The sequence below is a fragment of the Melospiza georgiana genome, chromosome 23 (genome assembly GCF_028018845.1).
Source record: "Melospiza georgiana isolate bMelGeo1 chromosome 23, bMelGeo1.pri, whole genome shotgun sequence".
In the NCBI taxonomy this organism is placed as follows: domain Eukaryota; kingdom Metazoa; phylum Chordata; class Aves; order Passeriformes; family Passerellidae; genus Melospiza; species Melospiza georgiana.
This window is the reverse complement of record NC_080452.1, coordinates 5262868-5332584: the sequence shown is the minus strand read 5'-3', so window position 1 is coordinate 5332584 and position 69717 is coordinate 5262868. Positions and strand designations below refer to the sequence as shown.

General features: G+C 53.4%; 1 protein-coding gene across 1 annotated transcript; it reads left to right on the top strand.

Annotated features, from left to right (window-relative positions):
• Positions 1–17279: 17279 nt before the first annotated feature.
• LOC131093014 (receptor-type tyrosine-protein phosphatase V-like) lies at positions 17280–67078 on the top strand (the record flags this gene model as incomplete). The annotated part of the gene is made up of 39 exons (XM_058040014.1): positions 17280–17495; positions 18424–18487; positions 20707–20973; positions 22961–23227; positions 23716–23982; positions 25623–25895; positions 26540–26800; positions 27731–28003; positions 28420–28689; positions 29590–29859; positions 29988–30260; positions 30605–30877; positions 31255–31524; positions 32118–32390; positions 34864–35136; positions 38476–38748; positions 39716–39985; positions 40399–40677; positions 41402–41536; positions 41638–41842; positions 45584–45651; positions 46012–46138; positions 47074–47121; positions 47529–47622; positions 49996–50086; positions 50651–50727; positions 51512–51646; positions 52098–52220; positions 54223–54383; positions 55421–55556; positions 56003–56082; positions 56897–56984; positions 57406–57496; positions 58141–58217; positions 60286–60420; positions 60865–60987; positions 61823–61980; positions 62902–63037; positions 66910–67078. Coding segments are annotated over 39 exons (6960 nt in total), but the record flags the coding sequence as incomplete, so codon positions are not given.
• Positions 67079–69717: the final 2639 nt, after the last annotated feature.

The following is a 69717-nucleotide window of genomic DNA, read 5'->3' as shown; positions in this document are numbered from 1 at the left end:
TGAGATATTAGCGAGTTCTAAGCTTAATAATGGAGCTCTTTGCATTGTATCTTAAGGCTTACAAGCAGGTATTACATTTGAAATAAGCAAGCATTGTTTTAACCCAAGGTACCTGTGCTTATAGTGATTGGATAGAACTACTGTCAATATAGAATATATACTATATAGATATAAATACTGTCAATGTGCTTTTGCTTTGTGTGATTGGTCAAAAAACTTTTAAAGTAAGTTGTAACATTGAGTTCTTCATCTGCTGCCTGGGATGTGAGCTGGTGGCATCTTCCCATTGTCATAACCATGTAATGAGACTGATGCTGGAAAATAAAACAGCTCAAGACACGTTCCTAGCAGTCCCATTCCATTTGTGATTTGTACATAACCCCTGACCAGCAGTAGGTCTCAGTGAAAAAGGCACAAAAAGGCCTGAAAATCCTCAAGATTCATCATGTTATTCCTGTCCTGAGTGCCTTGGCATACTGCAGCAGAGTGTTATAGATGGATAATGAGATGATTGGCTCTCACTATTAAGGGATGACTATTGTAGGAATATTAAGAAAAGCTTTAGTGATGTATAGTTATGTTATTGTAGTTTAGACATCCTCTGTTCTCCCCACAGTTCCTTTCCCCCCTGTATTGCTGCCATCAGACAGCCTAGATTATCTAGGACAGGTACAAAGAAGCTGCACAGGTGTCCCTTGCATGGGGCAGTTGGGAATGGAAAAGCTTGGGAGTGCTTAGGGGGCGAGGCATGGCAACACCTGACCCCCAATCCAGTTACAAGAAAGCAGTCTGCACTGATAAATGGCAAAGAAGAGCTGACTGACAGACTTTGAGAGCTGACTGACAGACTTTGAGAGGGGCCAGGGCTGGCTGATGCAACCCCCAGGGGTGTAAAACTCTGAGCATCCATCTTGAAGAGGAACCGGCCATGTGGTGTCCAAGAGAGCAGTTCCCAGCGCGGAGAGTTTTTCCTTATTTAGTCCTTTGTTGTACTTTTGTCAAGGTTTAATAAACCTTTTTAAACTTTCAAAGTGAGCAGTTGTTTCTCACAAGTGGGACCTTGGCAGCCCTGCTGGCTTTGCCCAGCACAGCCCTGCTGGATTTGCCCAGCACAACCCTGCTGAGTTTGCCCAGCACAGCCCTGCTGGATTTGCCCAGCACAGCCTTGCTGAGTTTGCCCAGCACAGCCCTGCTGGCTTTGCCCAGCACAGCCTGCACGGTTTGCCCATCAGCCCTGCTGAGTTTGCCCAGCACAGCCTGCACGGTTTGCCCATCAGCCCTGCTGGCTTTGCCCAGCCCAGCACAGCCCTGCTGGCTTTGCCCAGCACAGCCCTGCTGGCTTTGCCCAGAACAGCCCTGCTGGGTTTGCCCATCAGCCCTGCTGGCTTTGCCCAGCACAGCCCTGCTGCCCCAGTCCCTGGGCTGCTCCCTCAGGGGGACACAGAGCCTGGTGACCTCTCAGCAGTGCCATTATCAGTGACAGGAAACGAGCTGGGCAGGAGGGGCAAGAGACAGAGCCCCAGAGAGAAAGGAAGCGGTTACAAAGCTGTCACTGCTGCACGAGGAGCTGCGCCCACGCACCCACGGGCACGGGGAACGGCGCTGCCCTGGGTGATATATGTGATCCAATAATTCCTGCTAAAGGAAATTGTGAAAAATGCCAATAGCTTGTTTTTAAAATGTTTTTAAAATGTTAAAAGTTTAATAGTAATAAAATGGTTTTAAAAATAGTAATACAATTAGAGTAATAATTATTTGGATAATTTGAATTAGGACAATATGAGACAATAGAAACAAAGAGTTACAGACGTCCAGGTATCTTTTTCTGGGCAAAATAAGCCTGAAAAAGGACCCATGTTAACAGAGGATTAACCCTTAAAAACAATAACCTGTTGCATATTCATACACTTCATACATGATGCATAAATTCCATTCAAACACAGGATTCTGTCTGGTCAGTGTCAACTTCTCCCTCCTAATCCTGATGTCATCTTCAGCACTGAGCAAGGTGGGAAGAAGTTCATTTCTTCTGATAATGGGGCAATAAATTCTCTTTCTCTGAGATATTCAGGTGTCCTGTGGCTGCTATCTCAGTGTGAGTCCTTTCTTTAGGGAAAAAAGTATCCTACATAGCATAGTTTCTATTTTAACATTATGTTATAACCTAAAACTATACTTAACACACTAGTTAAGAGAATTAATACAGCATAACTTTCTACCACAACACATATAATATTCATTTCAATAATTGCGAAAAGCCAATCATAAAATATGCATTTTTCACAGAAATTAAAACCACAGCATTTTGTGTACAAAGGCAGTGTTGGGCAACAAGCAGTAATAGGCTACATGATAAGAATGGAGATTGCAACACCAGGAGGACACTGTCTCCAGGGATGGGTATTTCAAGGGATTTTCTTCTGTCTGACAAGATCCCAGCAGGAGGCATTTGATAGGCATCATCAGAAGTTTGTCCCAGAAGGTTTTCATCTGACAGGATTCCAGCAATTATCCACCAGTTCTGGGAAACGTGTCAGGAAGAAAGAAAAAACTACGATAATATGCTAAAATATGCTAAAATATGCTAAAGAGGAGCCCCTTGCAGAGCCCAAAATCCTATATAAAACAGACTCCAGAAATGGCATTTGGAGACCCACAGGGACTTTGGTGTGGTAGAGGCCAAATCCTGAGTCTCCCCGACCCTGGATCACCTGGCTCAGAGTCAAATTGCTTGTGGCTTCTTCCAAATTTATACTTTGATAATTTAATAAATTTCCTTCATTATTGAATTGGAGTATTCATTTATAACAGCCTGTTACAGTCAAATTTTCTGGAAAACTCTTTTCGCCCAGGATTTTCTCCTGGGAAGCTGAGACGCCTCAGAGAAAAAGGAAAACAATAATTATCTGATTTGTTTCTCCTGTGTTTTGCTTTTTTAGAATAGGTTTAGAGATTGTTTACTAACAGGTGGTCGTTTCATTAATTTCATGTGATTTGTTTTGGCTTATTGGCCAATTATGGTCAAGCTGTGTTGAGGCTCTGTTTTGGAATATAGTAATATAGGTAAAGCAAGATATAATAATATAGATAACGCTTCATCTTCTTCTTCATAAGTTTAAGTGGTATTGTAGTGTAATGTAATGTAATGTAATGTATGTAATTAGATAAAAAAGTCCACATTGCAGCCCACACATAGTTAGTTATTAGTAAATTAGTTATTACTAATTAAATATTAATTATTAATTAATTATCAATTACCATTAATTAGTTATTAGTTAGTTTTTTTAAATAAAAATAATTTAGGTGTAATTTCTTAATTAGACAGCTTATCCTTAAAAGGCCTTGTAGAGAGAGAGAGACAGGGCTCCATTTTTAGTGTGTTAGAGCGAAGTGCTGTAGAACTCAGGATTTGTGAGACTGTGACAAAGGTAAGAACTAATAAACATCTGGGTCCCAACAAAAAATCACACATTTAATCCCGACCCCAGCAAAAAGAATTTAAAACTCAACAGGCACAGATCCTCTCCTAGCCTTTGATAACAGCTAGAAAGGTGCTTCAAATAGCCCACACCCAGCCAGTGTCTGCTGCAGAAATAGGTGTGGTGAGTCCAGCCAATGGCAAGTTGTGGGAGTTGGATAAACAGAAACTTCTACAGATACTGAAGGATTTGATTTGTTATAAAAAATATTAAACTTAAAAGTTAATAAACTATAAAAAATTATTAAAAATTATAATAAAAGCATATGTGTATACATGAGTTGGAAGCCCTTTGAATAAAATAGCAGTAATACAGTATAAATAATTAAAAGTGATGAGTTTAATAATAAATAATTAAAAGTGATAACAAAATAAACCCTGTAGCAACTATCTATTAGTTTAAAAAGCTATATATTACCTTACAACAAAGAAACTTGTGACTACTTTAAACTATAACCAAATACTCCTTTAAAATCTCACAACCTCTGAGACTAATATTTATCTAAACAATAAATCATTCTTAACCCAAAAATAAGCCCATCCCTTCATTACTAACAACAACAATAACAAGTGAGTCACTGCTCAGGGGTTAAGATTCTTAACCTTGCTAAGGACAGACTGTACATGCAGCTGCCTGAGGCCAAAGGGCCATGGAGGATGTGCCAGCAGCTTAAATTTTAGGGAAAAAAATCTTCTCTGAAAGGTGATCAGACACTGGCACAGGTTGCCCAGGGTGGAGACAAGGCAGGTAAATGTGGCTGTTGTAGATGAGTGATGAGATGGTGGCTCTCAATGGAGGGTGAACATTCTGTGTGTGTTAAGAGAAGTTTTGTAGATGCTGAGTTGTGTTACTGTGATGTGTCCTCCTCCTCATTGTTATCATGGGATGGCCTTGGTACTCAGGCATTGGGAGGGTTGGCTTGTTACTATGGCAACACCTGAGCTCCACCCAAGGTGTGAGAAAGTGACAGCAAGGAAGGGGTTAACTGACAGGACTTTAGGAGGGGATAGAGGTATAAAAAGCAGAGCATGCAGTTTGAAGATGAGCATGTGGCTGGTAGTCAGGGGGCTCACAGCACTGTAAATTTTCCTTATTTAGTCCTTTTGTTTGTTTGTTTGTTTTTTTGTTAAAGTTTAATACACCTTCAAAAATTTCAAAAGGTGCCCAGTCATTTCTCACATCGCACTTGGGGACATGGCTCAGTGGTGGGGCAGTGGTTGAAGTTGGTGACCTTAGAAGGCTTTTCCAAGCTGAATAACTGTGTGATGACTTTTCCAACCTGAACAACTCTCTCTTCTTGCATGTGTGAAACATGCATATTTTATGATTGGCTTTTTGCAAATATTAAAAGGAATATTATATGTGTTATGTTAAAAAGTGATGCTGTATTAATTCTCTTAAGTAGTGTGTTATAGTTTTAGGTTACAACATAATGTTAAAATAGAAACTATGCTTTGTAAGATACTTTTTTAAAAGAGAGGAATTAAGTACTCCCAAAGGGCTAGCAGCCACAGGACACCTATATCTTTCAGAGAAAGAGAATTTATTGCTCTCTTATCAGAAGAAACAAACTTCTTCCTGCCTCACTCAGCCCTGAAGACGCCATCAGGATTAAGAGGAAGAAGTTGACACTGACCAGACAGAATCCTGTGTTTGAATGGAATTTATGCATCATGTATGAGGTACATGAATATGCAACAGGCTGTTGTTTTTAAGGGTTAATCCTCTGTTAATGTGGGTCCTTTTTCAGGCTTATTTTGCCCAGAAAAAGGTACCCAGACTGACCATAACTCTTTGTTTTTACTGTCTCATATTGTCCTAATCCAAATTGTCCAAATTTTTATTAGTCTAATTATATTACTATTTTTATAACCATTTTATTATCATTAAACTTTTAAAATTTTAAAAACAAGTGATTGGCGTTTTTCACAACCTTCAAAAAATTTAAAAAGTGAGCAGTCATTTCTCACATGGTGCTTGGGGATGTGGCTTAGTGGTGAGCAGGGCAGTGCTGGGGCAGTGGTTGAACCTGGTGATCTTAGAAGGCTTTTCCAACCTGAACAACTTAGTGATGACTTTTCCAAGCTGAACAACTCTGTGGTGATTCTTGCCTGGCAAGAGGCAGAGCCCTGGCAGACCCAGGTCCCATCCCTGCAGCTGGAGGAGCCTGGCCTGGACAGGCAGAGGCAGCCAGAGGGCAGCAATGCAGAGCTGATGGTTCTGCCCAATGCTTCTCCTCCAGCTCTCAGCCATAACAGAATGTGGGCTTGTCTGCTTTGAAAGCCGCTCTGGATTGCAGAAATTCAGGGAGCTGCCATGTTGGGCCATGCCTGCTCCTCCTGTGATTCCTCTGAGTGCTCTTGGTCTTGTGGCCGGAGGTGGGAGCCACAGGATCTTGCAGCACATGGAGTCTGCTTTGTCCTGGTTCCAGGCGTCAGAAATATTCCTGTCTGTTCACAGTGGGGAAGTCAGGGTGCTTGGAGCCACAGATGCCCCAGATCTGGAGGAAAAGCAAAGAAAGGGTGAGATTTTTAGTGCTTGGAGCCACAGATGCCCCAGATCTGGAGGAAAAGCAAAGAAACTGTGAGCTTTTAGTTTCTATTTTTCTGCTGTTGGGGCTGAGAGGGGTCCCTAGCTGCTCTGGGGCTGAGAACACCTTTCCTGCCAGCAAGTCCAAGGATGAAGCCATGGAGCTTTCAGCACTGGAGGAGAAATGCAGGCAGCAACTGGTGTCACCAGGGTCCCAGATGCAACAGAAGTGTTTGGCTTCTTGCCCATGAGAGCTGTGCCCTGCCAGACAGCAGCTGTACCACCCCCAGGGCTGCTGAGCACCCTGCCCTGCTCCTGCCAGCGGAGCACGGGGTCAGGGCTGGCACCAGGGTGGTGTTTGTGGTGACCCTGAGCAAAGCACTGGGCCTCCCACCCCTGGGGCCAGCAGCACATCACAGGTGTGGTGCCTGGTGGGCAGTGCCATGGTCACTGTGCAGTGCTGCAGCTGCTGGTTCAGCATCCCTCTACCCCCACACCTCACCTCTGGCTTTTGAGGGGTGTTTTGGGTCAGAGTGGGTTCCTCTGTGATGCTGAGCCTGCCTTGGTGCTGGGGCCCAGGGCTGTGGTAGCAGGACAGGGCAGCAGAGGTCAGTGGGGCAGAGGATGGAGAAGCAGCAGCTGAGCACCCACAGGGCTGCAGAGAAAGGGCAAGGGCAGCCAGCTGTGCTCCCAGGTGGGGCAGGCACCCTGCCCTGCCATGACACCCCTGCCAGCTTGGCATCATGGCACTGTGGCAGATCATGTCCCACCTGGGCACTGCTCCTGCCAGGGGCATCTCCAGCTCCTGTCACAGCCCCTGGGCAGCTGCCGGGCCCGGTGCCCCTCAGGGTGGCAAGGAACATGGAGAAGGGGCAGCCAGGCCTGGTGCCCCTCAGGGTGGCACGGGACATTGAGAAGGGGCTCCCTCACACACCCACAGGGCAGCTGGGCCCGGTGCCCCTCAGGGTGGCAGCAGAGATGGAGAAGGGGCTCCCTCACAAACAAACCCACGGGGCAGGGCCTGGTGCCCCTTGGGATGGCAGAGGAGAGGGAGAAGGGGCTCCCTCACACACCCATAGGGCAGAGCCCGGTGCCCCCCTCCGGATGGTGAGGACATGAAGAAGGGGCTCCCTCACACACCCATGGCACAGCCGGGCCCGGTGCCCCTCAGAGGGGCTGTATCAGGAGCCTCGGAGCAGCGGCTGGAGCAGCAGAGGCGCACCCGGAGTGGCAAACGAAATGAGGCAGAAACTCTGAGCCATAGCTGAGCCGCAGGTGTCCCGGCAGGCATGAGATGCTGGGTTAAAGTGTAGGGAAAAAACCCAGAGGAACGGCGGAAAACAGCGGGGCTGGGCAGCAGAGGCCGAGGAGTCGCGTCCTGGGTTTCTCCCCTGAGGAGCCCCAGTAGATGGTGAGGGCCCTTTTCCAGTGAGGGCCCTTTTCCAGTGAGGTCAGGTGTTAATAAGGTCCCAGTTCCACGCCATTCTTACACCAAAGGCTCACCCACAGTAAGGAAGAAGCTGAGAGGAAAGCTAATGTCTTTACAAAGAATTTGATGGGTGAAGGTATGGGTGTTAACGTCTTTGAAATGGGTCATAATGTCTCTACTAACTTCGGGCAGCAGGTTTGTTGTAGAGCCCAGACAGCTTGGCTCCTGAAACACAAGTGTCTGCACAAGCCTGAACTTTTGAACTTTGGGGTAAAATAGTAGGTTTAAGGAGGAATATGTGGTAGGCGGTTCGGGAAGGCTGTACCTTCCCATCACCTCGGCCAATGGGGAAAGGAAGAGGCAACATGGGGCCGGGAGTTTGGGATAAAAGGAGGCTGTGCCCTCCAAAGTTCGGGAGAGGAAGAGAGGAAATGCGTCCATTGGATTCTCTCCCTTTATTCGAGTTAAGGTGTAGGACTTGTCTCTCTCCTCTTTGGACATAAACCTCTGGCATTTGTGGATTTTCCTGACAAAGCAGCACAGGGCTTGACTCTGTGGTGACAGTGAATTGTCCCCGCACCAGTGGCCGCAACTCGACCATTCCCCTCGGATCTGAGAGTAAGAGAGGGCCTGGAGCTGAGCCCAGCCCCTCACCCCCTGTCAAAATCTCGGGATATCTCTGCCCTTCCCAAGAGAAACCCCTCCAGCTAAGAGAATAGCCAGCTGCACCCTTTCCCCCACCTTGGCCATGTCTTTTGTCTCTTCAGTACCAGTTCTTATCATCTCTTAGGAAGCAGATGGGACAAAATTCCCTGAGAGAAAGAAAAAAAAAAAGGAAAAATTCTAACCCCCAGCACTCCTGCTGCAGGTCTCTGGCAAAGGTCGCAGCCGATCTTTTGCAACCTTCTCCTCTGCCAGATGTCAAGCAACAGAACTTGCCTCCCAGACAGGGGGCTGCTCTGGGACCAGGCTCTGTGCAGGCAAGTCCTCTGCCCCAGAGGTGCTGGAAGAGCTCCTTAGAAAACAGGAAACCACTCAACCAGAAAAAGCAGTGAAACATTCCCTCATTCTGCGATGTTTGTTGTTTTAGGCTCTCCCAGCCGAGTGGCTCAAGCTGAGCGGCAGCCCGGCTGATCCCTCTGAGCCTTGGGGCTGTTCCTCTAGGCCCTGCAGAGAGCCCAGCCCGACCCAAGCCAGCCACCACCCACAAGTGATGCAGGACAGCGTGGCTTTGCAGCCCAGATGCCGAACACACTGCTAATGAGAGCCCGGGAGGGCATGAGGAGGCTCAGAAAAGCTTGCTGCATCACTGTTTCCAGCCTTCTGTCCCTCCCCTCCAGCAGCAGAGCATCTCTGCTTCCTGGTGTGTGGATGGTAAACTGAGGCAAGGCAGATGTGTTCCAGTTCAGATGTGAAAATAGCTTCTGCCAGTGCTTTGGGTAGGGACCAGCTCTCCAAGTTTGGCATCTGGGCAGGTCTCCAAGCCTTACAGATGCTCCATGCCCCCAAACCCCCAAATCAGGATGTCCAATTTAATGGACACTTCGCTGAGGACTCCTGGAGAGGCAAGGCTGAGCTCTGTGTCACTCTGGAAGACCTAGTGAATGACCCTAATCAAGCAGCAGAGGTTGTGGCTGAAAGGACAGACAAAACTGTCAGCAGGCAACAGTGGAGGGTGCTGATCCTGCATCCCTCTGAGGCTGCCTCACCCCTGCTCCAGAACTGCAGCAGCCTCCAGGCAAGGCTGAGCATGTGCCAGCAGAGCCTTTGGCAACCAGTGGCTGTGGGAGCTGTGCCTGTGGCCAAGATGTGTCCCAGGCAGCAGCTACTGCTGGGATGTGTGGCTGCCCACAGCAGCGCCCTGGGGAGCAGCCAGCCTGTGCCAGCCCCAAACATGCCAGGAGGGTGGTGCTGGGGCTCCCTGCAGCTGGGCTGGGGGAGTAGAACCCACAAGGGGTCCCCCAGTCCTCCTGTGAAGAAGCAGAGCTGCTTGTGCTGAGGGCTGGATGCAGAAAGCATCAGGCACTGCTGGCAGTCTTCGTGTTGTGTTTGGCTTCAGGAGATGCCAGGAGAAGCTGAGGAGCTGCATAAGCAGGCACTGCCAGGGCTGCAGCCACACTGCAGGGACAGGAGCACCCCTGGGTGCCACACTGCAGCTTCCCAGGACTGCTGCAGTGCAAAGGCCTGTCCCCATCCTCTGGGACACTCAAAGGTGTCACAGCCACAGGAACAGGTGTAAAAAGCCTCAGTCCAGGGCTTGCCGTTGGACACAGTGGTGGTGGCATTGGTGGGGGCATTGGTGTTGGCACTGGCACATGCCAGGGCACATGGGAGAGAAAAGCACCTGGGCACTAAGAGGGGACAATGCCCTGCCTGTGACCTGAGCTGCTAGGCAGGTCTCCTTCCTATCCTGTGACATGAAAGATGGGCAGGCTTTGTGTTTACTCCTCTGAAAAAGAAACCTTCCTCCTGAAAACAAAACCTTTTGTGTGCAAATGCAGCTGTCTGAAGGTTTGTTTTTATACAGGAAACTTTGAACTGGAGGCTGGGTTGGTTTCATTTTGACTTGGGATTTCCAGCTCATGGCGATATTTGGAAACTGAGCTGCTTTCCAAATCTGGAGGCTGGGTTTTCACTGTGGATTGTGGCAGCAGTGTCTGGGGCTTCCTGTTGCTGTCCCTCTCCCTGTCTGCAGAAATCTTAACCCAGCCGAGGTGGGGATGGGTGCCCTTTGGGTGAAGGCTGGATACCTTGAGTGGCAGCTGAAATGTGGGACCCTCCCTTGTGGGACTGGCAAGGGTTGGGCGCAGAACTCCTCCACCATGGGCTGCACAGCATGCAGGAACCCACTGCCCTCATGTGGGGCTAAGCTGGGCTCATTCTGCCAGCCTCTGCCAAGGAGATGGGACCTGTGAAATACCACCCTTGCCCACAGCTGGGACTGGAGGAGACAGGAGTGCTCACACTCAGTGCCATGGCTATTGCACCTCCTCCTGCCCATCCACCAAGATGGGAGTAGGAGTGCCTTGGGACCTGCTCCCAGCTCTGCTCCAAACCCCCTGGCAGACCCTTCTCCTTGTCCCCAGAGACCAGCTGCCCCCATTCACCAGGGTGAGGATAAGTGCCATTCTGGACAAGCACTTGGAATGCTCTGCACGTCCAAGCCAATGCAGCAGCTCCCCTGATGAAGGACTGAAGGGTCGGGATGCCTTCGCTCTGGGATGGTGCCTGGTCTGATGGGGCTCTGGGCAGCAAAGCCTTTGGCAATCACAACCCACAGACACCCCCAGGGCTGGTGCATGGGCTGGATGCCTGTGCTGCCTTCATCACTGTCCCGAGGCTCTCCCAGATCCTCTTTGCAGCAGCAGCACGAGGGGATGCTCAGCATGACCAAGATCCCCAGCACCTGGCTGCAACCACAGAATGTGGAACAAACTCTGGCAAAGTACAGGGAGGAGTGAGCCATGCCCAGCCTGCAGTGCTGGCACACAGCTCCTGCCCCCACAGTGCAGACCCCTGGCCTCAAGGGGCCACGGGAGACATCCCTGTCCAGCTGATCCCTCCTCCCCAGCATCCTGCAGCTGAGAGCTGGGCGAGCCCAGGCGGGCCTTCCCGCCGGTCCAGCCCAGACTTGAACGTCAGGGCCGTGCACCAGCAGAGCAAACGGGTGAGTGTGAGCGTGCCAAGTTGACACCGCACGCGCCAGCGCGCAGGAACGGGCTGTGGACCACGCCAGGGACACCCTCCAGGTGAGCTACGGGTCCCATTCCTTGTCCCTCTCCCTCTTCCCGGACACCTGGTCATAGCCAGATGTGTGCAGCAAGGAAAGGAGTGTGGAACCTCCTGTGCCCTGGCACGGTGCAGACAAACCCGGTGCCACAGCCCTGAGGGGGCGGCAGGGGATGGGCAGCCTCTGAGCACGGCTGTGCCAGGAGCAGAGCATGGCACTCGGTGACTGTCCCTGCACAGGGGGAATCTCCTGCCTGGGCCCCTTGCCCTGTGTGGCACAAGTGGGCACTGGGAGCTGCTCATGGCTACTTCTCAGCTCTGTGTGCATGGCATCCTTGCAGCATTGGGCATTCTTGCTGCCAGCCTGTGCTGGGTGGGAGCAGAGCCCCCCAGGATTCCCCAGGCTGTTGGTGACAGGGTGGGTGATTTTGGAGCCCGGTGCTGCCCCAGCACTACCGTGCAGAAGGTCTGGGACCGGCGCTATGCAGGCTGCTCTCAGCCCTCCCCAGTGAGTGCCTGTTGCCTGGCCAGGGGAAGCAGAGCCTGCTGAGCCCCAGGGGCGGCACCCACGGCCCGGGGGTGCAGAGCAGGTCTGCCCGGCTCTGCCGGCTTCGGGCGCGCTCTGAGTCACCGCAGCCCTGCGCTCCCAGCTCTGCAAGGCGCTGCCTCGCACCCGCAGGCATCCCGGCTCAGCTGCCAGGGCTGAGTGCAGGGAGCCAAGAGCATCACCCAGGTGATGGTGACAGAGTCATTCCTGCCACTCGTCGCTGTCCCCAGGCTGGACAGCGTGGCTGTGCCCTGCCCTGCAGAGGGGCGGCGTCCCCCACCGCCTGCCTGCCCTCCCGCCTCTGCAAAATGGGAAGAGCTCCAAGGTATCAAAGCGGGTCAGGAGGCGGCAGCAGTGCTGGCAGGGCTCCAGGTGGGAATGATTAAACGCTTGCCAGGGGTTGGAGAAGGAGCATCCCAGTGCTCTAGGGTTTAGAGTTGGAGAACCATGGCGTGTGAACCTTGGAAAGCGAGAGGTCCCATTGGCACCTGCATCCTCTGCAGGTTCTGCCCTGGGAGCAGCCTGTTCCTCTTGCTCCTCCCTTGCAGCCCTGGGCAGCACTCAGCACCTCAGAGTAGCAGAGGGGAGAAATTGTGGCCTGGAGCAGTTCACAGTGCTGATGGGCATTGGGAGGGACTGAGGGACAGGGACCAAAGGGTTGGTGCTGGCCTGAGGCAGGACAGGAGCTCCAGAGCTGTTCCCAGCCCAGTCCTAGTGGCAGTATATTAGTATCACATATCATGGGGCCCCTGGGCATATGTTATTGTATGGTGCCAGGTTGGATGTACAGAATCCTGCCCAGGGAGGGATGGCAGAGCTCTCACAGAGACATCAGGCCATGTCCAGACAGCAGTAGAGTCTCCTCTGTGCAGTGCCAGCATTGCCCACAGCACCAGGTGAAGGCTGTGCCCTCTGAGTGACAGGTTGAGCCCCTGTGGGAGTGTCCTTGGCCACACGCTGTCCCCTGGCAGGGGCCCTGCAAAGCTGTGCCTATGCCCGGCCTTGGGAGCATCACCTGCCTCTGTCACCTCACACAGACCCTGTGACACAGCTGGGACCTTTAGGTGAGGTGGGCACTCTGCTGTCCACCCTGCAGGTGCTTCCCAGGGAGGCCTTGGCTCCTCCAGGTGTGCAGGACCATGCTCAAGTGAGGAGATGCCTTAGCTGGTACAAACCAATACTGCCAGCTCCATGCCCAGGGCACCTGGAGAGGAGGCCAGTGCATGGAGCACAATGTGGGTGGGCCCTGCTCTGCTCTGGGCTTGGCTCTGCTCGGGAGGGCAGCCCAGAGCCTTTGCCAGGCAGGGCCTTTGCACTGCACTGTGGCTATTGTCCCTCACCTCAGGCAAGCCCTGACAACACAGTGACAGGCACGCTGTGTCCCCTTTCCCATCTCTGCTCCTGGGTGATGCCCCTGGAGCACAGGGCATGAGCAGTCAGTCCCTGCTGGGGCTCTGCCCCTTCCTAAAGGCGGTGGCTTGGCTGCACAGCCCCTGTCCCCTTTCAGCCCTGGTGGGCTGAGCCATGCAGCCATCCCGGGAGCCCTGAAGCCACCCCGGGAGCCCTGGAGCAATCCCAGGAGCCCTGCAGCCATCCTGGGAACCCTGGAGACATCCCGGACAGGGGGGCATCCCCATCCCCTCGGGCAAGGTGTGTCCCCGTCCCTCCGAGCTGTCAGATGTCCCCATCCCCCTGGGCAGAGGGTGTCCCCATCCCCCCGGGCTGCAGGGTGTCCCCATCCCTCAGGCAGGGGTGTCCCCATCCCTCGGGCTGTCAGATGTCCCCATCCCTCAGGCAGGGATGTCCCCATCCCTCAGGCAGGGGTGTCCCCATCCCTCGGGCTGTCAGATGTCCCCATCCCCCTGGGCAGGGGTGTCCCCATCCCTCAGGCTGTCAGGTGTCCCCATCCCTCCGGGCAGGGGTGTCCCCATCGCCCCAGGCTGCGGGGTGTCCCCATCCCCCTGCTCCTCGCGGTAGCATTTGTTGGTTCGCTGCTTCGCGGAAAATGTGATGACTCGGCAGCCCCTGAGTTTCCAGGCCTGGTTCCAGCTGCTGGGTGGAGAAACTTGTGCAGTTGTCTTTAGGTTTGGCACAGCTGAAGGCTTCATGGTCAGGGGGGACTGGAGGGGAGATCCAGCATCCCCAGCTGAAGGAGGGCTCTCTCTCTCTGTGTGGTGGCACGGTATCACTGAGGTGGCCGTGGGGAAGGCAGGGCTGGCACAGGTTGAGCAGCTTCTGTCCCGTGGGGAGGCTGCTGAGCCCTGCAGCTCCAGGGACAGGGCCTCAGCTTGGCTCCCAGCAGTGCTTTGGGCTGTTTCCACTGCAGCCACAGCCCAAACTCCCTGAGCTGAGGGAGCACAGCCACTGGGACCCGAGGTTAAATAAGCAAGGCTGGTGTTCACACATGTCCCCATGGCAGGGGGTGACAGCTCGCTGTGCCACCAGGACATGCAGAGGCTCTGGAAGCTGCTGGGATGTCTCCTGGTCCATGCTCAGAGGCCAGTCCCATCCTGGTGGGCAGCAAAGCATCCCCCAAGCCCATCCTCGTGCCAAGTGAGGTTACCCCTCCTCCTGGCTGGGGAGGTGTGGGGCAGTGGCACAGTATGGCAGCAAGATCTGAGGGAACACTGTGTTCCAGAAATCCCTGCTTGTCTGCCCAGCTCAGAGACCACATCAGGTAGAACAGACCCTTTGCTCCTTGGGCAAGCCACTGTCCAGAGCAGCTGCCTCAGTGGGGGAGTGGTGGCCCATGCAGGGCTGCAGCAGCAGAGGTTGTGGCTGGAGCTGGAGGTGGCTGGTGCAGGACACTGAGGCTGTGCCCAGGCAGGTGCAGTAACCATGCATGGACTCGGATTCTCTCCAGCTGGGCTGGGCAGGCACAACCCAGCTGGAGTGTCCCAGTGGCTGGGTTTGTCCTCTTGCTGGCCTGGAACTGCTCTTTGGTATGCTTTGAAGCTGCAGGAGCCCCACCTTGACTCTAGGGAAACCTCCTGTCTGAGCCACCACTGCAGGGGACACTGCCCTTGACACTGGGGCATGCAACATCTTTTTCCAGGATTTTCTAGAGTGCCTCTTGTCCCATGTGCCTGGATAACAATTCTCAGCCCAGCAAGGCCCTCCATCCTCACCCCATCCCCTGCTTCATCAGCCAGGGGCTCCCTAAATTCAGCTCTTCCTCACCTGCCATACTCCAGGGACACCAACACTGCTTGCACTGCCTCTGTCCCAGCCACCCTCCAGGTGACCCTCCAGGCTGCTCATGGCAGCAAACAACCCCCCACTCCCCATCCACAGCGTGGTCACCTGTGCTGGCAGCCTGCACCCCACAATGGACTGTGAGGGGACACCCAGTGAGAGCCCCTTTGCAAACGTGTTTGGGGAGCAGCCAGCTGTAACCTCCCTGATCCTGCCTGGGCCCCCGGGTAAACCTGGCAAACCCTCCCTGCAGTGAGGAGCTCCAGCCTCCTCCCAGCCGGCTGCAGCTGCCCAGCTCTGGAAAGGGGCCTTTAAAAACAGTCCCCAGCCCACTGGAGACGGCAGCAATCAGGCCCAAACCTCCCCCTGTCTCATTTCTGGGGAGGTGCTCCACCTCAGGGGCTGGAGGAGCTCACCCCAGTCCCTGCGAGCGCTCACCTTGCACTCAGGTCAGGGAAGGGTGGCCAGCTGCCCATCAGCAGGGATGGGTATCCCCAGAGATGTCTGTGGCACTGGTTGATGGGTCAGCCTCATCACCCCAGGTGCTGGCGCAGTCCCAAGGCTTATCAGGAGATCTCTAAGAGCCACAGCTGCTACCCTGGGCATCCATCACTTGAGCAGATGCACCCATGGCATTTTTGGCATTCAGCCTTTGGAGCTGTGGGCATTAAAGGTTAAAAATCTTGCCTGTGCTGGAGCCAAGGCATTGCCTTCTGCTCCCACCCTGATCTCTGTGTTCAGGGTGCAGGGGAGGGGGAGGTCTGGAGACAGTGACACGTAGAGGTTCTGGTGGTAGAGCTGTACCTTTCTGCTGGGGGAACATCTGAGTCCTAGACAGAAGTGACAAACAGGCCCTGAGTGCTGGGCTGAGCTGCAGGGCCAGGGCTCCTTTGTCCTCAGCCCAGTCCATGCAGGGACCTCTGCAGAGACGTGACTGTGACCACGGACCCGGACTGCTGGCACCAGTCCCATTTGGCTGGGACCTGGGAAATGAACTGTTGCCCATGCCAAGGGAGGGGGATTCATGTTCCCTGTCCCCTTTTCCAGCTGGCTCCATCAGCCTGGGGGTTGTCAGAAGGGTTGGGGTATGGACCTGTGGTTGGAGATGCATCCTAGACCAGGTCCCCTGTGTCCCCCTCTCCTCTTAATTGCATGCAAGAGCTGGAGCTTTCCCGTGTCCTTGTCCGGATACTGGGGGTTGTTCTGTCTGTCACAGGTCCCATCTGACAAACTTCTGTGTCTCTTGTTGAAGGATTCTGGTGTTCTAGAAGACAGGTGGGGGATGTGTTCTACTCTGACAGCTCGGTGGCTTACAGTAATGAGCAGAACATGAATAGCCCCCATAGGTGGCCGTGCTGGCCACTGCGATAGACTCCCACGGCCACAAAGGCTGCGCTGGCTTCCGGACTGATGCATCACTGAACCCCTTCCAGCACTGTCCCAGATCCCCAGCGCTGATGTGAAGCCAATGGCATCTCTGCTGTGAATGAGAGCTGGCACCGTGCCACGCATTGCACAGACACGGCAGAGCACCGCCCTGCACGCAGCCCGGGGCACAGCCTGGTCCCCGGGGCAACTCCCGAAGCACAGCGCCCTCCCACCGGGCACAGCCCGCCCCTCAGATGGGCAGAGCGTGCTTTGGGCACCTCTGTGCCCGTGAGATGGCACGGCAGGAGCCTCTCAGAGTGTGCACTGCCCCCGCCATGGGCACGGCACAGACACCCCCATCCCTGCCCTCGGCGTGCCCAAACCCCCCTCCCCAGCCGCACCTGCACAGCAATTACAGCACACCGAGCTGAAGGGCGCCCAAGGAGGCACAGAGAGAGCAGAGGGCGCACAGAGAGAGCAGAGGGTGCACAGAGAGAGCAGCGGGCGCACAGCGCTCCTCACTCCACACTCGAACCGCGGCTCCCTCCCGCACCCCAGCCCACCCCTGCGCCCTCCTTCCCTTCCTTCCCTCCCTCCCGCGCTGGGTTTGGTTCGGGCGCGCCCTCCCAGCCTGGAGCCGCCGTCAGTCCAGTCCGGTCTCCTCCCCTCCCGCTGCTCCCGCCCCTCCCGCCCCGGCTCCCGGAGCTCCGCCGATGCCAGAGCGGGCTCCAGCCCGGCCGAGCCCCGCCGCAGCGCGGTCCCCCGAGAGCCCGGCCAGCAGCGCCTCCCCCGCGGCCGGCAGCGCTGCCCGCAGCCCGCAGCCGCTCTCCGGGCCAGCTGCGGAGTCACCGCACAGGACACGGACCTGCGGCGACAGCAGCAAATGCGCCCGGCGAGAGGCGGCCGCCCCCGCTGGGCTTCTCCCGGGCTGGAGGCGAGCGCTGCCCCCGCCCAGGGCCAGCGGGCCCGGCCGCGGTGCCACGGGCTGGCCGGTCCCCACTGATGCCACCTTGTCACCCGCGCTCGGAAAGCATGCGGGGACACGGCTGCTGGCTGCCGTGGGACACGGGGCTGGCAGGGGACAGCCGCTGCTGAGAAACTGCCCCCTCGGCCCAACTTTGTCATCCCTCTGATCTGCTGCCACCAGGTCCCCATGAGGTCGCTGCTGCTGCCGCTGCTGGTGCTGTGCGTGCCGCGGCTCCCAGGGACCCTGGCACAGGTAAGCGCTCGCTCGGCTCCCCAGCCCCGCTTTGGCTCCGCGGCTCTCTGCTGCCAGCTCGGGCTGGGGCTGCGGGTGCCTCTCCCTGGCCGTGCCACATCAGCGGCTTCGCCATCCCAGCGGCGCTTCCCCCGCTGCCCCTCGCCCCCGGTGCTCCGGGCCCGCTGCCCGGAGCGCGGCGTGTCCCCGTTGTTGCCGTGGTGCGCGGCTCCCGGCCCGGCTGCTGTTCCCAGGCTCCCCAGCCGCTCCGCTCTCCTCTGCCAAAAGCGCCGCGATCGGTGGGGAGCCGACGCGAGTCTGCCCGCAGAGCCGAGGGAAAAGGACGCCAGGAAAATGATGGTTGTGCTGTGGCTTGTAGCAGGACAGGGAGTGGGCAGGAGACATTTCCTTTAACGTGGGGGGAACTGACGCCGGTCCAAAGCCGGGCACACCCTGCTGGGAGCAGGCTGTGAGAGAACGGGTGTCGCCGCTGCCGGGAGGGTGCCGGCGGCTCCGGGGATTCTGTTCTGCCCTTTGGGGTGGCAGCTGGGCTGAGGTCTGTGGTGCCTCCCTTCCCTTGGTGGTGGGAAGGCGGTGTGCCTGTAGAGGGAATGAGATTGCCAGGCCTGTGCAGAGCTCAGTCCCTCCCTCTCTCTGCAGAACTTCTCCTGTGTCCTGGCTGGTTTGGTGGCCCTGTGGGCATGGCCTGTCTGCAGCCCCAGGACCCCTGCAAAAGGCCAGGGCAGCCCACAAGCTGCATCTGCCAAGTCTGTCTCTTTGCCTTGGCTAAGGGAGGTCTGAGAAGTGACCCAGGCTCTCCTAGGAAAAGGGGTCACAGCCCACAGATGCCATGGCAGGGTGGGAGCTGTGCCTGGCACAGGGCACCTCTCCCAGGTGCCACTCTCAGCTCATCCTGCTCCTCTCTCACTTGACACTTTCAATCCCCCAGGGCGAGGGATGCAACCACGAAGCACAGGCAGGGCTGGAGGGCCAGGATGCACGTGGTGAAAGAGGTGAGTCACAGCAAGGAGGTTCCCAGGCACAGGAGGGCACCATGGTCTCATGCCTGGAGGGGTGAGATGAGATGTGCTGCACCAGGACTCTTGGAGTTAAGAGTAGCTTTGTAAATATTCTGCTTTAGGCTGACTGCCCGCCCAGGGAAGGGGAGAGTCAGTCTCATCCCTCTCCAGCAACCAACTGGATGGGGGCACAAGGCTCCAGAGCTCTCTGCTTCCACAGAGCACCAGCTGGGCTCAGTGGCAGCACTGCCATTGGTGCCCTGCTCAGAGCCTTGGAGGTGGATCAGAATCTGGGCAGGATCAGAATCTCTAAGGCAGCCCCATGGCTGCTGTAGGCCTGGAGCCAGCACAGTGCCCACATGGCACCAGCCTGTGCCAGTGAGAAATCACCTGGATGATCCACAGGCACCTGTCAGGGCATGAGGTGTGTGTGGATGTGCTGTGTGTGGCGTGGTTAGTGGGAACATGAGCAGTGCTGGGTCACAGGCCTCTGGCCCATTTTAGGTACATTTGTGCTGCAGATGTGAGGAGGATGACAGAGGGAGGCAGGTGATGGAGCTGCTGGAAACTCAAGAGAAGCAGAGAAACATGGGCTGAGAGCTCACACCTTCAGGAGATAAAAAGAGCTTGCAGTAACAAACCATCCTGTTTGTTTGGACAGTGAGCTGTGGGTTGCCTTCAGGTCAGCTCTGCCTGGTGCTCTGGGTGTCTGCTGACAGCAAGGGTGGCCCAGGTATAGACACCTCACCCATGGCACCCAGCTGCATTTAGTTAGCTAAATGTTACCTTTCCTGAGCTGGCTGATCCTAAATACACACTTGAACTTCTCAGGGATGGCCCTGTGGGGCACTACATGCTCCTGTTCATGTCCACCTGATGTCCTCTGGTCATTTTGCCCTCACCAGCAGGCTCCAAAGCAGAGCATTGCATGGAACAGAAGTTGCACATAGTTCTGAAAGTCTTCAGCTCTGGGGAAGACACACACACAGAGCTCCTGAGCAGTGCCAATGGTGTCCCTCCACCCCACACTGCTCCTCCCTGGCTGTAAATGTGCCCCATGGCAGGGCTCTGGGGCAGTCACTGTGCTTGGTTCCTGCTGTCTCACTGTGCCAGACCCTGTGTAAGCCTGTCAGAACACTTTGGATACCATAAATTTTAAGTGCTAATTATTTCACAAATGTCTTATTAGCACTACAGCTGTTCTGGCATTTTCCAAAGGCTGAGTGCCATAGAAAGCTCATGGATGTGGCACCTGGGGACTTGGGTTAGTGCTGGGGGAGCAGTTGGACTCAATGATCTTAAAGGGCTTTTCCAGCCTCAATGGTTCCATGACTGACAGCAAGGCTGAGGGCTGGGGTGTGTAACAATCTGCTGAAGACATTGTGAGGCAGAGATGGACCCTGCCCTGGTCACACCACCAGCTTGGGCCTGACAGACAGGCTCTGCTTGGCTCCTCTTGTGTGGGTGACCCTGAGCAGCTCCAAGGGCAGGAATTCAATAGCAGTTTCAGCCACTGACCCAGCAATTAGGCCAAGCCCTGAATGCCACTTCCCTGTCCCCAGACACTCCATTGGGATGCCACAGCCCCAGTGCACTGTCCTCACTGCTGCAGCACAGCCAGGGCAGGGACACACCTCAGCACGGTCACTCTGGTCCCACATTTCCTCCATGCATGCAGTGTCCCACTCCTCCCTTGTCACCTCTGAACTGGCAGGATGGGGGTGACTCATTGTATGGATCCCCCAAAGCAGCTTTTGCCCCTCCTCTGTCAGAGCCCACACAGGGGCAGACACTGTTGCAGGGATCACAATGGTCCCCCTGCCACATCCATCCTGCTCCCTGTCTTGCTTCTCCATGGTGGATCCAGAGCCTTCAACATCTTTTTGGGGGGCTCAGGCCAGCCAAGGTGATGAGCAGTGGATTATACCCAGCCAGGGAACTTCTCTGCCTTAAACCAGGACTCTCTGGACAAAGCCCATGGTGACTGAAGCCTTCTGGTCTTTCTCCAATGGAGGAGCAGATGCTCCATGTTTGGAGCATCTCTTTGACCTGAGTTAATGAAGGTTTCTGAATGTTCCTCAGAAGGCCGTTCAGAGCCCTTGGGGTCAGGGTGGTGCTGTACCTCAGCAGGGGTGGGTGGCTGGGAGCTGGCCCTGCAGCCTGGCACCCAACACCACCAATCCCTGCTGAGAGTTTTGGCTTTGCCTCTGCAGGCACCCTCCTGAATGTCAGTGTGAGTGACCATGACCGCTCAGACTCCCTCCTCCTGTCCTGGGATGAGCCAGAGGGAGGTGCCAGGGGGTATTTCCTTGCCCTGTCCCCCCTGGGGTCAGGCATGCTGCTGCAGAATGGCTCTGCTGGACCCAACACCACCAGCTTCTGGTTCCATGGGCTGACTCCTGGCACACGCTACGAGATCGAGGTGACAGCCACGCTGGCCTGCAGGGACACCACCAGCCAGAGCATCACAGCACAGACAAGTAAGGGCTCCCAGGACCTCAGTGCTCCTTCCAGTGGTTGTTGTGCTGTTTGGAGTCCTAGTGGTTTGTGGGAGGTTGGGCTTTTCCTCACTTTCACAAGAATTTAGGTCCTTCCTGCGTCCCCAGAGTCTTAAGTTGGGCTTTTCCTCACTTTCACAAGAATTTAGGTCCTTCTTGGTTTCCCAGAGTCCTAGGTTGGGCTTTTTGTCACTTTCAAAAGAACTAGAGTCCTTCCCGGGTCCCTAGAGTCTTAGCTTGGGCTTTTCCTCATTTTCACAAGAATTAGGGTCTTTCATGGGTCCCCAGAGTTTTAGGTTGGTCCTTTCCTCACTTTCACCAGAAATAGGGTCCTTTCTGTGTCCCGAATCTTAGGTTGGGCTTTTCCTCACTTTCACAAGAATTAAAGTCCTTCCTGGGTCCCCAGAGTCTTAGGGATCATTCCTTCATCCTTGTCCTGCCCCTGCTCCTTGTATGGGCTGGGTTTGTGCTGTGTCTTCTCCTAGAAAAATGGAGATAATGATGGACCAGCCCATGGTGTGGCTCACAGAGAGCTGAGGGAAATGTCATGCCTGGAAGTCAAGAAGTAGCCACAAGGAAGGAGCACCTGCCCCACAATTTTGGCACATCTCTGTCAATCACTGCTCACCCCCAGGCCTTGCTCTGTGCCAAGGGCTGGAGAAGGGGACAGGGCTGGTGGTTCTACAGCTCAGGTGGGGATGGCAGCCCTTGCCTGCACCTCTCCAGAAGATCCTTGAGTAAGTCAGTGCAGGTGAAGGTGGGAAACAAAGCAAAGAAGAGTAGAGCTGGAGGGAGGAGATTGAACTGTGGAGGGGCTGCTGTCAGGCAGCAGTGGCAGAGGCAGAAGCTGGTTGTCACAGAAAGGCAGGTGGCAGGACCCACAGGGCCACCAGGAACAGAGGACCTGTCAGCAGGTGAGCTTCCAGGTGATGATGGCCTCACCTTTATGTGTTGGGCCTGACCAAGCCTCCCCGCTCCATTCAGAGGAGCTGCCGAGACTGATCCAAGGGGATGGTGCAGCCACACAGCCCATAGGAGGCTGGTGGGTGGTCAGGGAGGTCATGGGGCTGTGCTTGGGGAGTCCCTGCTGGAGCCCCTCTGCTCTGGAGACAGGCTGAGAGCTGGGGTTGTTCAGCCTGGAGAGGAGAAAGCTCCCAGGTGACCTTAAAATGCCTTTTAGTGCCTAGAGGGGATGTGAAAATGGAGAAATAGGGGCTTTTTACATGGGCAGATGGTGGCAGGAGTTTTAAACTGGCAGAGGAGAAGTTTAGATCACATCTTAGGAAGACATTCTTCCCTGTGAGGGTGGTAAAGCCCTGGCACAGGTTAACCCGGAGAAGCTGTGGCTGCCCCATCCCTGGGAGTGTCCCAAGGCCAGGTTGGACAGGGCTGGAATAGTGGAAGGGGGAATGAATGAGCTTCAAGGTCCTTTCCAATCCAAACCATTCCACAGTTCTGTGGTACTTTGAAATGGATTTTTGGTGTTCTTTGATTGTTGTCAAGGATATGTTGTGGTAGCACCTGATCACCTCATCCTGGTGGATGTTCCCAACATGATGGGTGCTGTGCAAATACAGCCAGGAAATCCAGGTTAAAACAGTGAGGGCAGCCCTGGCAGAACCCACTATTGCAGCATTCCCCAGCCACTCTCTGCTCTGTCCTCAGCCTGATGAGGGCCCTGAAGGAGGAGGACTTTGCAGGTGTCACCATGTCCATGGCCCAGGAAAGGGTTCTAGTCCTGAACTTGTTCTCCCAGATGTTTCCAGGAAAACCAGGAGGGAGATGAAGAGGGCAGAGCAGATTCACACTGAGCACTGCCTGATGAGGGGGTGGGACTGGATGAGCTTTAGGGTCCCTCCCAGGATCCTGTGAAGCTGCCAGGCAAAGGCAAGCTCCACCAGCCTTTGAGCTGTTTGACAGCTCAGGCTGTGGCAGAAGCAGCAGCAGTGTCTGTCCATGTCCCACGCAGGTCCCTCAGCTGTCCTGAACCTGACTCTGAGCAGCAGCAGCTCCTCCTCTCTGCGTGCAGCCTGGGCACACGGGCACGGGCACAGGGACGGCTACAGCCTGGCACTGTGGCACAGCCACTCCCAGAGCCTGCTGAGGAACGTGTCCCTCCTGCCCAGCACCTCCACCTTCCTCTTTGAGGGGCTCCAGGCGGGCACTGAGTATGCCCTGAAGGTCAGCACCCTGGCTGGGACCCTCCAGGCCAGCACCAGTGCCCACCAGTGGACAGGTAGGAGTGATGGGTGCCTGGGGAGGGAGGGGTGATAGGAAGGATGCAGCACACGTGGCAGGCTGGCAAGGGGAGGAGGTCTCCAGGCTTGGGATGGGGAGCTTGAATAGTGGGGAATGGCTGGAGTGTTTCACATCCCCACTGTTAGCTGAGTGCCTGGGCCAAAGGGGAAAACTTTGCACCCAGGGCTTGGATTTGCCTGTTCCCAGCAGAGAGGGCAGTGTGGGGATCCTGGATCTCCTCGCTGCCGAGAGCTGTGGGAGTGCTGCAGTGCCCAGTCTGCCACCCCTGCAGCCTGAAAGAGCATGGCAATGTGGAGGGACCTCCAGCCTGTGTGGGAGGGGGCACAGGAGAGACATCCCTCAGCAGACCCCTACCAGACCTTCAGCCAGGCCATAGGGAGCAGCTGAGGGCACAGAGGGAGAGAGGAGGCTGCAGGCACCACCATCCCCAGTGCTGACCCTTGCTGTGTCCTCTCTTCCCCTCAGCTCCCTCCGTCCCCACCCAGCTGAGGCTCAGCCCAGCTTCCTGCACCAGCCTCGTGGCCTCCTGGGCAGGGGCTGCAGGGTCTGCCTGGCTCCACCTGGAGCTCCACAACCTCCTCACCCAGAAGGTCAGCATGAGCCTGTCAGCCAGGAGGGGCCTCAGCAGCTACACCTTCCAGCATCTGCACCCTGGCACCCACTACTGGCTGGGGCTCAGTGCCACAGCTGGGCCCTACACTGCCCTGGGGCCCAATGCCACTGCCTGGACGTGTGAGTATCAGCCTGGTGACCCCAGCTTGCTCCCTGCCTCTGCTCCAGCCTCTGAATACAAAAATCCTTGGGTGCACAGGGTGGTTTTGCTTGGCTAAAAGCTGCTCCAGGACCCAGCTGTGGGGCACTGCTGTGGTGGGGCCAGTGGATCCCTTCAGCAGGTGGATCCCTGTGCTGGCCTGCTTCTCCCTGGCATGCAGTGGGAGCAGCCTCTGGGCTCTCCCCAGGAGGAGGATGGAAGGGCAGCAGATCCCACTGGTGCTCACTGCCTCAGGGGGTTGGCTCTCATGGCTGTACAAGGGCAGCAGAAAAAATGGGGCAAAGGGGCAGCAGCTGAGCTGGTTTGAACTGGAGGCCTCTGGGAGGGGCTTATGCAAGAACAAGAAAGACTTTATATGGGCAGTGATAGGACAAGGGGTGGATGGTTTTAAACCAAAATAGGAGAGATTTAAACCAGATATTAGGAAGAAATTCTTCCCTGTGAGGGTGCTGAGGCCCTGGCACAGCATGCCCAGAGCAGCTGTGGCTGCCCCATCCCTGGGAGTGTCCAAGGCCAGACTGGACAGGGCTGGAAGACTGGGATAGTGGAAGGTGCCCCTGTCCATGGCAGGGGGTGGGAATGAATGAGCTTCAGGGTCCTTTCCAATCCAAACCATTCCACAGTTGTGTGGTTCTATGGAATGGATTTTTGGTGTTCTTTGATTGTTGTCAAGGATATGTTGTGGTAGCAGCTGATCACCTCATCCTGGTGGATGTTCCCAACATGATGAGTGCTGTGCAAATACAGCCAAGGAATCCAGGTTAAAACAGTGAGGGCAGCCCTGGCAGAACCCACTATTGCACCTTCCCCCAGCCACTCTCTGCTCTGGCCTCAGCCTGATGAGGGCCCTGAAAGAGGGGAACTTTGCTGGTGACACCACATCCATAGCCCAGTAAAAGGTTCCAGTGCTGAACTGGCTCTCCCAGATGTTTCCAGGAAAACTAGGATGAAAATGAAGAGGGCAGAGCAGATTCACACTGAACAGCATTGGCCCTCACAGGTTTGAGGTGCCAAGCCTGCAGACTCAGAGCTGCTGTGGCCAGTGACCTGTCCTGGCACTGGCCAAACGCTGCTCATGTGTGTGCTGGGAGGGGCTGGGTGCCACCAGTTGTCAAATCCCCAGCTCCTTCCTGCTCCACCTGCCAGCCTGGGAGGCTGAGCTTGCTCCCTGCTCCGTGCAGATGGGATTCTGGAAGGCCTCCAGAGCTCCAGCTGGTTTCTTTCTGCTCTGGAGTGAGGCTGATCCCTGCTGTTGCTGTCTGCAGCTCTGACCTGCTCCACTGAACAGAATTCCCCCATGCCAGACACACGAGCCAGGGGCGTCGGGCCAGGAGCTTGGTCCAGGCCAGTTCCTGGGAATATCAGCAAGCTCATGGTGGGATGTGAATGGAGTGCAAGGAGACTTTCAGGAATTTCCCAGCAAGGCTGCCAGCTTTGTCTGGACTCTGTTAGTCCAGGAATGCTTGTGCTGGGGAGTGCAGATGGCTCAGTCCAAAAGGATGTCTCAGGCTGGATGTAACCCTGCAGGAATGAGGCTCAGCAGTGTAAGGGGTACAGAGTGCCCCATAACCCTGACTCACACAACCCTGTTCCCTTCCAGACCCCCTGAGTCCTGACAATGTGACCCTGAGCAGTGCAGAGGAGCAGAACTCCTTAGAGGCTCGCTGGAGTGTCCCAGGGGGACACAGGGACTTCTACCTGGTGACCCTGCAGGAGGGACAGGACAGTGCTCCAAGCAGGAACATCTCCGTGGGTGGGGACAACGACCACGTCACCTTCCACGGGCTGAGCCCTGGCCAGCAGTACTCTGTGCAGGTGGTGGCGGTGGCAGGGCCCTACAGGGCATCAGCTCAGAGCTCAGCAGCCTGGACAGGTGAGCAGAAAGCCATGTGTGACCCCTGGGGCTGTTCCTGCTGCCTGGAGGGGGCTGGGGGTGAGGCAGGCACAGGGACAGGGCACCTGGGACACCTGGTGTCAAGAGCAGGAAATTCTGCCTCCCCACAGCTCCTGGTGAGGGTGGGCTCAGAGTCCTGGGCAGGTTTGTGCCAGGCACAGAGCAAGACCAGGTCCTGCTTGGTGCCTTCTGCACTCTGGCAGGTTGCAGGCAGCTCCTGCCTTCCCCTCAGCACATCTGGATGGGCAGGGAAGCACCACCAGCCCCTAGAAGGGACATCTCCCTGTGCTCAGTCTCTCGTGGGTGACCTGTGGAGCCACAGCTGGTGCTGTCCCAGTGCTGCCACTCTGGGCAGGGACAATTGTGGGGAGATACCCACCAACCTGTGATGCTGAGGGTCTCCCAGAGCTCTCCTTGCAGCCCCTTCTGCCCCTGTGTGGGGTGGAGACAACTGCAGTGTCACAGAATCACAGCACTGCTAGGGTGGGAAGGGACCTCTGGAGATCATCTAGTCCAACCCCTCTGCTCTAGGGTCACTTAGACCAATTTGAAAAGCAGAAAATATCTTGTGAAAGCCATGCCTAATGCACTGCCCCATGTTGTGCTGTCCTTGTCCCCTGCAGAACCACGAGCACCCTCTGCTGTGAGCCTGTCCAGCCAGGGCAGCCCCCACAGGCTGCTGGCCAGCTGGGAGGAGGCCTCAGGAGAGGGTTACCTGCTGCTCCTCAGCCTTGCAGAGCACCCTGTGCACAACAGCTCCTTGCCCAGGGGTGCCAGGAGCTTCACCTACGAGGGCCTGCACCCTGGGAGCCTGTACAGCTTTGAGGTCAGCACTGTGGCTGGGCCCTACACATCCTCACCCCAGTGCATCTCCAACTGGACATGTGAGTGCCACAGCCCCAGATGGTGGGACTGAGTCTTTTGTCCTTGGGTGTGTGTGGCTGCCATCTTAACATCTTCAGGGTTGTGCTTTTTTGTAAGGTACAAGAATGTTGAAGTTTAGTGGATGATTAATTGATGATTTGTGATCATGATTTATATTTTTGTTTGGGTTTTTGGGGGGGTGGGGGGGGAAGAAAAGGAAGCCCCTTCCTTCCCTGGTTTTAGGATTAGTTCTGTATTGTTTTGGGGTGATTGTGGAATGATGATGATTGATTCTTTAGTTTTTAGTACTAGGAAATAAGAGGAATCCCTTCCCCTGATGTCACACCTCGGGGCGCTGACAGCACGCATCTTCCACAGCTGAATGCAATAACTGGGCACAAGGCTCAGCAGGAGGCAGAGGTGCTGCTGATGTGTGTGACCCTGCTGTTCCCCAGTCACCAGGCACAAGGGGCAGCTGAGCCCAGTGCCCTTCTCCTCCTTCTCCTCAGCCACCCTCCTGTGGCACTGCTCAGGTGCTGTGGCTACTATGTATAGTTACGAACAGGACGGAGCAGCTATTGTTATTTGTCACGTCTGCTCTACTGCTTAGAAAACTTTTTTGCTGTATGTGCAATGCTAACAAAACTTCTACCTGAAGCCTGCCCTTTTTAACCATTTTCTCAAAACCCTCTAAGTTCATGAATCCCAGCACTCAGGCTGTCACTGCCTTCAGCCACCCCCTCCACCACCCACCACCCCCTCCAGCACCAGAACAATTTTTTCTCTGCCAGTTTGAGCTGTGCTGTCCCAGTCTCTGCCACACTGGCGTGTGGGTGTCAGCAGGGGTGGTCCAGGCACCTGGGTGCAGGTTTATCTAGGGAAGGGATTCCTGCCCCAGCACATTTGGAGCTGTATTTCTGCCAGGTGATTCTAGACCTTTCCTTTCCCAGACCCTTTGCCCCCAGAGCAGCTGACCCTCAGCAATGGGGGCCACAGCACCTCTCTGCAGGCCTCCTGGAGAGCAGCTTCCTCTGGCAGCACTGGCTACACAGGCACCCTCTGGGAAACCAAGTCCCGGGAGCAGGTCAGGAATGTGACTGTGGGGAGTGACTGGACCAATGTCACCTTGGAGAACCTGGTCCCTGGGCGGCAGTACACGCTGGAGATGGCTGCTATGGCTGGGCCTTACAGATCTCCTGTGAGATCAGCCACTGACTGGACATGTGAGTCTGACAGTGCTACCTCACCCTGCTGCAGGTCACAACCACCCCTGCCCCTGAGAGCAGAATGCTCTGTCAGAGTGGCCCATGTGTGGGGAGGTGGGGAACCAGAGACAGGGGTGCACAGAGAGACAGAATGGGTGGTCAGCTGGAGCCATGGTGGAAGTAAAAGGGTCTGCAGTGCAGGAGGAACAGAAAACATTCCTAAATGTCACCCAGGGGAAGATGGGGGCCCACTCCCATGTCTGCTGTGGAGCAGGAGCTCTGGCTGCTCTGGGTTTGCTGTGCTGACTCCTGACCTAACCCCAGCAGGCACAGACAGGGGAGGGTGCCCAGCACAGCCTCCTCTCACTGCCTGGCTGTCTCCCCTCACTGCCTGGCTGTCTGCCCTCACTGCCTGTCTCTCTCCTCTCTCTCAGACCCCCTGGCTCCATCTGGAGTGACGCTGACCAACACCCGGCGCCCGATGGGGCTCTCGGCCTTCTGGGACAAGGCTGCTGGGGATGTGGACCAGTTCCACCTCCAGCTCTACAGCAAGAGCCATGCAGCACAGAGGAACACCTCAGTGGGGCCAAACACCCACAACTTCACGTTCCTGGGGCTGTCCCCTGGCACTCAGTACTTCCTGAAGGTGACTGTCCTCGCTGGCCCATACAGATCCTCATCACACTTTGCCACTGAGTGGACATGTGAGTCAGAAATATTCCAAGTCTCTTGCAGGGATGGGACATCCTGGCAGTGCCTGTAAGACTAGCAGTGACACAAAATTGTCTGGGTGGAGGGAGGGCTCCAGTGAGACCTGCATGCTCCCTGTCCTGGAAGACAGAGCATGTGTCATAGGTTAGGTGCTGTGTGCTGGGACCCAAAAGATCCTTTTCCCCAGTCAAGTTGAACCTTCTGGTGATCTGAAGGCCAGCCAGGGACTGGTGGGAGAGGGATGTGAGAGAGGAAGCATAGAGACCTGTGTGGGCTTGCTGCTGCCTGTCTGTGGAGCAGAGCAGCCCACTGGGAGCTGGGTGCTCTCAGCACCTGCCTGCCAGCAGCACCCTGGGGACATGCACAGGCAGCTTGCATGTCCCCCAGGAACACAGGAGATGTAGTGAGCAGGTGTCCCCACTTCTCCTTCAGCCCTGTGCAGAGGTGCAGGCTGTGCCCTGGCTCCTTCACTGTCACAGTGGTCACAAGGGCTGCAGGATGAAGAGAGAGGTGAGAATGTTGACCTCATGTTCAGAAGGCTTGATTTATTATTTTATGACATATATTACATTATGACTATACTAAAAAGAAATAAAAGGAAAGTTCTCAGAAGCTAGCTAAGCTAAGAATAGAAAAGAATGAATAACAAAGTTCTGTGTCCTGGCAGAAAGCGAGAGCAGCTCTGCTGTGAGTGTTCAGTAAATCCAAATATCCACAGGAGACCAATCACAGATGCACCTGTTACATTCCACAGCAGCAGATAACCATTGTTTACACTTTGTTGCTGAAGCTTCTCAGCTTCAGCAGGAAAAATCCTAACGAAAGGATTTTAATGAAAAGATGTCTGTGACACCTGCACCACCTCATGGGTGCCCATGCTCTGTTCCCTGCAGATCCCCTGTCCCTGGCCAACGTCAGTGTGCAGCCTGGCCAGGAGCCCCAGGAGCTGCGCGTGAGCTGGGTGGAGTCCGGAGGTGGCAGAGATCACTTGGTGCAGCTCTCAGTGGCCGAGTCGCTGTCCATCGTCAGGAATGTGTCAGTGCCCCGGGGAGTGACCCAGCTGGCCCTGCAGGGGCTGGTGCCAGGCTCCAGGTACCGCGTGGAGATCATTTCCCAGGCCGGGCCTCACCGCATCTCCTCTCAGACTGCCATCGGCTACACCGGTACAGCCCAGCTCCCTGCTCCACCCACTGTGTGCATGCCCCAGCCCTGCAGCTGCCAGCTCCATCCCTCACTAGATCAGTGCTGCCCGGCCCAGGTGTGCCCCAGTGATGCTGTTTCTCTCCCACAGTCCCCCTGGCTCCTCGTGCCCTGTCTGCCAGCCCTGCCAGCACAGCCCAGGCTCTGGCTGTGCACTGGGAGGCTGCTGCTGGCCACAGGGATGGATACCTGCTCAGCCTGCTCCAGGAGGGCTCCTCTGCACGGCCAAGGAACCTGGAAGCAGGGAAGGACAGCACCAATGTCACTGTGGCACAGCTGGAAGCAGGGACATGCTACCTTGTGAGGATCTGGGCAGTGGCTGGGCCCTACCGCTCCCTCCCCGAGAATGTCACCGGCTGCACAGGTCAGCAGCTGGCACCCACGGGTGGTGGCATCAGTGTTGGCACCTGGGGAGGGGAGGGGAGGAGGAGGAGGAGGAGGAGCAGGAGGAGAAGGAGAAGGAGAAGGAGAAGGAGAAGGAGAAGGAGAAGGAGAAGGAGAAGGAGAAGGAGAAGGAGAAGGAGAAGGAGAAGGAGAAGGAGAAGGAGAAGGAGAAGGAGAAGGAGAAGGAGAGCACCCTGGCCTGGTTTCTGGTGAAGCTGGCCTGTGGTCACTTCCTGCCTCTCACAGTCTCTGTGTATGAAGATGGCTGCATGTTCAGAATTTTTCTTTTCCTCTCTGACTGGTGTGTCTTGTTTTTCCTCACAGTTCCTGATGCACCAACAAATCTGAGCCTTACCAACCCAGGCAGCTCCTCAGAGCTTTACACATCCTGGAACGAGCCCCCAGGCAGGAGGGACCACTACCATGTTACTCTGTACAGCCTCAGCACCCAGAGCAAGATTCAGGTCCAGACCTTGAGTCCAGATGCCCTGAACACCAGCTGGACTCAGCTGGAAGCAGGCAGCAAGTTTGCTGTGCAGGTCACTGCTGTGAGAGGCTCCTTAGAAGCCTCTTCCATCAATGTCACCCAATGGACATGTGAGTCTGACTGCCTGGGTTGGGCACCCCACTGTGAGCCTCTACCTGATCCTTCCACAGCCCCACTGCCACCTTCCCCATCCCAAGCCGTGCCCACAGCTTCTGTGTGATGGTCCCACCCTTCTGCTCACTGCCCTCACTCCATCCTGGACACAGAGCCAGTCCCCAGTCCACCCCAGAGGCTCTGGTTATCTCCCCTGCCACATCCAGCAGCACACCCCAGGGATGATACTCCCAAAACCATGTGCCCTGCCTGGTCCTTTGTGCCCAGGCTGCTCTCCAGAGGAGCTCTGCTCCAGCCTGCCTGGAGGAGCCCTGGGCACAGCTCTCAGCACTGAGCAGGAGGGCTCACTGTCTGTTTCCCTGTTGCTTTGCAGATCCCCTGGCCCCTGTGAACCTGACCCTGAGCAGCCCCTCAGCCTCAGCCCTGGTGGTGACCTGGGCAGTGCTGGGCCGAGGGGCAGAAGGCTTTGTGGTGAATGCCCATGAGACAGCATCTGGCACTCCTGTGGGGCACACACTGCTGGGTGGCCATGCCAGGAGCCACATCCTGAGGAAACTGAGCCCTGGCACCCGCTACAGCGTGGCAGTGAGGGCCACAGCTGGGCCCTTCCACGCCAGCACCCCCAACCTCACCCACTGCACACGTGAGTGTGATGCTCTCCTTGCTGTGTTCTTCTGTTCCCTTCCCACTTCAGCCAGGCACCACACTGGTGCAGCTGTCCTGCTTGATTTGCCACCCACACAAGTACCCAGTGCTTGTTCTCTGCTGGATGCAGCACAAGGAGTCTGTGCCTGGCCCTGTGCCACACCCTGTCCCTGAGAGGCACCCACAGTCTGAGCCAGCAGCCAGGCAGGAAACAGCTGCCACAGAGCCACAGCAGCCCTGCTGCTGCCCAGCTCCTGCAGCACAGACGTGGGGCATCTCCTTGTGCTGAGCCCAGCTGTGGCTGTGGCAGTGCCCTGTGTTCCTCCCCATGGAGCCTGTCCCTGTGCCCAGCTGTGGCTGTGGCAGTGCCCTGTGTTTCCTCCCCATGGAGCCTGTCCCTGTGCCCAGCTGTGGCACTGACCTGTGTTTCCTCCCCATGGAGCCTGTCCCTGTGCCCAGCTGTGGCAGTGCCCTGTGTTTCCTCCCCATGGAGCCTGTCCCTGTGCCCAGCTGTGGCAGTGCCCTGTGTTTCCTGCCCATGGAGGCTGTCCCTGTGCCCAGCTGTGGCACTGACCTGTGTTTCCTCCCCAGCCCCGCTGCCCCCGGCCGCTGTGCGCCTGCTGAGCCCGGGGCACCCCGACAGGCTGAGCGTGGCCTGGGGGGCCCCAGCTGGGGGCAGGGATGGATACAGCCTGACCCTGTACCGGGCCCCCCTGGGCACTGTGGCAGCCACAGCCTTGCTGGGCAGGGACAGCCACAACTTCACCTTCACGGGGCTGGCACCAGGACACCAGTACTCGCTGGAAGTCACTGCCACAGCTGGCCAGTACCAGGCAGCAGCGCCCAAAATCAGTGCCTGGACATGTAAGTAACCTGAAGCAGTGTCCTCTGCAGAGGGGTGGGAAATGTCACACACTGGGCTGTCCTGGGGAGGGTTGGGGGGTTCATGGGGGACCTGGTGGCTTTGGAGATGTGCACACACCTATGCAACACTCAGCAGTTAGTGCAGGGGCACACTGCTGGCTGCATGGCACTGCCATGTACAGCTGTAGGCTTGCACAGGGCCATGCTGATCAAACAGTAATGCAGCCTCTGCTGGGTTTTGGGGTATCTCTGGGGGGCAGCAATGGGTCTGGATAGCCCAGCCCTGCTCAGCACAGCCTGTCCCAGTTCCCAATGGGTCTGGATAGCCCAGCCCTGCTCAGCACAGCCTGTCCCAGTTCCCAATGGGGTCTGGATAGCCCAGCCCTGCTCTGCACAGCCTGTCCCAGTTCTCAAACAGCTCCCAGACCCCCTTAGCAAGCTTGGGTGATATCAGCTCTAGTGATTATCAGCTCATTTGGGATTTCAGCTCTCAGTTTGCTGGGTGCCTTGGGCAGACACAGGGAGAGAGGAGAAGGCTGTGTGAGGTTCCACAGGAGTGTCTTTATTGAATCTTCTGTGAAGGTTCCCAGGGACAGCTTTTCTGCCAAACTGGGCAAAAGTAGGGGTTTTTATAGGATACAGGGGTTTTGGAAATTGTCCAATAGTAAGGGTTAAAGGAAAGTGACCTATAGAGTTACAGAGAGATAAGCAGGGGTCTGGAGGCAGAAAAGGGGGCTTCTAAGGTCCAGTCACCATCACTGGGCATTTCCTATCTTGGGCTGCTGAACGCCATGGGGGCATTGCAGGCTCTGGGACTGCCATAAAACAGGGCTGCCCAGATGTGCCTGTGGTGGGACATTCCCTGCCTGTGCTGGGACATTCCCTGCCTGTGCTGGAACATTCCCTGCCTGTGCTGAGACATTCCCTGCCTGTGCTGGGACATTCCCTGCCTGTGCTGGGGCATTCCCTGCCTGTGTTGGGACATTCCCTGCCTGTGCTGGGACATTCCCTGCCTGTGCTGAAACATTCCCTGCCTGTGCTGGGACATTCCCTGCCTGTGCTGGGACATTCCCTGCCTGTGCTGGGGCATTCCCTGCCTGTGCTGGGACATTCCCTGCCTGTGCTGACCCATCTCCCTGTGTACAGAAGCACAGATGTGTACAGGGCACCTGTACTGTACCTGTGTACAGGAGGCTCACTGAGTCCTTTCCCACAGGCAGAAACCAGCTTACCATAAAGGTTCATGAAATGAATTGGTGTAGTACAAGAAACAATTCTCCAGAGTCCTCCCAGGAGAACAGGTCTTTGCTCTGCAGATGGGCTAATCCAGCACTTCTCCCCACCCAGAAAGGTTCTAGGGTTGGTCAGAGAACAGAGGCTGTGCCAGGGCTGGACCTGCCCAGCAGCTGGGTGTGGGCACACCCCTGTGCTCATGGCAGGGTGCAGGTGTTCCCACTGGGCTGTGGGAATGATTGTGACCTGGATGAGGAGGGCTTGGCATGAGAGGGACGAGTAAGGGTGAGCGTCATTAAAGGTGAGATGGGAGTGGAAAAGAGAGAAGTGAGGATGAGGAGGCGTTTGTCAGAGGGGATCCTCCCTCGGGGAGCACCTGTCCTGCTGCACGATGACCATCAGATCTCTGTGTCCTGCTGCTGGGTGTCCTGTCCCTAACATGAGGTGTGCTGGCTCCCCAGGTTGTGCAGCACAGGCCTGGCACTGCAGACCCCATAGAATTGTCTAAGACCCCTTGGAGGGCTGAGACTTAACAGTAGGAATTGCTGAGTCATGATGAGACAGCAAAATAAGCTCCTGTCTTCTGCCCCTCGGAGCCCAGCTTATCTCTGCAACCCCATAGGTCACTTTCCCCTAACCCCCACCATTGGACAAGTTTGGATCCCTCTGTACCCTATAAAAAGGGGCTGGTTTAGGGCATTCAGCAGAAGAGCCCCTGCTGGAACCCTTCACAGACGCCTCAATAAAACCATCACTGTGGAACCACCAGGACCTCTCCTTCTCCTCTCTCTTGCTGCTTCTCCCCCGAGCCCACTGGTGCCTGAGCAAGCAAGAGCTGGAATCCCAAGAGAGCTGATAATCACTGAAGAGCTGAAATCCACTGAGCTTGCTTAGGGCAGCAGTGGCTACGAGCAGCCTGGGTATCCAGGCACTCTGTCTCCAAGAGGCACTGAGCTGTCTGGGTAGCACTGCCTTGCTGGGGGCACAGCCTGCTCTGGGGCAGGGGGGACTTTATGGCACAGGCATGGGGCATCTCCTTCTGCTGAGCCCAGCTGTGGCTGTGGCACTGACCTGTGTTTCCTCCCCATGGAGCCTGTCCCTGTGCCCAGCTGTGGCAGTGCCCTGTGTTTCCTCCCCATGGAGCCTGTCCCTGTGCCCAGCTGTGGCACTGCCTGTGTTTCCTCCCCATGGAGGCTGTCCCTGTGCCCAGCTGTGGCACTGACCTGTGTTTCCTCCCCAGCCCCGCTGCCCCCGGCCGCCGTGCGCCTGCTGAGCCCGGGGCACCCCGACAGGCTGAGCGTGGCCTGGGGGGCCCCAGCTGGGGGCAGGGATGGATACAGCCTGACCCTGTACCGGGCCCCCCTGGGCACTGTGGCAGCCACAGCCTTGCTGGGCAGGGACAGCCACAACTTCACCTTCACGGGGCTGGCACCAGGCAGCAAATACCTGCTGGAGGTGGCATCTGTGGCTGGCACCTTCAGGGCACCTGCAGGGAACGTCAGCAACTGGACGTGTGAGTACCTACTCTGAGGGGATGTGTGTGGGTTCTCTACTTGTTTTTTCTGCCTCTGTCAGGAATTGAAGGCACTTGAGATGACAGATCATGTTCAGACTCAGGTGTTTATTGTTTCTTCTCAGTGTTACAGCCTCAAAACTGAATTCTGCAGTCTTTCATTCGCAAGGCACAAAATGGCTAACTATCTCTTGTTACAAGGTCTTTTAAGGCTAAACTATCCAATTAAGAAATGACACCTCAATTATTTTGCCTTTTAACTCAATAACTGATCCCTGGAAGCCCACAGTGTGGACTTTTCTGTCCAATCACAAAATACCACCCAAACCCATGGAGAAGAAGGAAGAAGAAGGTAAAGAAAAACAACCTTTCTCTCTCCTAAAACCTCCATCTTGGTTCATATTTATTTCTATATTCTAAAACTCCCAACTGTAAGTTCTCCACCCTGTGATATTACACACTTCTAACCAACTCCACACCCACAATCCCAGTTCTATCAATCAGTTTTGGAAGCTTCTCCACGGCCTCAGGTTAAATGCAGTGTTCTCTTGTGGGTCTGTGCCTTTCAGCACAGAAAGTCTGAAATTCTCAGCATCCAGGGTTCCAGCAGATGTGTGCCTTGCTGGGCAGTCAGGAAAGCTCATGGCCCAGACCATGGCCCTGCTGACCTTCACAGCAGAGCCCAGGCAATGGCAGTGAGCAGGACTCTGCCCACTCTCACCATCTCCACATGGCTGGCCCTGAGAGTGATGGTGAGCAGTGCTGCGGCCACACGGGGCCAGGCACCAGTGGTGTCCCTCCGGGGTCTATGCTGGAGACAGTTCTATTTAATATTTTTATAGATGACATGGATGAGGGCATTGAGTCCTTAGTTAGTAAATTTGCAGAGGACACTAAGCTGGAAGCTTGTGTTGATCTATTGGAAGGAAGGAGGGCTCTGCAGAGAGATTTAGATTGGTTGGATGGATGGGCAGAGTCCAACAGGATGAAGTTTAATAAGTCTAAGTGCTGAGTTCCACATTTTGGTCAAAAAAATCCCCTACAACATTCCAAGCTGGGGACAGTGTGGCTGGACAGTGCCCAGGCAGAAAGGGCCCTGGGGGTGCTGGGGACAGCTGGCTGACCATGAGCCAGCAGAGTGCCCTGGTGGCCAAGAAGGCCAATGGCATCCTGGCCTGGATCAGGAATGGTGTGGCCAGCAGGAGCAGGGAGCTCATTCTGCCCCTGTACTGAGCACTGCTGAGGCTGCACCTTGAGTGCTGTGTCCAGCTCTGGGCCCTCAGCTTAGGAAGGACATTGAGATGCTGGAGCACATCCAGAGGAGGGCAACAAGGCTGGTGAGGGGTTTGGAACACAAGCCCTGTGAGGAATGTTTTAAGGAGCTGGAGAAGAGGAGGCTCTTCTCCTGGAGAAGAGGAGGCTCAGAGGTGACCTTATTGCTCTCTACAAGTTCCTGAAGGGAGATTGCAGACAGGTGGGCTTGGGCTCTTCCACAGGGCAGCACTGACAGAACCAGAGGACACAGTCTGAAGCTACGTCAGGGAAATATAGGTTGGATATTAGGTAAAAAAATTTCACCAAAACAATAATAAAGTACTTTAATGCTCTTTCCAGGGAGGTGGTGGAATCACAATCTCTGGATGTGTTTAAAAAAAGGCTGGACATGGCACTTGGTGCTTCAGTCTAGTTGAGGTGTCAGGGCATAGGTTGGACTTGATGATTTTAGAGGTCTCTTCCAACCCCATTATTCTGTGATTCTGTGATCAGCTCCACCAGCCTGGGTGAGGGCAGGAGGGAGCAGCAGTGGGGAGTTCACCTTCCCCTGTCCCCAGGCTGGCTTTGTGTCCCCTCCTCACCCCTCCCTGGGGACAGGGCTGTCTCTGCTCAGACAAGCACAGAGAACTTTGAGCTGCCTCTGGCTGCTGGGTGGAGCCACACAGTGGAGGCCAAGGGCGCTGTCCATCATCTAAACGATCTTCTAATATATATAGATTTTATTTATTTTATCTAGATTTTAATACCTTTGGAGTTAATAATATAAAAATAATTAAAACATTTATAAATAATAACCTTTAATAAGTTGAATGTTAATAAGATTAGGTTTCACTACATTTAAGTACTCTTGAGTTACATTTTATCACTTTACTGTTCTATTAAAATTAATTTTATTATTCTTTGTGGTTAGAGCTTACTCATTGTGAGTTTAAGTGCTGTTTAATATAAAAATCTAATATATATATTTTATTTATTTTATCTAAATTTTAGTACATTTTGTGTTAATACTATAAAAATAAGTTAAAACAGTTATAAAGAATAACCTCTAATAAGTTGAGTGTTAATAATATTAACTTTCACTATATTTAAGTTTAGGTACTCTTGAGTTACATTTTATCACTTTAATATTCTATTAAAATTAAGTTTATTATTCTTTGTGGTTGAAGTTTACTCATTGTAAGTTTAAGTGCTGTTTAATATAAAGATCTTCTAATATATATATAATTTTATCTATATTTTAATACCTTTTGTGTTAATAATATAAAAATAAGTTAAACATTTATAAATAATAACCTTTCAATAAGTTGATAAAAAATAACCATTCAGTAAGTTGAATGTTAATAAGATTAAGTAAAGTTTCACTATATTTAAGTACTTAGTACTTAAATACTTTAAGTACTAAAGTACTAGTACTTTAAGTACTCTTGAGTTACATTTTATCACTTTACTATTGTATAAAAATTAAGTTTATTATTTTTTGTGATTAAAATTTAGTCATTCTAAGTTTGAGTGCTGTTTAACATAAATTATCCTAGATCTTGTTAAAAGTAATTTATCTGTACTGTAAAATACATAGTTAATTTTCTTAGAGAAGTAAGTGTGGTGCATTAAATCTTGTTAAAAGTTATTTATCTGTACTGTAAAATACATAGTTAATTTTCTTAGAGAAGTAAGTGTGGTGCATCCTAAATCTTGTTAAAAGTTATTTATCTAAACTGTAAAATACATAGTTAATTTTCTTAGAGACGTAAGTGTGGTGCATCCTAAATCTTGTTAGAAGTTATTTATCTAGACTGTAAAACACATAGTTAATTTTCTTAGAGAAGTAAGTGTGGTGCATCCTAAATCTTGCTAGAAGTAGTTAAACTGTAAAATACATAGTTAATTTTCTTAGAGAAGTGTGGTGCATCTAAATCTTGTTAGAAGTAATTTATCTAAACTGCAAAATACATAGTTAATTTTCTTACAGAAATAAGTGTGGTGCACCACTCTGGTGGCACTGCCAGGAGCCCCAGGCAGTGTCCTGGGTCCCTTTGCTGACATTTGTCCCATCCTGTCTTGCAGACCCCGTGGCACCCCGCAATGTGTACATGACCAACCAGGGCTACCCCAACAGGCTGAGCGCGTCCTGGAGAGCTGAGCCCCAGGGACAGGAGGGTTACAGGCTCCTCCTGTACCACTCAGGCTCAGGCACTGTGGCAGCCAATGTCTCTGTTGGGAAAGGCACCAGCAAATTCACCTTCTCTGGCCTGGCTCCAGGACACAAATACCTGCTGGAGGTGGTGTCTGTGGCAGGGCCCTACGCAGCCTCGGCAGGGAACATCAGTGACTGGACAAGTAAGTGTCAGAGCTGGACATTCTGCATCCTGCTTGAGGCTCAGCCTTCCCAGCTGGGTGGGCTCACAGTGGGAAGGGCAAGGACTCAGCCAGGGAGCTGTGGGGTCAGAGAATGGTTTGGGTTGGAAATGGAAGGGACCTTTTAAAGGCCATCTAGTCCAACCCTCCTGCTAGTGACAGGGACATCTTCAGCTGGATCAGGCTGCTCAGAGCCCTGCCTAAGCTGACCTTGGATATTTCCTGGGATGGGATGAGATGGGGTGGGAGGTACCAATGGGATCATGGGCTGGGCAAGCCTTGGTGGGCAGGAGAGTGGGGCAGGGCAATCCTGCTGCCTGTGGCAGGGCCTGGCAGCCACCAGTGCTGTTTCAGGAGGCAACTCGTGACCCATGGCCCCACTGGCTGCTCCAGGCACTGAACAAGAGCACAGCACTGCTGCTCTGGTAGATGACACCCACACACCCACAGCCTGGGGGCCATGAGGCCTCACAGCTAGGGGGGACACCCCACCATTCCTGCTGCATTTTTTCCAGGCACTCAGAGAATTGCTGGCATGGGGTATAAGGGGAGGATGGGCTTTTTTTTTCTTTTTATGGAATGTGGAAATGCAGATAAGCACAATAAGCCTTTTCATGTGCTCGTCCCCACAGTCCCCATACTTTGCTTGGGGAATCCAGCAGTGCCTGCTCCCACGCTCAGCCATCCCCGGGCAGGGTGCAGGGAGTCATGTGCAGAGCCCTTCGGGCAGGTTTCTAATGAGACTTGCTAATTAGCAGGAAGAAGAATGCATCTCCTCACACTCCTCACTCTGTGTGTCCTTCAGCTGCCATTTAAAGGTCATTTCTGGCAATGTTATCACTGAACATGTGGAGTCTCATTGTGTCCCCCATGTCCTCCTGGTGCCTCTGGAGAACAGAAGAGAGCACATGCAAACCAGTAACTGCTCCTGGTGTTGTTTTTGTTGCAGCCCCCTCAGTTCCCCAGAATCTCTCGGCGGTGGCTGAAGGGAACAGCTCCATGCTCATCTCCTGGGGCAGTGTCCCTGGCCAGCAGGACGAGTGCCAGCTGTGGCTGCGGGACCCCCGGAACAGCTCCCTGCCCTGGAGGCACTCCCTGGCCAGGGGACAAGGCCAGCACCTCCTGCAGGGGCTGATCCCAGGCAGGAACTACTCTGTGTCCTTGAGCTGCGTGGCTGGGCCCTACTGGAGCAGCACCAAGCCCCTGGCAGTGCCCGTGGGTGGGTACAGAGTGCCATGGGGAGGGAGGGGGCAGCATGGGAGAGGGGGAAACACTGGGGGGCCTCAGGTCTGGAGTGTGAACAGAGGCATGGGAGGTGTTGTGGTGGGAGATGGGGAAAGCCAGCAGGGTGACCCTCTGGCAGCCATTGGCTCCCTGAGCTAGCCCCACCACAGAGATCTCCTGGCTCCCTGTGGCAGAGCAGGCTTTGCAGATCTCCACTGGTCGATGTCTCCTGTCAGATGTGAGCTCAGGCCCTGCCCATTCCCACTGTCCTGTGGCCCATGGCACAGCAGGCTCCCAGGCTGCAGGTGTGCAGCTCTGCTCATCTCACTGGCCTGGGGAGCAGCTGCTGGCAGGGCAGAGGTTGGGATTTCTCTGATCCACTGAGTGCAGTCCCTTTCTCCTTTGCAGAGCCAGATCCAGTGAAGGATGTGCTGTGCCTACCAGAGTCAAGGAGCCTTTACTTGAACTGGACGAGCTCTCCTGGAGATGTGGAGGCTTATGAGGTGGTGACAGAGAGACTTTCTGAAGGACCCCCCACCTCCAGGCTTACTATGAGCATCCCTTCAAGCGAGGCCAGTCTGGAGGGGCTGGAGCCAAACTCCTCCTACCAAATCCTTGTGAGCACCGTGGGCATGAACACCTTGAGGAGCCAGGCTGTGGCTCTGCTCTGCAGCACAGCAGTGGAGCGTGAGTCCCTTCTTTCTGTAACTGTTCACAGGGGTCTGAGGATGAGGGAAGAGATGAGGATCTGACTCCATGTTTCAGAAGGCTTGATTTATTATTTTATGACATATATTATATTAAAACTATACTAAAAGAATAGAAGAAAGGATTTCATCAGAAGGATGAATAGAAAGAAGAATAGAAAGAGAATGTACAGGCAGATTTCATTCTCCCTTCCTTGTCTTGGCAGACTCCTTGGCACCCCACAATGTGTACATGACAGACCAGGGCTGATCCCCATCCCTGCCTAAGAACAGAAAAAGAAAGAATGATAACAAAGGCTTGTGGCTCAGAGAGTCTGAGCCAGCTGACTGTGATTGGCCATTAATTACAAACAACCACATGAGACCAATCACAGATGCACCTGTTGCATTCCACAGCAGCAGATAATCATTGTTCACATTTTGTTCCTGAGGGCTCTCAGCTTCTCAGGAGGGAAAAATCTTAAGGAAAGGATTTTTCATTAAAGATGTCTGTGACATCCTTCCATGGGGAAACACCCCAGGAGGAAGCACGTGGTGTTGGTGGTCAGAGCTGGGGCTCTTTGGGGTGCCTGGGAGCCCCATGGGGCTGCACTGCCCTGCGGTGGCTCGGGGCTCTGGCTGTGTGCTGGGACCATCTCAGGCTGAGCAGGGGGTCTGGGAGCAGGGACACCCTGACTCTCTGTGCCTGCTGGTTGTTCTTGCAGCTCTGCCCCCTCCCCTGCGTGCAGAGGTGTTCCCAGTGGAGGCCAGCTCCACAGTGATCATCTCCCCCGAGCTGTTCAGCGAGGAGAACGGCCAGATCGAGTACTACGGTGTCATTGCCACCACCAACGAGTCACGTAAGTGTCCCTGCATGTCCCAGGCTGTGCTGGCTCCCTGGAGGGCAGCAGGAGCCCTGGATGTCCCTTTGGTCACTGTCACCTTGCACATTCCCCTGCAGTGCTGAGGCCCACCCAGGAGATCATGTCCAGCACGTGGTACGATCACTACTATGGCACAGAGGACTCCTACCTGGCAGTGCTCCTTCCCAACCCCTTCCATCAGAGGAGCTCCCCCAACACCTGGAGGGTGCCCATGGGGACAGAGGAGTGTGGCCACTCCAGGGCCACCTGCAATGGGAAGCTGAAAGCCAACGAGCAGTACAGGTGAGAGATGTCAGCATCCCTCCTGAGGGGAAGGGGCTGGAGGAGAAAAAGGACTGCACGTGTCCCTGCAGGAATGCCAGCAGCTCCCTGGATGTCACCTCAGCCTCACACTCCGAGATCTCCAAGGATTTTACACCAAGCAGCATTTGAGGAAGGCAAGGCTGGCAAGCAGAGAATATTAGGCAGTGTAGTTGGCAGGGAGAGGGAAAGCTGAGGCTGCCAAGGGCTGTGTGTGTTGTCTCAGGAGCTGAGCAGATGTCCAGCCTCAGAACAGGAACTAAACCAGATGCTGTAATTTGTAGGACCTTAATTTGTGACTCATTACCATGTGCAGACAGTGCAAAAATGAAACTGATTTGGAAACAGTTCCAGTGGTGCCTACTCAGTGTGAGGTCCAGAGTTGGGGTTAGCAAACACTCAGGCTGAGGTCTGAGTTCCCCATGGGACACACACATGGATCCAACAGTCATGAGTTCAGAGTCTTATTTGACAGTGAATAGGATCCTACATATTTTCTTGTAGGGTACCTTTAAAGCTGCTTATGAAAAAACAGGTTTTCCACTGCTAACAAAGAATGGTATCTTTAGTCAGTCCTGTTAATTTAGCAGCTCAGTTTCATCAAATGGGGACCACATCCACAGGCATTTCTGTGATCCCCCAGTCTGGAAGGTTATCCCATTTCACTTTGAAGAAACTGGCAGCAAGGATGGCTGATGGTGATAAAACCATTGAGAGCATTAGGAAAAGAGAATGAGAGTCCATGGGAGAGTGCCTTCCTTCCTTCCTTCCTTCCTTCCTTCCTTCCTTCCTTCCTTCCTTCCTTCCTTCCTTCCTTCCTTCCTTCCTTCCTTCCTTCCTTCCTTCCTTCCTTCCTTCCTTCCTTCCTTCCTTCCTTCCTTCCTTCCTTCCTTCCTTCCTTCCTTCCTTCCTTCCTTCCTTCCTTCCTTCCTTCCTTTCCTTCCTTTCCTTCCTTTCCTTCCTTCCGCCACTTCCTTTATATTATTTAATATAAATATATTTAATATTTATTTCATATAACATTTAATAATATTTATTTAATATTGTATTTATTAAATATAATATTTTATATTGTACAAGTGTGCCTGAAAGGTCTCTTCAGCTGCTGGTTAGGGCAGCACTGGCTCAGATTGGTGATAACATCCAGAGGGTGGGAAATGACTGTTTTTCCTAAGGGAGAATAAAAAAGGGAGTTTCCAGAGAGCCATTGCCTGGGAAATTCCAGGCAGACTGGGGTCATGGAGAGCAGAGAGCAGTTCTGTGTGCTGTGTGATCCTGCCGGGCAGGACAATGGTGACAGTGCACTCTCATACTGTGTTCATCCAGCAGGGACCTCCCTCAGGGGAGCAGCTTCTCAGGGACACCAGGCCCTGTCATTAATCCTCCTGCCATGATTCCATCCCATGAGTCACCAACATGTACTGAACTGTCCAGTTATTCAGGACTAGAAGGTACTTTGACACCACAGCTTTCTTACTTTACACCACAGCTTTCTTTCAGTTTGACTGCCCTAAAAACATAAATGTTCTCTGCACAAACAGCGCTTGACCTAAATATCCTAAATATCTGACCTAAATATCTTAAATATCCAGCCTAAATATCCTCAGTGCATGGAACACTCAGCCTAAATATCCAACCTAAATATCCACAGTAGACTGTGCTGATGAATTAATGATTATTAGGGTGGTGAAAAGCTGACAGCTCATTCCCACTCAGAATTTCTGTTCTTGTTTCATGTCTTTCAGTGAGTTATTTATCATCTTTGATGCCTTGGCATCTGCAGGCTCATTTTCAGAGGAGGTCTGGCCCTGGCAGCTAGGTGTGGGGACCCACACACAGGCAACAAATCCTTGGCTGCTAAAATCCAGTGCTGCCTTTAAAAGCTCTGGTTTGCATTTAGGGCACAAGAAACGCCCCTCCAGGTCACTGCTCAGGAGGAAAGTCAGAGATCTGTGGGCATTGGTGTTCCTGCTGCCAGGAGGGGATGAGGGGCAGACCTGCACAGGGAAGAGGATGCACCAGCCACTTGTGTGTGTGTCTTGGTTTGGAAAGACAGGAGTCTGCTAAGGAAGGCAGAAGCCTCCCCTGAAATGGAGAATGGAAACCCTCCCCACCCCTCTGAATTGCTATAAATTTTAAATTAAGGGGCTCTCAGGCAAAAATATGGGAGCAGGAAATAACAGTTCTTTAATAGGGAAAGGGAAAAAAAGGATAAAATAAACAATGCAGTACACTAGAACAACACTGCCAGAGTCAGAACCCAACCTGACACCCTGTGGGTCAGGGTGCTGGCAGCAGTCCCATTGGAATTGTGGCTCAGCCCTCCTGCAGTGTCAGGGCTGGTTCTGCTGGAGCAGGGATCCTGGAGAAAGGTGCAGTCTCTGCCTCTGTTCCTCTGGGCAATCCAGTGCAGAAAGCCGTGCTGGTGTCTCAAAACCTCTGGATTATATCTGGGTAGGAATGCTTGGCTCCTCCCTCTGGGCTCACATCTCCCAATGGGATGCTGTAGTTCTTATCAGCCATGCAGGGACATTCAATAGCTGTTATCAGCAGATGTCCCCTCCCAGGGAGGAGTGATTGTGGTCACTCAGAGAGAGATAAGGCAAACTGCCCACTTGACAAAGATAATCTGCCATACAGATGGCAACGGAAAACATCTTTCATTGCAATCTGGAACAGTGTGTGTGCAAGGAGGGGTCTGGGCAGGTCTGGCCCTGTCGGGATCTCTTGCTGGTCACAGTGACCCCAAGAAAAGTTGGAAAGTCTCTTTTCTCAGCCCAGCACTTGAAGAAAGAGTCAGGGCTCTTCATTTCTTGGTCTCAAGGTTGTTTATTGTATCTTATCTATAAAATTCTTTCTTCTGCCCAGGTCCGTCCAGCAGGACAGTTCCAGGCACTCTGCCTGCCCCCAGGGCAGTGTTATGTCTTTATACTAAAAACTACCTGTACAATATTTACAATTACTTCCCAATACCTATCACCTATGTTAGACAGTGAGCTTCTACTCTAAACCAATCTGTAAGTGCCAACATCACAGCAGAAGATGGAGGCCAAGAAGAAGAAGAAGAAGGGGAAAGGCTGGACATATCCAAATTCCTCCATCCTGCCCCCCTGAATTCCCATTCTAAAAACCCCAAAATCTACTTTTTCACCTTGTGTTAAATTCATTATCATTCTACTTAATTTGTCATGGCTTGAAGATTTTCATCTAAGGTTGGTAACTTGCTCTTTGGGTCATAATCAAAACCACAAGGGCATTTTGGGCCCTGTGCCAGGGTCTCTGAGCCCCCTGGCAGGGGTCTGGGCTGCTCAGGACAGCCAGAGGGATGTCCTGGGTCTTGACATGGCCCTTCTAGCTGAAATGTCAAACAGGGCTCAGCTCTTTCTTGTCAGCCCTGCTAACCAGCTGACATGAACAATGTAGTTTTAATTTTTTGTGTCCTGTAAGAGAGCAGACTCTACCTTTCTCTGCTGATAACCCTTTGGAGGAGAGCTGCTTCCCATTGGTGCTTTCTGAACCATTTCTAATGCTTTTCCAAGTGGAACAAACTTGTCCAAGAGGCATAAAAAGAAGGGAAGACCATTTCCACACATTCCCTAAATCCATAACAGAAAGCTAGCTTTTTCCAGGCAGCAGTTCTGTTCCCCTGGGTCCTGGGTGCTGGGTTCTGGCTGCTGTGCCCAGCTCAGGCTGTGCTGACTCAGAACTCTGCTTTGCCTTTAGGTTCAGCATTGCTGCCTTCACCAAATATGACCCAGTGGCCCCTGCTGTGACATTCACCATGTTCTCAGGTAAGCTGGAGAGCAGCATCTTCCCCACCTGGCTGTGCAGGTTAGAGGTAAAGAGCAGCCAGAGGGAGCTTGTAGGCTATAGTAAATATAAAATATAATAAATGCAGCCATTTATCATAGAATTATAAAATGGTTTGGGTTGGAAAGGACTTAAAGCTCATATTGCTCCATTCCCTGCCATGGCAGGTACACCTTCCACTATCCCAGGGTGCTCCAAGCCTTGTCCAGCCTGGCCTTGGACACTTCCAAGGATGAGGCAGCCACAGCATCTCTGGAAATCTGTGCCAGGCCCTCACAACCCTCATCATAAAAAACATTTTTACTGATTCTTCTCTCTGTACTCTCTCCTTTCTATTCCAGCTGCTGGATCCAGTGCAGACACAGCTCCACTCTCAATGCCAATAATTGCTGGAATCATTGTGGGGTTTCTTCTGACACTTGCAGCTGTTTTTGCTTTGGTTTACTGGAAACAGCTCAAAGCAAGGAGGTGAGCATGAGCCATATCTTACCTGTTGATACCCAACCTTCAGTGCCAAGCCTGGAGGAGAGCAGGGAGAGGGTGTAAAAAGAGACTTGGACAAACTAGCACATGGGCTGGTGGAATTGTGCCTGGCAAGCTCAGCACCCAAAGGAAGAGGGGACAGAGGAGCTGCCCATGTGCAGTTAGGTGACAAAACCCTGCAGTGTGCCTGCCAGTGGTACACAACATCTCATGGCATCAATCTCTGCACTGCAGGCGAAGTAACAGCTCTTGTGTATAGCCACAGCTCTTCACAGAGAGCAGCAGGCACAAGTTTTTAAGGATTTCTCTCTGGGAAAGGCAGTGAGAAGCTCAAAGAAGAAGAGAAAATAAATCTTTATTTACTGTTTTTGTTGTTTTGCACATGTGGAATGTGTTATAGAGATTATTTACTCAAAGTGATTTGTTAATTAGACACTAGTGAAAGTTGTTTCAATTCCTTGACTAATTATATCTACATGTATTGTGACTGTCTGGAGACAGTCATGAGTTTTTCTTTAGTATTTCTTTATTAAATTATTCTTTATTTCAATTCATGTTGCAAGTTGTAGGATAGATCATGATATGAACAGTGCAATGGGGAAGAAGGTAAGGGAGTAGAAGTCTATTTTTAGGCTGATGGGGATTTTGAAGTTTATAATGAATTTTCATTCTCAGAAGGAGGTGAGGCTTTCTGTTCCACAGTGGATGTAGATTGCTATTGGGATTAGGGTGATTAAGAAGGAGGTTTTGACTGTGTTTGTAGTTGTGTTGGGGGTAAAATTCTTTAGTATAGTATCTCTTTAATATATAATTTAGTATAGTATTAGTGTAATATAGAATAGCTTAATAAAGCAATTATTCAGCTTTCTAAGTCACAGAGTCAGAGCACATTATTCCCTAACCCTGTGCTTTGATTCCAGAACCAAGAAGAGCAGCCCACCCCAGGAGATGGTGACCTACAGCCTGAGGTGGGTGCTGGAGTCTGCCCTCTGTATGGCCCCACTGCAGCTCCCACTGGCCTTTACCTACTTTTTTTTTTCAATCTTTGACTCAGGAAAAGTCCAGCTGTCTCCTCCCCTCAGTTATGTTATAAATCAGCCTTTCCCAAGGTCAGTATTTACTGCCCAGCTCCACTCCAAGTCAGTGCATTGTCCACACCTCCCGTATGAGTTCCTGCAGCAGGAGAATATTCTCATCACCTTGAAATCCCTCCAGTATTTAAGCTGTTGGACCCATTTCCCTGGGCAGTGAGGTGGCTGTGAACCCTCCCTGTGTGCCTCCAGGTGTCCCAGCAGGGCTGTCCCAGTGGCCCCTGAGGCTGCCCAGGCCTCCCAGTAACTAAGGCAAGTTTTCCTCTGGATTTCATTTCCTGCAGGAACGTCCACCGGCCAGTGCCCCTGCAGAACTTCAAGCAGTACTATGAGATGAAGACAGCAAATGCTAACCATGCTTTTTTCCAGGAGTTTGAGGTGAGATGAGACCCTCCTTGTGCTGGTGTTTGTGGGTCCCTGTCACTATGATATTTTCTGAAGAATCCCTTTGCCAAGATTTTTCTCCTGAGAAGCTGAGAAACCTCAGCTTATAATAATTACAATTATTATCTGCTACTGTGGAATGCAACATGTGCATCTTTGATTAGTCCATGTTGATTGTTTCTAATTAATGGCCAATCACAGTAAGCTGGCTCAGACTCTCTCTTAGAGTCACGAGCTTTTGTTATCATTCTTTTCTATTCCTTGCAAGCCTTCTGATGAAATCCTTTCTTCTGTTCTTTCAGTATAGTTTTAATGTATCATCATAATATAATACAATACAATACAATACAATACAATACAATACAATACAATATAATATATCAGCCTTCTGAAACATGGAGTCAACATTCTCATCTCTTCCCTTGTCCTGGGACCCCTGTGAACACCACCACAAGTCCCCAGGATGAGGTGAGAGGTGAGAATCTGACTCCAAAGTTCTCAGAAGGCTTACATATTATATTATATTATATTATATTATATTATATTATATTATATTATATTATATTATATTATATTATATTATATTATATTATATTATATTATATTATATTATATTATATTATATTATATTATATTATATTAATATACTTTTGGGGAAGATGAAAGAGGAAAGCCTTATAAATATGATTGTCTGGCAAAAGATTTTGAGAATATGGAAACTATAAGTGACATTGAAATGAAAGCAAGCTTTGAGATCCCTCAGTTACTGAACAACTGGAAAACAATGGTGTGGCCAGCTGAAGGTGATCCCCTTTGGATGGAACAACACCCTCTGCTTGCAGACAGGCCCAAGGGTCAGAGCAGAGCCTACAGCTTGGCAGAAGGGCCCAAAGAGGAGTTTTTAGGGTTCAAAATGTAACACAGTGTGGTGATGTAATGATTCTTATAGGCTGTATGTAAATGCTATAGGATTTGTATCTTGTACTAGATTGGTTAGTGAGAATCAGAATATTCAACACAGAAGATTTCTGGTATTGTAATGGGAACCTCACTCTCTTACTCTCTTATCCTGTCTTACTTTTTCATCCTCTTTACCATGCTTTTGCCTTCTCTCTCTTTACCTCTCTCTTTACTTCTCTCAGTCCTGCCCCAGCTGTGGCTGGCAGCTCCCAGCAGGGCCCTGCACCCAGGCCCTTTGCAATAACCCACAAGTTCCCAGCCCTGGCTGCAGAGATCTCTCATCTCCAGCTGTCCCACTGTTCTACCCCATCACTCCTACAATATACTACAACTATACCAAAGAAAGAGAAAGGACACATCAGCAGGCTCGCAAAGAATGAATAATAAAATCTCGTGACAGACTCAGAGTCCGACACAGCTGGACTGTGATTGGCCATTAATTAAAAACAATTCACATGCTGGGTAGACAGTTCTCCAGATGACATTCCAGAGGAGCAAAACATGGAGAAGCTGAAGCTTCCCAGCTTCCCAAGAGAAGAAATCCTGGCAAAGGAATTTTTCAGAAAATATCACAGTGACACCTCCTAGAGATGACATTTGGTTTCTGCACTTGGTGGCTCATCCTGTTGGGTGTCCAACATGGAGTGCTCCTCTCCAGGGCTGGTCACCCATCTCTGACAATCCAGCCAGCCTGAGGAGCAGCCTTGGAGGCCAAAGATTGGATGGACCAAGTGTCAAGCAGTTCCTTTGCTCAAAACCTGGTTTGTTCAAATTCTGGTCAAAGCACATGTGGTGTGAGGTGAACTAGCACAGAGCAGAGAGCCCCAGGCCTGACTGGAGGTGAAGGGGAGAGGGGAGGTGATGAGAACCACCCTGACAGTGGTAGGAAGGAGCCTGCAGCTAGAGGGAAGGTCCAGCAGCACTCTCAGACCCAGGGTCAGGCTGTGAGCTTCACCTCAGGCTGCCTTCCCTGGCTCCCACTGCCAACACCTGAAGCCTCTGGACTGTTCTGCTGCAGCACCTTCAAATTTCCATCAGCAATTTCAAACCCTCCTCAGATCACCCTTTCCTGGCTTCTTGAGTGAGGATGGGCAGAAGAAGATGCAGCACAAGATTTTTCAGTTTGCTCAGCAGAAAATCCTCTGAGCTTTGTGGTAGATTTCCAAGGCTTTTTCCCCCAGAATTTGTTCTTGGGCTTTTCTTTTAAATATGAACAATGCTGTTGGAAAAGGCAGTGGGAAAAGCCACCATGGCTCAGAGTGCCCAGGCCATGTGAGGGAGGAGAGGAGCAGCTCTCTGCGGGAGGAGAATCCTCTTCACCCTCCAGACAGGCCATGAGCAGGGAGCTGAGCTGACCAGCAGCTCTCCAGAGGAATATTTGTGCTTCTCTTTCCCCCTGTCCTACAGGAGCTGAAAGAAGTTGGGAAGGAACAGTCCAAGGTGGAGGCTGAGCTGCCAGAAAATGTCTCCAAGAACAGATACCCCCATGTGTTACCCTGTAAGTGCTGAATCCTCCTTCTCCCCCAGCCTCCAAGGGGGGAGCTCACAGGGCAGGCTCACCTTGCATCCCTGCCAGGGCCAGTGCCTGGCTCCTTTCCTGGGAGCAGGACTCTTGGAATGGGCTCAGTTTCCATTTTCCTGCTGGAGACTCAAGGCTTAAAGGTTGAGGCAGGGCTGAGCCACCATCCTGCCCAGCCCAGGATGGTCCCGCCAGGAGACCAGAGGGGGTCCATGAGCTTCACTGGTGGCCCTCATGACCCCAGCTCTGTTTGCCAGTGCCCTGCTAGCCCAGCTGGCATCCGGTGCCCATCTCTGTGGGGAGAAGGTGCCTGGCACAGCACAGAGCCTCCGTGCAGGAGCTGCTGAGGGTTCTCCCACTGCCTCACCCAGTCCCAAGTCCTGGGGAAGGGTCCTTGAGCTCACCCAGTCCCACCATTCACCCTGGAGAAGGCTCCTGGGACTCACCCAGTCCCATGTCCTGGGGAAGGGTCCTTGGGGCTCACCCAGTCCCATGTCCTGGTGAGGGGCTCTTTGGGGCTCACCTGTGTGGGGTCTCTTTCAGATGATCACTCTCGGGTCAAGCTGAGCCAGCTGGGGCAGGATCCACACTCAGATTACATCAATGCCAACTTCATGCCAGTGAGTGCCCACTTGCCTTCCCCACTGAGATGTGGCCAAGGGCTCCATCACGGAAACTCTGCCTGGGTTTCTGTGTTCTGTGAGGGCTGGTGGGCATGAGATGTGCTGGTGAACAGCTGGGCACAGCTGGCACAGGCCAGCAGGAGCTGGGGGAAGGTGGAGAGGGGTGGTTGCACTGATGGAGCCTATGAGATGGCAAATGCTGTGAGTGTGGGAAGTCTCTCTGCTTTCTTCTCACCTATCCTCTTCCATCACCTCCCAGCTTACTGCCCTGTCTCTCTGCCTGCTCTTTTCCCCTCTGGTCTGTGCAGCTGCAATTGAACAAGCCTGGAGCTGTGCCTTCCTGCCCCCTGTGTGAGGTGTTCCCAGGTAACAGGCAGGGCACGCTGCATGCAGGGGCATTGTGTGCATCTGGGGCATGGTGTGTCCAAGGGCAAAGACACCCTGAGACCTTGCATGCTCACCCTGCCCTCAGCAGGGAAGGGGAAGCACAGGGACAACACGGATCTGTCTTTCTCTGGTTAGGCTGAATGAGGAACTGCTTGGAGGGAAATGCTGTGGGTCACTTTATTCCAAATATGTAGAAAGTGTGGCTGGGCAGCTCATGCTTCCTGTGAAGTCAGCTGAGATCAGCTGCCTGGGAACTGTGCCCACATGGGCTGAGGGCAGCAGGAATTTCTCCTCCTGCCACAGCAGCAGACCAGGCACTGACTGGTGCCAGGGCAGGACCCACCTGCCTTGGCAGCCTGCTAACTCACCTTGCTCTTGTCTGCCTCTTGCTCAGGGCTACACATCCCAGCAAGAGTTCATTGCCACCCAGGGCCCCCTGAAGAAAACCATAGAGGATTTCTGGAGGCTGGTGTGGGAGCAGAATGTCTGCAACATCATCATGCTGACCGTGTGCATGGAGAATGGGAGGGTAGGTCCCTGCCAGCCCCAGCCCTGCCCTGGTGGTGGGAGCTGAGCCCAGGGCTGGGGCTGTGCCCTCCACAAACCCTGCTCTGATATGGCTCCAGGATGGGCACAGCCCACACAGCTTTAGGGGAAGAGAGGCTGATCTGTGCAGCTTGGGGTGGGAGCCCAGCTAGGACCATGCCCATTACCCTCAGATATTTCTGCAGAATCTAAAACTTCCATGTCCTCTGGGTGAGCCACCTCACATGGAGTGGATGAGACCCACACAGGTCCTTTTTCCTGGAGGAGGCTGAGATCCAAATGAAGGGGCTGTGAGGCAGAGCTGTGCAAAGCTCCCAATGGGAAGGGGAAACACCCCTGCCTGCTCCCCAAGACCTGTCCTGGCTCCCCTACAGCTGCTGCAGATGCTCCCTGGAGCCAGATCTGCTCCCTCACTGTGCCCTGTCCTGCTCCAGGTGCTGTGTGACCATTACTGGCCATCAGAGTCTGCCCCAGTGTCCTATGGGCAGGTGAGAGTGCACCTGCTGATGCAGAGCAGCTCTGAGGAGTGGACAGTGCGGGAGTTCAAGCTGTGGCACGTGAGTGCAGACTCCAGGGGCTCTGGGCAGGGGCTTGGGGTGGGTATTGGCATTCCTCCTCCCCTTTCCCTGCCATTTCTGGGGCCCAGAGAAGACCCGAGCCCTGAGGAGCACTGAGGGTGACGGGAGGGTGTCCAGCACATGTCGTGCTGCTCTCCACCCTTGCTCTCTCATTTCCATGTCCCTGCCCCAGGACAGCCTGTGGTGGTTTCCAGGCTATATTCCCTGTGCTTTCCAGGCCATATTCCCTGTGCTTTCCAGGCCATGTTCCCTGTGCTTTCCAGGCCATGTTCCCTGTGCTTTCCAGGCCATGTTCTCTGTGGTTTCCAGGCATGTTCCCTGTGCTTTCCAGGCCATGTTCCCTGTGCTTTCCAGGCCATGTTCTCTGTGGTTTCCAGGCCATGTTCCCTGTGCTTTCCAGGCCATGTTCCCTGTGCTTTCCAGGCCATGTTCCCTGTGCTTTCCAGGCCATGCTCCCTGTGCTTTCCAGGCCATGTTCCCTGTGCTTTCCAGGCCATGTTCCCTTTGCTTTCCAGGACATGTTCCCTGTGGTGGTTTCCAGGCCATGTTGTCTGTGGATTCCAGGCCATGTTCCCTGTGGTTTCCAGGCCATGTTCCCTGTGCTTTCCAGGCCATGTTCCCTGTGCTTTCCAGGCCATGTTCCCTGTGGTTTCCAGGCCATGTTCTCTGTGCTTTCCAGGCCATATTCCCTGTGCTTTCCAGTCCATGTTCCCTGTGCTTTCCAGGCCATGTTCCCTGTGCTTTCCAGGACATGTTCCCTGTGGTTTCCAGGCCATGTTCCCTGTGGTGGTTTCCAGGCCATGTTCCCTGTGCTTTCCAGGACATATTCCCTGTGCTTTCCAGGCCATATTCCCTGTGGTTTCCAGGCCATGTTCCCTGTGCTTTCCAGGCCATGTTCCCAAAGGCAGATGTGCTCCCTCCCTCCCTCCCTCCTGGTTGCAAGACACAGAAATGGAGGTGATTCATTCTGTCTTGGCCTGAAAAAATGACTTTTCTTGCCAATATTTTGGCACCTCCTAGTGATTAATACAGAAAGGAGTGACCTAGGGCCTGAGGATGTCAAACAGATATGGTGAAAATGAAAAGCTCTAGTAGCTAGCCTGCAGTAGTCTACCACAGCAACAGAGTGCTTAGGAGAGTGGAAAAAGAAAATATTGATTCCACTTCAAAATATTCAGTTAAATGCTATGAGAAGGCCTGAAAGTGGGAGAAACAATTCCCCTGCTGCAGGGGCTGTGGGGAGCATGGAGGAGCAGAATGGAACAGATGTTTCATTTGATCTTTCAATCTTGCAAACACAAAACTGCATTTCTGCTTAAAGAAACAGATTCTGACGTGTAATTGGATGTAACAGCATTGACATGTTCTTCTCCATGGCTGCAGTGAGTAGGTTGGGAAGCTGTGGGCTTAAATTACACAAAGGAAGGTTTAGATTGGGCATTAGAAAGGCTTCCTGATGGTAAGAATACTTAATATTTAATCAGATGAGTTAGGAATATTATGGAATTTCTGTTACTTGAGGTAGTTAGGAAAGGTTTGGGAAGCAATGCCAGAAAAATGCAGCTATACATGTAAACATGTTCTACAGAATTGATTTATAGCTGACAGAACTCAGTTCTCAGTGATGTGTTTTTCTAAGATAGAAAATCTTTCTCAAATACCAAGTGTAATTCCCATTTAGAGGTGAATCTCCCATGTTCTTACCAAAAGGGTTCTTTAACCCAAGTTCAGAACCTGACCTCCTGCTGCTTTCACACTCCATGAGGTGAGGCAGTGATTCAACATCAGAGATGTTTCCCTGGAACAGAGTTTGGAAAACACTGGAGTTGTGCAAAGTTTCTGATAAAACCCTGGATCCAGCAGGCAGTGCAGACCTGATGCTGGCTGTTCCTGCAGCTGAGCCAGGTGTCCCCAGGTGCCCAGGTGCTGTCAGGGCTGTGAGGCTGCCCTGGGGCTGCACACCCACCAGCATTCCCTGCAGGAGGCTCTGGGGGCAGAGCGCTTCGTGTCCCACCTGCACTACACAGCATGGCCCGACCACGGCATCCCCGAGTCCACCACGTCCATCATGGCCTTCAGGGAGCTGGTCCAGGAGCACATCCAGAGCACCAAGGATGCAGGGCCCACCCTGGTGCACTGCAGGTGAGGCTCTGCCCCATGGGATTGGGGGGATGATGGGAGAGGGCAGGGGGATGAAGGATGCGCAAACTGTGAGTGAGGAGAGACACAGCTGCTCTCTGGAGTCTCCTGCTCAGGGTTGAGGAGTGCAGACCTACACACCCAGGGTGTGGGGCAGTGTCAGGACCCAGGACATTCCTCTGGCTGCCCTGGATGGCTCGAGACCCTGGCAAGGGGCTCAGAGACCTTGGCACGGAGTCAAAGACACCTGTGCCTTCGATTTTAACCCATGGAAACAATTACCAACTTTGTGTGAGGAGTTACAAGCCACAAGAGTTTGAGTAGAATGATAGTGAATTTGTCACAGGGTGAAGAAGTAGAATTCTGGGGTTTCTTGGTCTCCTTCTTTGTCTCCTTTTTCTTCTTTGTCTTCGTCTTCTTCTTCATCTTCTTCATCTTCGTTGTCTTCGTCTTCTTGTTCTTCTTTCTTCTTTCTCCTTTCTCCTTTCTCCTTTCTCCTTTCTCCTTTCTCCTTTCTCCTTCCTTCTTCCTTCTTCCTTCTTCCTTCTTCTTCCTCACCATCTTCTGCTGGTGACACTTTTGGATTGGTTTAGAGTAGAGACAGACTGTCTAATGTAGGTGATAGGTATTGGGAAATTATTGTAAATAAAGTACATGTAGTTTGTAGTATAAAAAGTTAACACCACCTCAAGGGCAGGGACTGTGCCACAACTTAACCTGCTGGACAGATCTGAGCAGGTCAGAGAAAGAATGGAATAGATAAGGAAAAATTAACCTTGAAAAGCAGAACCAAAAAATCTTGACTTTTTTGGTCACAGGGCTGGGAAAAAAAAGACTTTCTGATACCTGGGGGGTCATCTCAGCCACAGAAACCCCAGAGGGCAGGGGGAGGTGGTAGCACCAGCCCAGGGCAGCCTGGGTGCTCCTCAGCCCCATGCCCTGCCTGGGTGCCAGGGAGCACTTTGGGAGCGTGTCCAGCAGCAGGAGGGAGCCAGGGCTGTGTGTCAGGCCTGTTTAACCCTTTGTGTCCCTGCCCTCAGTGCAGGCGTGGGCCGCACGGGCACCTTCATTGCCCTGGACCGGCTGCTGCAGCAGATGAGGCAGGAGAAGGTGGTGGACATCTTTGGTGTGGTGTACTCCCTGAGGATGAACCGGTACCTGATGATTCAGACCCTGGTGAGATCTCTGCCCCCTCTCTCCCCTGGCCCCTCACTCCATCCCATTGCAGTTCTGGATGAGCTGGGCAGGCAGCCCCAGCACCCCCAGGCTGCTGCTCAGCTGTCACTGCCATCCTGCTGCTGAGAGCAGCTGCTCAGCTGGAGTGGAAATTGCTGGGGGGGTCTCCAGCTGCTTCATGCCCTGCTAGACCCACAACAGCAACATCCAGAGTCTCAGAGACCTCCCAAGAGGCTCAGAAACAGCCTGGAGCACTGAGGAGCAGGGTCAGGCCCTTTGCAGGCAGCTCTTAACTCACACCATGCTGTTGGTCTGTGGTGCTCCCCGGGCTGTGTCCTGGGGCTGGGACAGGGTGACAGCACTGCCCTCAGGAGAGGGACCAGAGCCCCCTCTGCTGCTGTCCCTGCAGTGTCATGCTCTGTGTTCTGTCTGCCTTTGCCTTCCAGTCCCAGTACATCTTCCTGCACAGCTGCATTCTGGACAAGATCTTGGAGGAGCCTCTCCTGGATTTATCAGGGACACAGAGGTGAGGCCTGGCTGTGCTTTGCCCCTCTGCCCACGCTGCTGACAGCCCCTCCCAGCTGCAGGACAGAAGGACAGGAAGCCCAGCATCCATCCCAGGTGCTGCTGGGGGTGGTGGTTCTGCAGCACAGAACAAAGTGCAGTCTCTCCTGGGCACCCAACACCAGAGATGTGCAGAACTGTCCTGGGGAAGGCATTTCCCTCAGCCTCTGGCTTCCCAGCCCACAAACATACCCTGAAGATCTGTAAAACTGGAGTGGCTCATGGCAGCTGGGTGACCTTGGGACATGCTCCTAATGGAGGCCAGGAGGATGGGGCAGGGTCCAGCTGGGCATGGCTTTGACCACCTATCTCATTGTCTTGGGGCTACATCTGGAGATCATACACCTGTATTTGTGGTCAGATTGTCTCCTCCCTCATGCAGAAGAGGGTGTCCTTGTCCTTGCTGCCTCTTGGGAATGAGCCCTGAGCTGTGCCACCCCTGTCTAGGGGACAGCAGGTTGTCACAGGCCCTGGGCTGTGTCTGCCCTGTCTAGGGGACAGCAGGTTGTCACAGGCTGGGCTGTGTCACCCTGTCTAGGGGACAGCAGGTTGTCACAGGCCCTGGGCTGTGTCACCCCTGTCTAGGGGACAGCAGGTTGTCACAGGCCCTGGGCTGTGTCACCCCTGTCTAGGGGACAGCAGGTTGTCACAGGCTGGGCTGGCAGCCTGGGACACCCCTGGCATTTGGGGAGTGAGGGTCTGCTCACAGCACTGCTGCAGGCACAGCCTGGCTGCTGCTCAGTGAGCTCAGCCTTGTGCCCTGGCTCTCTCCCCAGGTCCTGCCCCATCCCTCTGAAGAGCTTTGCCCAGCACTGTGCCCAGAAGGCAGCCAAGTCCCACCTGGGCTTCCTGAGGGAGTATGAGGTGAGAGCTGTCCTGAGGTGCAGGGGGTGCTGCCATGGCTGTGTGTGCTGAGGGGACCTGGGGGGAGTGACTGAACCTGCTGGGGCTGGGGAACACCCTGGAAGTGCCTCCTGAGTGGGTCCCATGCCCTGGGTTCCTGGGTGTCCTGGCAGTGTCCCCCCTCCATGGCATTGCAGCTCCCTCCTGCATTCTGCACTGCTCAGGGTCTGTCCACCCCCTCCCTCCCTCCCAGGTCCTGCCTGGACAGCAGCATCCCCCTCCTGGCAGCCTGGCACTGCCCTGGCCGCCCTGCAGAGCTGCTCTCATGGCTCTTCTCCTCATGACCTGTGCTGCCATGACCCCTGTGCCCAGTCCAGGTGTCCTCAGTTCCTCCTGTCCTGCCCCTTCCCTCACTGCCTCCTCCTCTCTCTCACCCTGGCAGGCTCTCCTGGAGGTTGTCAAGGAAGAAGCCAGCTCTGCATTTCCATCTTCAGGCAGCCAGCAGGCACGGCCCTCCTCCAGCATCCTGCCCTGTGAGTTCTGGGACACCTTGCATCCTCTTCCCTCCTGCTCCTTTTCCTCCTGTATGGAGCCATCCTGGACCAGAGCCAGAAGTCCAGAGCATAAGAAAGTATTTTGAGGCTTTGGTGACCCCCCGAGAGGGTTACCAAGGTGTTTGGGATGGAGCATGTGGTGCTTGGGACTGGGATAGGAAAGGAGAGAGAAAGAAAAACCTGGAGAAGGAAAAGGGGAGATCTGGTTGCTGTTTTCAGCTACTTGTGGGAAGGCACAGGGAGTTTGTGGAGTCTGCTCAGAGGTGTGCCATGGAGGGACAAGAGACAAGAGAGTGGTTTGGGAGCGTAATCCAAGTCAGCAGAAGGATTAGTAAATTTCCATGGAGATGTCAAACACTGAATGGAGGCCCAGAGTGCTCACAGGCATCCTTGGAGAGAGGCAGATCTCTCTGGCTCAGGCACTGAGTGAGCTGCACTGCAGGAGCAGGGATGGAGACCTGGCCTGTGGGAGCCAGCAGGCTGGAGATGAGCACTGCAGATGGGAGAGCCTTTGCCCAGAAATGGTGAAGGAAGGATTGGGTTTGTGTGGCAGTCAGTCTGCAAAACCTGTCTGAGCTCAGGAGTGCCTGGGATCCCTCCAGCTGCTGCTGCTCTCTTTGCAGATGATCGCTCCAGGGTGAAGTTCTCCCTGCTGGAGCAGGGCCCTCTCTCAGGACTGCTGCAGGTCTGGCGTGTCCCGGTGAGTCCCACCCTGTAAGGGCCTGAATGGGAGATGTGGGACTCCAGGGGCTCTCCAAAATGCAGTTTATTCCATCCAAGAGGTTACAGCAGGGTTGTGGGTGACAGAGCTGTGCCTACAGCTGTCAGCTCCAGCTGCAGGCAGGCCTGGAGACCCTTTGGTTTTGGTTACAATGCATTATATACTTTTCTTTTGGTTACAGTGCATTATTTACTTTTCTTTTGGTTACAATCCATTCTATACTTTTTTTTGCTGAGCATCTTAACACAGCAGAACCAATCTACACCTTAACTATTATCTCTAGCCTATCATAACTACTATAATTGCCATATTCATGTTACTGTTCTCCAATCACTAAAAGTTAGCACATTGCAGTTTAAGCTAGAAGTTGTTTTTCAGTTTTCTTGTAGTGGAAAATTCTGAGACCTTTTTTCTACTTGCCACATTTGCTGCCTTGTTTGCCTGTGCTCTCTTTCTGCTTGGTAAAAACATCTTCTTGTTTGGGGTGGGTTTATCCTTTGCTCTAAGCCATAAAAACCCCTTCTAACTAACACACCCTTTGCCTCCTTGGTTATCCAGTAAGACTGGCTCAGCAATTCTTTTCTTCCATATCAAAACTTGCTTCCATCTCTATCCCTTCATCAAACTCTACATTTAAAAATCTTTCTGCTAAGCCAAGCACACATATCTGTGAGAGTTTCTTGTCAAACTTTCATCCTTCCCAACAATTCCCCATCAAGGCACACACCCTGTGCCTGTCCCCATCCTGGCTGTGCTCCTGCTCTGCTCCACTGCTCCCTGTCACTGTGGCCTGTGGGATTCACATTCTCTGAACCTGAGAGAAGCAGGGAAAGGGATGATCAAAACAATTGTTGTCTCATTGGCTGCTCCTGTGTTGTGCCAAAGCAGAATGCAATATGGAGGTGTCTTGGTTTGGAAAGCCAGATGTCTGCTGAGGAAGGCAGGAGCCTCCCCTGAAATGGAGAAAATGAACCCCACCCCTTCCAAATTGCTATAAATTTTAGATTAAAGGGCTCTCAGGAAACAAAAATTATGGGAGCAGGAACAACAGCTCTTAAATAGGGAAGAAAATAAAAGGATAAAATAAACAATTAAATAAACCAAACCAACACTGCCAGAGTCAGAACCCAGCCTGACACCCTGTGGGTCAGGGTGTGGGCAGCAGTCCCATTGGAATTGTGGCTCAGCCCTCCTGCAGTGTCAGGGCTGGTTCTGCTGGAGCAGGGATCCTGGAGAAAGGTGCAGTCTCTGCCTCTGAAGATCCAGGGGAAGAAGAGGCAGCTGCTGTTCCTCTGGGCAATCCAGTGCAGAAGCTGTGCTGGTGTTCCAGAATCCCCAGATTCTATCCGGGTAGGAATGCTTGGCTCCTCCCTCTGGGCTCACATCTCCCAATGGGATGCTGTAGTTCTTATCAGCCATGCAGGGACATTCAATAGCTGTTATCAGCAATGTCCCCTCCCTAGGGAGGTGTGATTGTGATCACTCAGAGAGAGATAAGGCAAACTGCCCACTTGACAAAAGACAACTGCCATACAGATGGTAATTGAAAACATCTTGCCTTGCAGTCTGGAACAGGAGGTTGTTCACCCACAGTGATGGTGTTTTGTTTCCTTGGCCTTTCAGGGCAAAGCATGTGTGCAGGCTGTCAGTCAGACAGTCATGGGATTCTGGGCAGTGGAGTTGAGTTGGGTGCTTGTGCAGATTCAGTTTAGATGTAATGTAATATAGTGTAATAGAGTATAGAATAATATAGTATAATAAAGTAATTAATTAGCTTTCTGATATCAATAGAGTCAGATACATCATTCCTCCCAGATGTCAGGCAAAAATGTCACCAGCAGTGGTCCTGTGTGGAGAAGAGGGGACTGCAGGGACTGAAGACATCCCTTCCCTCCCCTGCCCACTTTGGGCTGCCCTCTCCTGCCTCCCTTGCTGCTTTCCCTTCTCTCCTTGCCTCCTGACCTGCTGAGCTCTCTGCTCTCCCTGACCATTCCTGCAGCCACCTGGGCCAGCAGAGCAGGACAGTGACATTCCCATTCCCACCCAGGGCTGCAGCTCCAGCAGGGACTACCTGGCTGTCCATGGCCCTGACAAGCTGACCATGGAGGACTTCTGGACCCTGGTGTGGGAGCAGGATGTTCACACCATGCTCACACTTCTGCCATGGCAGGAGAAGGGGGAGGTAAGGCACTGTGCCCACCTGTGCCAGGGCAGGAGAAGGGGGAGGTAAAGCCCTGTGCCCACCTGTGCCAGGGCAGAGGGGGGATCTGTTCAGGGGAGCTGGAACTAGCAGAGCCCTCAGCTCTTCACTGAGTCCTTGGTGCAGACCCAGCTTAGCTAAAGCTGAACTTTTCATGTGTCCAGGTGCTCCCGCAGCTGGTCATGGGAGATGGGTTCTGTTCTGGCTGGGCAGATTCCAGCTCAGAGCTCTGAGCTGAGCTGCCAGGCAGCTCTGGGTTCCCACCTGAGCTGGCTGAGCCTGCTGGTGTTGCTGGAACTCCCTCAGGTTTTAGTGGGGGGTGAACTGACATGGAGAAGTGCTGGGAGTGCACCAGACCCCAGAGAGGGTGACTGGTGTGACAGACAATGCCCACCAACAAAAAGCCAAATTTCTGGTTGCACACAGGTCCCAGGTGAGGAGTGCTGGCCCCTGGAAGGAGACTCTCTCTGCACAAGGACCCTGACCATCCAGTGTGACACAGAGAAGCTTGTCTCAGGATGGAGATGCACCCAGCTCAAACTGAAACACGTGTGTGTCCATGGGGCTGTGCTGGCTCCCACAGCCTGGCTGGGGATGGGGATGGGTCTGTAGGGGCTGAAGGGTCTGTGGAGCTTCTCCAGGCTGCAAGAGCAGTGCCAACAGTGCAGGAGTGAGTCTGGATTGCAGCATCCAGAACTGAGTGGACACAGGAGATAGATGGGTGTGACTGTGTTCACAGGGGTTTTTGGATGAGGGAAGAGATGAGGATCTGACTCCATGTTTCAGAAGGCTTGATTTATTATTTTATTATATATATTACATTAAAACTATACTAAAAGAATAGAAGAAAAGGTTTCATCAGAAGGCTAGCTAAGCTAAGAATAGAAAAGAATGATAACAAAGGTTTGTGTCTCAGCTCTCTGTCCAAGCCAGCTGACTGTGATTGGCCATTAATTACAAACAACAACATGAGACCAATCCCAGATGCACCTGTTGCATTCCACAGCAGCAGATAATCATTGTTGACATTTTGTTCCTGAGGCCTCTCAGCTTCTCAGGAGGAAAAATCCTGAGGAAAGGATTTTTCATAAAAGATGTCTGTGACAGATGGGAGAAGCCCTGGGGGCTGATAGGTCTGTCTGAGCCTTTTGGAGTTCCCAGCTCCCTCTCCAGGAGCAGGTCAGGGTGCTGTGGGGAAGGAGAGCAGGTTGCCAGAGTGGGTGGGGGGCAGTGCCCCAGCAGAGGTGCCTGTTCACCTTTCCAGCAGCTGGCAGAAAGCTCAGGGGAGCCTCAGAGAGCCCAAGGATGGGAGAGCTGGGGCTCCTCTGCATCCACACTCCCCCATCCCTCCCCAACACCCACATCAGCTCTTTGTGTCTCACAGGAGAAGAAGGCCAAGGAGAGGCAGGTGCAGAGGTTCCTGTACACGCTGTGGAGCAGCAAGAAGCAGCCTGATGTGCAGAGCCTGGTGGAGCTGCTGGGGGCTGTCAGGAGGGGCAGCCCCCCCCGCAGGAGAGGGGGTCCTGTCCTGCTGCACTGCAGGTACCAGGGCTGCACCTGCACCAGGGCCAGCACAGGGCTTGGCATGCCAGAATCTGGCTGGGCTTGAACACACAGGGGTCTGCTAAGGAGGGCAGGAGCCTCCCTTGAAATGGAAAATGGAAAATATAAACCCCCTCCCTCCAAAAAATGATAATTTTGAAATTAAGGGGCTCTCAGGCAAAGATATGGGAGCAGGAATAACAGTTATTTATCAGGAAAACTAAAAATACAAATGCAATAGTACAAAAAGGAAAGCCACTGCCAGAGTCAGAATAGGAGCTGACCCCCTGTGGAAACACAGGGTCTGCTAAGGAGGGCAGGAGCCTCCCCTGAAATGGAAAATGCAAAGCCTCTCCCTCTGAATTATTGTAATTTGGAAATTAAAACATTCTCAGGCAAAGATATGGAAGCAGGAATAACAGTTCTTTATCAGGAAAATTAAAATAGAAATAAAACAGTAGAAAAAAAAAATCACACTGCCAGAGTCAGACCATGCCCTGCCCCCTGTGTGTCAGGGTGGTGCCCCAGCCCCATGCCATGGGGGCTCAGCCCTCCTGCAGTGCCAGCTGTGGCTCTGCTGCAGCAGGGATCCTGCACAAGGGGGGAGTTTTCCTCTGCAGCTCCAGGGCTGCTGTAAATGGGCCATGCCCTGGGTCCATGGGAGCCAGTGGAAGTTCTGAGCCTGGGAGGTCACAGTGCCCTGCCAGGGGCTGGGAGAACACAGGGCAAACAGGGCAGGGCTGGGGAGCATGGGTGGAGCAGGCATTGCCAGGCTGAGGGGCCCAGGCCATCCCTGGGTGGCTGCAGAGTGCTGGGAGCAGCCCTGATGCCCACAGAGACAGCTCAGAGTCGCTTGTGCCCTCCCCAGAGGGGCTCAGCTCAGCCTGGCCTGGCACCACTGACCCCTCTTGTCCCCTGCAGTGGTGACATGAGCCAGATGGGCACCCTGATCTCCCTGGACTGCCTGTTGCACCAGATGAAAGCTGAGAGAACCGTGGACATCTATGGTGTGAGCCTCCAGCTGGCCAGGAGCTGCTGCCTCCTGACCCCCACTCTGGTAGGTGGGGAGGGCAGGGGAGGGTGGGCAGGTGCAGCAGAGTCCTGTGCTCCCCTTCCTGGGGCTGGCAGCATCCTGGCTGCTCCCTGTCCAGCCTCAGCAGGGATTTCCTTCTGCTCCTTCCCCACCCTGAGGCTCTGCCAGCCACCAAGGGCTGAGGGCACTGACTTTGCCCAGGCAGAGTTTTCCCTCTCCTGGGTTCTGACTTGAGATCAGTTAAATTGCATGTGAACCCACAGTAATTAAAGCACTCTTCCCATTGCACTTGAGGGAGAGTGGAGCACTGGTGTCACCCTACACAGCCTGCCTGCTCCCCCTGGCTCCTGGGCATGGCTGTCAGCCTGGGGACCCAAACCTGCTGGGTGTCCCCATGGCGAGAACCTTCCCTGCTGGGTGTCCCCATGGCCAGAACCTTCCCTGCTGCGTGTCCCCATGGCCAGAACCTTCCCTGCTGGGTGTCCCCATGGCCAGCTCCTTCCCTGCTGGGTGTCCCTGTGGCCAGAACCTTCCCTGCTGGGTGTCCCTGTGGCCAGCTCCTTCCCTGCTGGGTGTCCCCATGGGCAGCTCCTTCCCTGCTGGGTGTCCCCATGGCCATCTCCTTCCCTGCTGGGTGTCCCTGTGGCCAGCTCCTTCCCTGCTGGGTGTCCCTGTGGCCAGCTCCTTCTCTGCTGGGTGTCCCCATGGCCAGCACTTTCCCTGCTGGGTGTCCCCATGGCCAGAACCTTCCCTGCTGGGTGTCCCCATGGGCAGCTCCTTCCCTGCTGGGTGTCCCCGTGGCCAGCTCCTTCTCTGCTGGGTGTCCCCGTGGCCAGCACTTTCCCTGCTGGGTGTCCCCATGGCCAGCACTTTCCCTGCTGGGTGTCCCCATGGCCAGCTCCTTCCCTGCTGCCCCCCCCCCAGCCCCAGAGCCTGCTGTCACAGCTGGGGCTGCCTGCCAGGGGGACAGTGGGACACAGTGCCAAGTTGCAGGGGCCCTGTGGGCTGTGGCACTGTCTGATTGAGCCATTCCATGCCAGCCTAGCCCTGGTGGCTGCTTGTGGTGGCACCAGTGCCTCTGGACACGCTCCAGTGGCAGCAGCTGCTGAGTGAGCTGATGCACGGCCCTGGAAACACTCCCCACAGGGCACAGCAGAACCGGGCAAGATCTCTCCAAGGCTTCCCAGCTGCACAGCCTCCTTCAAGAAGCTAATTGCATTCTTAATTAATGTGAACCATGTGCGTGGTGGGAGCCAGAGCAGGGCCAGGCATCCCCTGCCCCTCTTCAGAGCTGCTTTGTGCTCCCACAGTGCCCGGCCCTGCAGGGACACAATTCCCTGCAAGAGCTGAAATGAGGGATGTGGGACTCCAGGGGCTCTCCAAAATGCAGTTTATTCCATCCAAGAGGTTACAGCAGTGCAGGGTCATGGGTGACAGAGCTGTGCCCACAGCTGTCAGCTCCAGCTGCAGGCAGGCCTGGAGACCCCTTGGTTTTGGTTACAATCCATTATATACTTTTCTTTAGGTTACAGTGCATTATTTACTTTTCTTTAGGTTACAATCCATTATATACTTTTCTTTTGGTTACAATGCATTCTATACTTTGCTGAGCATCTTAACACAGCAGAACCAATCTATACCTTAACTTTTATCTATAGCCTATCATAACTACTGTAATTACCATATTCATGGTACTGTTCTCCAATCACTCAAAGTCAGTACATTGCAGTTTAAGCTAGAAGTTTTTTTCAGTTTTCTTGTAGTGGAAAATTCTGAGACCTTTTTTCTACTTGTAACTTTGCTGACTTTTTTGCCTGTTCTATCTTTCTGCTTGGTAAAAACATCTTCTTGTTTGGGGTGGGTTTATCCTTTGCTCTAAGCCATAAAAACCCCTTCTAACTAACACACCCTTTGCCTCCTTGGTTATCCAGTAAGACTGGCTCAGCAATTCTTTTCTTCCATATCAAAACTTGCTTCCATCTCTATCCCTTCATCAAACTCTACATTTAAAAATCTTTCTGCTAAGCCAAGCACACATATCTGTGAGACTTTCTTGTCAAACTTTCATCCTTCCCAACAATTCCCCATCAAGGAATTGTAGGCAGGGTGTAACCTTTGCCTTTCAAGGGCCCATCAAACGCTGCTGTCCTGCTGAAGGGGAGCAGCAGAGGAGCAGCAGGGCTGCCCTGCAGCCTCCTCCACCCTCTGGGCCCTGCCAGCACCCCTTGGTGTCTGGGGGTTGTTGGCTGCTGCTGTGCTGGAGGCACTGGATTTTGGGGGGAAGAGGAACCTTTGATGGATGTTCAGGGATAACTGTCAGATATGAATCCCCAGCAGCCCCAGCAGCGTGGTGCATGTCCCAGGGGATGTGCTCTTGCATGTGGCAGTGTCTGAGTGTGCCTGGGCTGTCCCAGGGCTGTCCCTGCCCGTTTCACAATCTGTGACTCACTGCACTCCCTGTGTGACCCTGAGCCTCAGCCATTGTGTGCTCACCCTCGGTCAGGCCGAGCCCCCAGCACAGGGAGGAGGCTCCTCGTGCCTTGTGGCTCAGCCAGAGCATGAATGAGCTCTGGGAATGCTCTGGGGCCCCTCTGCAGCCCTAATCCCCCTGGCCATGGCACGTGATGCCAGCCCACGCCATGAGCTGCCTGCCCTTGCCTCCAGCTCTGTGCCCTGAGCACAACCCCATTACATCCTCACTTCTTCCCCACCCAGCCCTGGGTTTGTGGCCTGGTGTCATTGTGGGGCAGCCTGATGTTTGGGCAGAACCTCATGTCAAACACGGGGACTCAGAGCTCACATTTGGAGCTGATGGATCAGTTTGGTGATACTAAAAAGGGACAAACAGTGCAGCTGGGCTAAACCCACACAGATCCTTCTGTCCCTCTGTGAGCATCTGCCCTGCTCTGCTGTCAGCTCCTGACTCCACAAGCTCCCAAGGGAAACTCCTGTTGAAGTGAGGGGAGAACGACCAATCCTTTGATGCATCAAACTCGATTTATTGATCGATCAGTCAGCTTAAATAATAGTGTTAACGAACTTCATGCATATTCCGAAATACAGGTTTATGATAGGCTAACAGAGAAAACTCTAACCACACCTTTTGTTTTACTACACCGTTGATTGTTTACACAAAACAAAACCAGTGTTCTCACTGTGATACGAACAGTTCCCAAAACTTCCACATCTGTTCTCAGGGTGCCATCTTTTCCCAGAGAGAGTGTTACACTTGTTTTGGGAAGACTGTCTGAGAACTTTATTGTTTATACAATGATGCCCGAAAGAGTCTAATTGTTTATAGAAGTCAGGCTGGGAACTGCTTTGGAACTGCTTTGCAACTACCTTTTACTGTTCTCTCAACTGTATGCCTTCATGGCCTTTTTCTTTAAGCCATGCTTGAACTAAACTCCCGACAAACTCCTAGTCCAGGGATCTTCCCCATTTTCCCTTGGTGCAGTCCCAGTGTACAGAGTTAGGAGCTGACAGCAGAGCAGGGCAGATGCTGCTCCAGGGCTCTTCCCTCCTGGCCCCAGTCACTGCCAGACCCCAATGATGCCCTGCACATCCCTGGAGTTGCTCTTTGCTCACGTTTCAGATGCAAACACCACAGCACGTCCAAAAGCCACTGGGGCCCTTGGAGGAGAAGCCAAATGAAATTGTTCCTCTGCAGCTTGGCTGGGATGGGATGTTCCTCTCAGCCCCACCACAGGGCATGAGGAAGAGGAAGCAAGCAGGGTGTAACAGGCTTGGGTGGCTGTGGTGACACAGAACCACCATGGACTGCTGGGGAGAGCAAATCCTGCTCTGCTACCACACACTGCTCCTTAATTAGAATTTTTTAAAGCAAGCTGCAAGGTTAATGTCAGAAAGCTGACTCTGACCTCTCTCTCTTGCAGGACCAGTACATCTTCCTGCACAGCTGCGTCCAGGACATCCTGGCTCAGAACCAGCCCTGACACCCCTGGCCCCTCTGGCACCTTCTGCCTGCTCCTGTACAGAGCTGGGGGCACCGTGGCACCCCTGGCACAGAGGAGGAGCAGTGCCCTCCCTGCCCGGGCAGTGTCCCCAGCTGTGACTCCTGGACACACGGACAGTGTCCTGGGACACACGGACAGTGTCCTGCCATATCCCACTGCACACACAGTGAGGGGCTGGGCAGGATCCTCTCCTCTTTTGGAGCTCCCCTGAGATTTCTGGTGCCTGGAGGGCTCTGTGCCCCCTCAGTGCTCACTGTGGGGCTCTGTGGTGCCTCTGAGCCCAGCACCAGTGTGGGGCACCGTGGGCTGCAGTGCCCCTGGGCTCTGCTGTGGGCACAGCCCTGGGGGAACTGCCTTGTCTCAGCTGGAATGCTCTTAGGTACAAACAATAAAGAGCCCTAGGAAAGTGTGTGCTTGTAAGGGGGGCTTGGCTTTTGGGGGCTCCAGCACAGCAGCTGTTCCCAAAAGAGCAGCTGTGTCCCCAGCCATGGGTCACTGCCGTGTCCCTTGGCACTCCAATGCTGCAGTCCATGGCTCAGCAGCTTCTGCTCACTCTGTGTCCAGCCCAGCCAGGCACATTTCCAGGAGTCAGAGTTGTGAACCTGCCCAAGGATCAGGGCAGAGCCCCCTGGTTCAGCCTCAGCAGTGCTGCTGCTCTGGGCTGTCCATGCAGGGACGTGGCTGCTCTGCAAGCAGGGCTGGCCATGCACCAGCTGAAATCACAAGAAACAACTCAGTTCACTGAGCTGCAAGTGCAGGACTGAAGGAAGAGTTAAAAAAAAAAGAAGATGGTTTCACAAGCATGTTCCTCATGTAGAAAAAACTGTATTGGGACCCTGTGTGCCCTTCTGCTCCCCTTCAGGCAGGGTGGTGACACAACACAACAGGGTGGGGTTGTGGTGCAGCCTCAAAGCAGTGACCCTGCTCCAGTGTGGCCCAAAATCCTGCCCATTATCCCATGTCCTGCCTTGGGGTGGGGTGAGGAGCTATAACAGGTTTGATAAGGGGCTCCCAACACCTGGCACGAGCAGCAGAGAGCCCCAGATGGGTGACTGAGATGGCCACTCCTCCTAACGCCCCTGTGATCCCACTAGGAGCTTCTCCTTCTCCCAGAACAAGGATCTGCCCCAGGATGGGACACCCAGGGCACCTCAACATCAGCCACCACAGCCCTGGGATGAGGCTCTTCTGCAGCTGGGAATCCTTTTCCCTCTCCTAAATCAGGTTTCCTCCTGCTCCCACCACAGGGACACAGGACAAATTCTGTGTCACCCTTGCACATGGGACACAGTGAGCTTCTACTCTAAACCAATCTAAAACTTGCACACAGGACAAATTCTGTGTCACCCTTGCACACGGGACACAGTGAGCTTCTACTCTAAACCAATCTAAAATTTGCACACAGGACAAATTCTGTGTCACCCTTGCACACAGGACACAGTGAGCTTCTACTCTAAACCAATCTAAAATTTGCACACAGGACAAATTCTGTGTCACCCTGCACATGGGACTTCAAGGTCTCTGAGCCCCCTGGGCAGGGGCTGGAGCCCTCCAGGGCAGCCAGAGGGATCTCCTGGGTTCTGCCAGGTTTGACTTTGCAGCTGGCTTGGTGACACATCCAGTGTCCCCTGGTGTGTCCTACCATGGTGGCACAGACACACAGGGCAGGTGCTGCTGCTGCAGAGCAGCCAACAGCCCAGTGCCACAATGCCACTTATCCTGGCTGTGGAAACAAACATTTCCCTTCTGTGCCCCTCATCCTGCAGCCCCAGTGTGCTTTAGGATTTGCTGGTTACATAAAAGCCACAAAGCCATCAGGCTCCCTGTGAGCTGGGCTCCTCCCAAGGCAACATCATAAATCCTTCTGTGCACATGAGAGCATCCACTGAGCTTCACAAGGCTTTTCATGTTGGGAGTGTCCACTGATCCTCCTGAGAGCCCCTGGCGTGCTGGCACGTCCCCAGGAGCAGCAGAGTCACTGGATGGGCACTGGTGCAGGCTGAGAGCAGGGACAGGGCACAGCACACTTGGCTGAGCCTGGCACAAGGATGGGGTGGCACAGAAACCTTTCCAAACAGCAACTGCAGCCAGAACAAGGCAGCTCAGGAGGGCTGAGGGTGCCCATGGGCTGCCCAGGATGGTCTGGGCTGTGCTGAGGGCAGCACTGCCCACACAGCCTGGCCAGGGTGGGAGCAAATCCAGCCCTCCATGGGGCTGAGGCTGCTCCACATGGGATCCCCTAGCCCAGGAGTGCTGCAGCCTGGAGCTGGGAGCAGGGACAGGGGCTGAGCAGCCCTGCCTGCAGCACAGAGGGTGTCCTGTGTGCAGGGAATGTCCTGTGTGCAGGGTGGCACAGGTGTCCTGTGTCAAGGGGTGACACAGAGGGTGTCCTGTGCCTTTGATTTAGCCCTTGGAAAAAAACAATTACCAACCTTTATATGAAGAATTACAAGCCACAAATGTTTAAGTAGAATGATAGTGAATTTATCACGGGGTGAAAAATAGATTTTTTTGGGTTTTTGGAATGGGATGGGGTTCAGGGGGCAAGATGGAGGGATCTGGGCATGTCCAGCCTTTTTCCTTCTTCTTCTTGGCCTCCATCTTCTGCTGTGATGTTGGCACTTACAGATTGGTTTAAGGTAGAAGCTCACTGTCTAACATAGGTGATAAGTATTGAGAAGTGATTGTAAATATTGTAAACGTCATTTTAAGTATAAAAAGATAACA